General features: G+C 34.1%; 4 protein-coding genes and 1 long non-coding RNA gene across 6 annotated transcripts; 1 reads left to right on the forward strand and 4 right to left on the reverse strand.

Annotated features, from left to right (window-relative positions):
- Positions 1 to 15,251: 15,251 nt before the first annotated feature.
- Positions 15,252 to 16,073, reverse strand: LOC110224431. Its single transcript, XM_021010491.1, has 4 exons — positions 15,943 to 16,073; positions 15,653 to 15,859; positions 15,493 to 15,582; positions 15,252 to 15,407 (listed from the first exon to the last, which is right to left on the reverse strand). The coding sequence occupies exons 2-4, from the start codon at positions 15,845 to 15,847 to the stop codon at positions 15,252 to 15,254; spliced, it is 441 nt and encodes a 146-aa protein (XP_020866150.1). The 5' UTR covers positions 15,848 to 15,859; positions 15,943 to 16,073.
- Positions 16,074 to 26,502: 10,429 nt separating this feature from the next.
- LOC110224710 lies at positions 26,503 to 27,911 on the reverse strand. Of its 2 annotated transcripts, XR_002329202.1 has the most exons (4): positions 27,468 to 27,908; positions 27,249 to 27,332; positions 26,997 to 27,081; positions 26,503 to 26,736 (listed from the first exon to the last, which is right to left on the reverse strand). It is a non-coding gene; the product is annotated as an uncharacterized LOC110224710 (long non-coding RNA). The 2 variants fall into 2 exon arrangements; XR_002329201.1 differs by having other exon boundaries at positions 26,997 to 27,332; positions 27,468 to 27,911.
- A 953-nt stretch (positions 27,912 to 28,864) lies between these two features.
- Positions 28,865 to 32,328, reverse strand: LOC9327327 (WAT1-related protein At1g43650). The gene is made up of 7 exons (XM_002893913.2): positions 32,069 to 32,328; positions 31,841 to 31,903; positions 31,622 to 31,738; positions 30,751 to 30,982; positions 29,550 to 29,708; positions 29,301 to 29,452; positions 28,865 to 29,195 (listed from the first exon to the last, which is right to left on the reverse strand). Exons 1-7 carry the CDS (start codon positions 32,242 to 32,244, stop codon positions 29,063 to 29,065), a joined length of 1,032 nt encoding a protein of 343 aa, XP_002893959.1. The 5' UTR covers positions 32,245 to 32,328; the 3' UTR covers positions 28,865 to 29,062.
- A 4,066-nt stretch (positions 32,329 to 36,394) lies between these two features.
- Positions 36,395 to 38,073, reverse strand: LOC9330021 (exosome complex component RRP4 homolog; the record flags this gene model as incomplete). The annotated part of the gene is made up of 7 exons (XM_021010492.1): positions 36,395 to 36,987; positions 37,068 to 37,139; positions 37,248 to 37,313; positions 37,399 to 37,488; positions 37,570 to 37,615; positions 37,689 to 37,790; positions 37,895 to 38,073. Coding segments are annotated over 7 exons (936 nt in total), but the record flags the coding sequence as incomplete, so codon positions are not given.
- A 17,277-nt stretch (positions 38,074 to 55,350) lies between these two features.
- Positions 55,351 to 58,005, forward strand: LOC9330022 (fructose-1,6-bisphosphatase, cytosolic). The gene is made up of 12 exons (XM_002891219.2): positions 55,351 to 55,800; positions 56,015 to 56,062; positions 56,155 to 56,229; positions 56,314 to 56,375; positions 56,466 to 56,532; positions 56,643 to 56,756; positions 56,851 to 56,937; positions 57,017 to 57,087; positions 57,166 to 57,231; positions 57,325 to 57,411; positions 57,547 to 57,622; positions 57,741 to 58,005. Exons 1-12 carry the CDS (start codon positions 55,642 to 55,644, stop codon positions 57,852 to 57,854), a joined length of 1,026 nt encoding a protein of 341 aa, XP_002891265.1. The 5' UTR covers positions 55,351 to 55,641; the 3' UTR covers positions 57,855 to 58,005.
- The last annotated feature ends 14,084 nt before the right edge of the window (positions 58,006 to 72,089 follow it).

Genomic DNA, 72,089 nt, shown 5'->3' on the forward strand with positions numbered 1-72,089 from the left:
AGATATTTGTTTTGTAAGCAATATTTTTTTTAATTAAAATTTAAAACAAGTACTAAACCCAAACTTTATTTGTTAGGATTTTCCGGTTTAATTGAGAGTCATGTTTCTGATATGATTTTTGCTCTGTCTTTGTGTTATCATCAACCGGAATCAGCCATGGTGAATTATATAGTGAAGCAATACGTTGTTGCAATAGAAGGAGATACGACATTGGTCGCAGTGGAGAGCATGTATGTTATAGGAAAGGTCAAAATGGCATCGAAAACCCTAATCGGAAGAGAAAGAAGAAGATGGTGATGATATGAAATGTTAACAACGTTACTTGAGCACGTAGCTGGAGATGAGGATGAAAAGAACATGTTCCACATCCTTTAGTATCTTGAAATCTTTCTTTTGCAGGTGATAGAGAACACAAAAGTTATGATTGTATCTATAGAGGAATGAGAAGGAACAGATGGAAGACTCTTACATACCGGTAAAAGAAAGAGAGGAGATAGCATTAAGGGAACTCGAATGTTTGAATCTGATACAGGCACTCAGTTATTGTTGTTGTTACCCTGAGGTCGCTTCACCAATGCTACGGTGATCATGCATTGGTTTTATCTAAATTTTGTTCGTTTAGTTTGTAGTCATGCATGCCTTTGTTTATATGTTAACCTCAATTTCTTAGTCCGTTAGTGGTTTTACTTGTACAAACAAGGGAAATACCGCTGATGTTGAATACTTACTTCATATTTGAACGTGGAGGACGATCTTGAGACCAATGAAGATGAAGAAGAAGAATTAAGAATATTATTGGTATACAGAATAGAAAATGAGTGAATATTATTGGTATACGGAATAGAAAATGAGTCAAGATCATTAGTGATTCAAAACTGATCAATTAAATTCTGATATATAATAGTTATTTATAATGGTTGGTCCATAATGTATATTTTATTTTAAAATTAATAGTAAAATTATTTGATAACTACAGTATAGTTTAGTTACTTTATAAAAAAAACCTTCACCCTACAGAAGTTACATAATTTTATTATTAATTTCTCACTGAATGACAAAATAATTTTATAAAACCTGATCAACATGATAACAAAACAAGAGAAGCAAAGTTGATGGTTTTCGGGAGTCTGATGAAAGAGTTCTTGATAAGCGTATAAATTATTTGTTGAACATAAGTTTGGCTGTAACAATGATAACACAAAACATGAGAAAATAGCGATTTTCTGCAGCCTAATGAAAGAGCTTTTGATAAATGTAGAAATAGTTTGCTGATTGATGAGTTTGGCTATAACCATGATAACAACAAAAGGAGCAAAATTGACCTTTTTTTGCAAGGTGATGAAAGAGTTCATTGATAAACGTAAAAATTATTTGTTCATTGATAAGTTTGCCTATAACCATGATAACAAAACAAGAGAGCCAAAATTGACGGCTTTCTACTGTCTGATGAAAGAGATCTTGATAAACGTATAAATCATTTGCTGATTGATGAGTTTGGCTATAACAATGATAACGAAAAAAAGAAGCAAAATTGACGGTTTTCTGCAGGCTCATGAAAAAGTTCTTGATAAACATAGAAATCATTTGCTAATGATGAGTTTGGTTATAACCACGATGGAAAAAAGAGAGCCAAATTGATGATTTTCTACAGTCTGATGAAAGAGCTCTTGATAAACGTAGAAATTGTTTGCCGATTACAGAGTTTTGCTATAACCATTATAACAAAAAAAAGGGGCAAAATTGACGCTTTTCTGCAGTTCGATGAAAGAGAAATTGATAAACGTAGAAATCATTTGATGATTGATGAGTTTGGCTATAACCATGATAACAAAGAAAAATGAGCAAAAGTAACGGTTTTCTACAGTGTAATGAAAGAGCTCTTGATAAACGTAAAAATTATTTGCTCATGATGAGTTTGGCTATAACCATGATTACAAACAAGAGAGATAAAATTGACGGCAATCTGCAGTCAGATTAATGATATCTTGATTAACGTAGAAATCATATGTTGATTGTTGAGTTTGGCTATAACAATGATAACGGAAAAATGAGCAAAAGTGACAGTTTTCTGAAGGCTCATGAAAAATCCCTTGATAAATGTAGAAATCATTTGTTGATGATTAGTTTGGGTATATCCAAGATAACAAAAAAAAAAAAAAAAAAGCAAAATTACGTCTTTTCGCAGTCTGATGAAAGAGGTCTTTGATTAACGTAGAAATCATTTGCCGATTGAAGAGTTTAACTATACCCATTCTAACAAAAAAGAGAAAAGTTGACGATTTTTGGTAGTCTGATGAAAGAGCTCTCGATAATCGTAAAAATCATTGGCTGATTGAAGAGTTTTGCAATAACCATTATAATGGTAAATGAGCAAATTGAAGGTTTTCTGCAGCCTAACGAAAGAGCTCTTGATTAACTTAGAAATTTGTTGATTGATGAGTTTGGCTATAGCCATAAAAAAAAATAGGAGCAAAATTGACGGTTTTCTTCTGTCTAATGTAAGAGGTTTTAGTAAACGTATATATCATTTGCTGATTGATGAGTTTGGTTATAACAATGATAACAATAAAATAGAGCAAAATAGACAGTTTTCTCCAGGATGAAGAAAGAGCTATTGATAAATGTAGAAATTATTTGCCAATATTGATGAGTTTGACTATAACAATGATAACAAAATAAAAGAACAAAATTAACGGATTCTTTCAGCCTCATGAAGAAATGTTGATAAATGTAGAAATTATTTTCTGATATATGTGTTTGGCTATAATCATTGATTAAAAAGAACATGATGAGCAAAGTTGATGGTTTTCTTCAACTTCATGAAAAAGCTCTTGATAAACGTAGAAATCGTTTGTTGATTGATGAGTTTAGCTATAACAATGATAACCAACAAACAGGAGCAAAATAACGATTTTCTGCATCCTCATGCAGAAATAATTTGCTGATTGATGAGTTTGCCTATAACCATGATAACAAAAAAAAGGAGCGAAATGTACGTTTTTGCTACGTAATGAAAGAGCTCTTGGTAAACGTAAAAATGATTTGTTCATTGATGAGTTTTGCTATAACCATAATAAAAAAAACAAGAGAGACAAAATTGGCGACTTTCTGTAGTCCGATGAAAGAGTTCTTGATAAACGTAGATATCATTTGTTGATTGATGAGTTTGGCTACAAAAATGATAAAGAAAAAATGAGCTAAAGTGACAGTTTATTACAGGTTCATGAAAAAGCTTTTGATAAACGTATAAATCTTTTGTAGATGATGAGTTTAGCTATTACCATGATAACAAAAAAAAAAAATTGACGGTTTTCTGCAGTCTAATGAAAGAGCGCTTGATAAACGTAAAAATAATTTGCTGATTGAAAAGTTTTAGCATGATCATTATAACGAAAAATGAGCAAAAGTGAAGATTTTTTGCAGCCTGATGAAAGGGCTCTTGATTCGTAGAGAAATTATTTGCTAATTGATGAGTTTGGCAATAGCCATGATAACAAAAAAAAAAGAAATTTGACGGTTTTCTGCTGTCTAATGAAAGAGCTCTTGATAAAAGTAGAAAACCTTTGCTGATTGATGAGTTTGGTTATAACAATGATACCCATAAAAGAGAGCAAAATTGACAGTTTTCTATAGCCTAATGAAAGAGCTCTTGGTAAACGTAGAAATCATTTGCTGATTTATGAGTTTGGCTATAACCTTGATAACAAAAAAATGAGCAAAATTGACGGTTTTTTGCAGCCTCATGAAAAAAATTGTTAATAAACATAATAATCACTTTGTGATTTATGATTTTGGCTATAACCATAATTAGAAAAAAAACAAGAGGAGCAAAGTTGACTGTTTTCTGAAGTCTGATGAAAGAGCTCTTGATAAGCGTATAAATCATTTACTGAAGATGAGTTTGGCTATAACAAAGATAACAAAAAATGAGTAAAATAGCGATTTTCTGCAGCCTGATGAAAGAGTTTTTGATAAATGTATAAATAATTTGATGATTGATGAGTTTTTGATAATTATGTTGAATATGGATCTCAGTATTACCGACGAGATGCTTTGTTGGTAGTTACTTTTTTTTTTGTCGTCCATAATCGAAACTCTAAAATTTTTGACGGAACGTTAACTGATTCTGATGTTATAAACCGGGTGTCACGAATCCTGAAAACGACGAAGTACCTATCGTCACACGCAAAGAGAATGCCATGGAGGAATGATGACGTTCGTTGTTTTCTTATTGTCTTGGAATTTTTTTTTTGTTTTTTTTTTAATGATTATCATCTTATTTTTACCATTTATAACATTCTCTTATTTCTGCAAATTGAAGATTTTCTGCAGCCTAATGAAAGAACTCTTGATTAACAAAGAAATCATTTGATGATTGATGAGTTTGGCAATAGCCATGATAACAAAAAAAGAAGAGTAAAATTGACAGTTTTCTGCTGTCTAATGAAATAGCTCTTGATAAACGTATAAATCATTTGCTGATTGATGAGTTTGGCTATAACATTGATAAAAAAAGAGAGCAAAATAGACAGTTTTCTGCTGCCTAAAGAAAGAGGTTTTGAGAAACGTAGAAATCATTTGTTGATTGATGAGTTTGGTTATAACAATGATAACAATAAAAGAGAGCAAAATTGACAGTTTTCTGCAGTCTGATGAAAGAGCCATTGATAAATGCAGAAAGTATTTGCTGATTGATGAGTTTTTCTATAATAATAATAACAAAATAAAATAAACAAAATTGACGGTTTCTTTCAGTCTCATGAAGAAATATTGATAAACGTAGAAATTATTTTCTGATATATGTGTTTGGCTATAATCATGATTATAAAGAATAAGATGAGCAAAGTTGACGGTTTTCTTCAACTTCATGAAAAAGCTCTTGATAAACGTAGAAATCGTTTGTTGATTGATGAGTTTGACTATAACAATGTTAACGAAAAAACAGGAGAAAAATAACGAATTTCTGCGTCATGATGAAAGAGCTTTCGATAAGTGTAGAAATATTTTGCTGATTGATGAGTTTGGTTATAACCATGGTAACAAAAAAAAGAGAGCGAAATTGACATTTTTTCAACGTAATGAAAAAGCTCTTGGTAAACGTAAAAATTATCTGTTTATTGATGAGTTTGGCTGTAACCGTTAACAATAAAACAAGAGAGACAACATTGACGATTTTCTTTAGTCGATGAAAGAGATCTTGATAAACGTAGATATCATTTGTTGATTGCTGAATTTGGCTACAACAATGATAAAGAAAAAAATGAGCAAAAGTGACAATTTTCTGCAGGTTCATGAAAAAGTTTATGATAAATGTATAAATCTTTTGCAGATGATGAGTTTGGCTATTAATATGATAACAAAAAAAAAATTGACGGTTTTCTGCAGTCTAATGAAAGAGCTCTTGATAAACGTAGAAATCGTTTGCAGATTAAAGAGTTTTGCTATAACCATTATAACGGAAAAAGGGGCATAATTGATGGTTTCTGCAATCCGGTGAAAAAGATCTTAATACACGTAGAAATAATTTGTTGAATGATGAGTTTGGCTATAACCATGATAACGGAAAAAGGGGCATAATTGATGGTTTCTGCAATCCGGTGAAAAAGATCTTAATACACGTAGAAATAATTTGTTGAATGATGAGTTTGGCTATAACCATGATAATAAAAAAGGAGCAAAAGTGACTGTTTTTTGCAACGTAATGAAAGAAGTCTTGATAAACGTAAAAATTATTTGCTCATTAATGAATTTGGCTATAACAATGATTACAAACAAGAGAGATAAAATTTACGTCTTTATGCAGTCCGATTAAAGATATCTTGATCAACGTAGCGTAGAAATCATATGCTGATTGATGAGTTTGGATAACAATGATAACAGTTTGACAAAAAAAAAAAAAAAAAGGATAACAATAAAAAAAAAAAAAGCAAAACTGACAGCTTTCCGTAGTTTGATGAAAGAGATCTTTGATAAACATAAAAATCATTTACCGATAGAAGAGTTTAGCTATAACCATTCTAACAGAAAAAGAGCAAAGTTGACGATTTTTAGCAGTCTGATGAAAGAGATCTCGATAAATGTAAAAATCATTGACTGATTGAAGAGTTTTGCAATAACCATTATAACGGTAAATGAACAAAATTGAAGGTTTTCTACAGCCTAACGAAAGAGCTCTTGATTAACTTAGAAATTTGCTGATTGATGAGTTTGGCTGTAGCCATACAAAAAAAAAAATAGGAGCAAAGTTGACGATTTTCTACTGTCTAATATAAGAGGTTTTGGTAAACGTATAAATCATTTGCTGATTGATGAGTTTGGTTACAATGATAACAATAAAAGAGAGCAAAATAGACAGTTTTCTGCAGCCTGATGAAATAGATATTGATAAATGTAGAAATCATTTGTCGATTGATGAGTTTGACTATAACAATGTTAACAAAATAAAAGAATATAATTGACGGTTTATTTCAGCCTCATGAAGAAATGTTGATAAAAGTAGAAATTATTTTATGATTTATGTGTTTGGCTATAATCATGATTAAAAAGAACAAGATGAGCAAAGTTGACTGTTTTTTTCAACTTCATGAAAAAGCTCTTGATAAACGTAGAAATCGTGTGTTGATTGATGAGTTTGGCTATAACAATGATAAGCAATTAAACAGGAGAAAAATAACGAATTTCTACGTCCTGATGAAAGAGCTTTCGATAAATGTAAAAATAATTTGCTAATTGATGAGTTTGACTATAACTATGATAACAAAAAAAATAGCGAAATTGACGTTTTTTGCAACGTAATGAAAGAGCTCTTGGTAAACGTAATAATTATTTGTTCATTGATGAGTTTGGCTATAACCATAATAAAAAAAGCAAGAGAGACAAAATTGACGACTTTCTATAGTCGATGAAAGAGATCTTGATAAACGTAGATATCATTTGTTGATAGATGAATTTGGTTACAACAATAATAATGAAAAAAATGAGCAAAAGTGACAGTTTTCTCGAGGTTCATGAAAAAGCTTTTGATAAATGTATAAATCTTTTACAGATGATGAGTTTGGCTATTACCATGATAACAAAAAAAAAATAGACAGTTTTCTGTAGTCTAATGAAAGAGCTCTTGATAAACGTAGAAATCGTTTGCAGATTAAAGAGCATTGTTATAACCATTATAACGGAAAAATGGGCATAATTGATGGTTTCTGCAATCCGATCAAAGAGATCTTAATAAATGTAGAAATTTTTTGCTGATTGATGAGTTTGGCTAACCATGATAATAACAAAAAAGAAACAAAGTGACGGTTTTTTGTAACGTAATGAAAGAGGTCTTCATAAATGTAAAAATTATTTGCTCATTAATGAGTTTAGCTATAACCATGATTACAAACAAGAGAGATAAAATTAACCGGCCTTCTGAAGTCCGATTAATGATATCTTGATTAACGTACAAATCATATGTTGATTGATGAGTTTGGCTATAAAAATGATAACAAAAAAAAATGAGCAAAATTGACAGTTTTATGCAAGCTCATGAAAAAACTCTTGATAAACGTAGAAATCATTTATTGATGATGATTTTGGCTATATCCATGATTAAAAAAAAAAAAGCAAAATTAACGGCTTTTCGTAGTCTGATGAAAGAGATCTTTGATAATCGTAAAAATCATTTGATGATTGAAGAGTTTAGCTCTAACCATTTTAACAAAAAAAGAGCAAGGTTGACGATATTTGACAGTCTGATGAAAGAGCTCTCGATAAACGTAAAAATTATTGGCTGATTGAAGAGTTTTACAATAACCATTATAACGGTAAATTAGCAAACTCAAAAGTTTTCTACAGCCTAACAAAAGAGCTATTGATTAACTTAGAAGTTTTCTGGTTGATGGTTTGGCTATAGCCATAAAAAAAAATTGGAGCAAAATTGACGGTTTTCTACTGTCTAATGTAAGAGGTTTGGGTAAACGTATAAATTATTTGCTGATTGATGAGTTTGGTTATAACAATGATAACAATAAAAGAGAACAAAAAAAACAGTTTTCTACAGCCTTATGAAAGAGTTATTGATAAATTTAGAAATCATTTGCCGATTGATGAGTCTGACTATAACAATGATAACTAAATAAGAGAACAAAATTGACGGTTTCTTTCAGCCTCATGAAGAAATGTTGATAAGCATAAAAATTATTTTCCGATATATGTGTTTGGCTATAATCATGATTAAAAATAACAAGATGAGCAAAATTGACGGTTTTCTTCAGCTTCATGAAAAAGCACTTGATAAACGTAGAAATTGTTTGTTGATTGATGAGTTTAGCTATAACATTGATAACCAAAAAAACAGGAGAAAAATAACGATTTTTTATGTCCTGATGAAAGAGCTTTCAATAAATGTAGAAATAATTTGCTGATTGATGACTTTTGCTATAACCATGATAACAAAAAAAAGTTAGCAAAATAGACGTTTTTTCAACGTAATGAAAGAGCTCTTGGTAAACGTAATAATTATTTGTTCATTGATGAGTTTGGCTATAACCATAATAAAAAAAACAAGAGAGACAAAATTGACGACTTTCTGTAGTCGATGAAAGAGATCTTGATAAACGTAGATATCATTTGTTGATTGATGAGTTTGGTTAAAACAATGATAAAGAAAAAAATGAGCAAAAGTGACAGTTTTCTCCAGGTTCATGAAAAAGCTTTGATAAATATATAAATCTTTTGCAGATGATGAGTTTGGCTATTACCATGATAACAAAAAAAAAATAGACAGTTTTCTGTAGTCTAATGAAAGAGCTTTTGATAAACGTAGAAATCGTTTGCAGATTAAAGAGCTTTGTTATAACCATTATAACGGAAAAATGGGCATAATTGATGGTTTCTGCAATCCGATCAAAGAGATCTTAATAAATATAGAAATTTTTTGCTGATTGATGAGTTTGGCTAACCATGACAATAAAAAAAAAAGGAACAAAGTGACGGTTTTTTGTAACGTAATGAAAGAGGTCTTGATAAACGTAAAAATTATTTGCTCATTAATGAGTTTAGCTATAACCATGATTACAAACAAGAGAGATAAAATTAACCGGCCTTCTGAAGTCCGATTAATGATATCTTGATTAACGTACAAATCATATGTTGATTGATGAGTTTGGCTATAAAAATGATAACAAAAAAATGAGCAAAATTGACAGTTTTATGCAAGCTCATGAAAAAACTCCTGATAAACGTAGAAATCATTTATTGATGATGATTTTCGCTATATCCATGATTAAAAAAAAAAAAAGCAAAATTAACGGCTTTTCGCAGTCTGATGAAAGAGATCTTTGATAATCGTAAAAATCATTTGATGATTGAAGAGTTTAGCTATAACCATTTTAACAAAAAAGAGCAAGGTTGACGATATATGACAGTCTGATGAAAGGGCTCTCGATAAACGTAAAAATTATTGGCTGATTGAAGAGTTTTACAATAACCATTATAACGGAAAATTAGCAAACTCAAAAGTTTTCTGCAGCCTAACAAAAGTGCTATTGATTAACTTAGAAGTTTGCTGGTTGATGGTTTGGCTATAGCCATAAAAAAAAAATTGGAGCAAAATTGACGGTTTTCTACTGTCTAATATAAGAGGTTTTGGTAAACGTATAAATTATTTGCTGATTGATGAGTTTGGTTATAACAATGATTACAATAAAAGAGAGCAAAATAGACAGTTTTCTACAGCCTTATGAAAGAGTTATTGATAAATTTAGAAATCATTTGCCGATTGATGAGTCTGACTATAACAATGATAACTAAATAAGAGAACAAAATTGACGGTTTCTTTCAGCCTCATGAAGAAATGTTGATAAGCATAAAAATTATTTTCCGATATATGTGTTTGGGTATAATCATGATTAAAAATAACAAGATGAGCAAAATTGACGGTTTTCTTCAGCTTCATGAAAAAGCTCTTGATAAACGTAGAAATTGTTTGTTGATTGATGAGTTTGGCTATCACAATGATAAGCAATTAAACAGGAGAAAATAACGAATTTCTGCGTCCTGATGAAAGAGCTTTCGATAAATGTAGAAATAATTTGCTAATTGATGAGTTTGACTATAACTATGATAACAAAAAAAATAGCGAAATTGACGTTTTTGCAACGTAATGAAAGAGCTCTTGGTAAACGTAATAATTATTTGTTCATTGATGAGTTTCGCTATAACCATAATAAAAAAAACAAGAGAGACAAAATTGACGACTTTCTGTAGTCGATGAAAGAGATCTTGATAAACGTAGATATCATTTGTTGATTGATGAGATTGGTTACAACAATGATAAAGAAAAAAATGAGCAAAAGTGACAGTTTTCTCCAGGTTCATGAAAAAGCTTTGATAAATATATAAATCTTTTGCAGATGATGAGTTTGGCTATTACCATGTTAACAAAAAAAAAAATAGACAGTTTTCTGTAGTCTAATGAAAGAGCTCTTGATAAACGTAGAAATCGTTTGCAAATTAAAGAGCTTTGTTATAACCATTATAACGGAAAAATGGGCATAATTGATGGTTTCTGCAATCCGATCAAAGAGATCTTAATAAATATAGAAATCACTACAGGAAATGTGGGTATTAATAGCGGCCGAAAAACGCAATTATTCATCTACCATAGCGTTTCCTTAAGCGCTCTGACATCGCCCGTTATAGAAAGTCGGACACTTTTGATAGCGGTTTTTAGTTGTGCAATAGTTAAGTATACAATGATAGCGTTGTCTTTTGTGCAATTGTTAATGTTTATAATAGCGTGATAAAGATGTTATTAAAACTCGTTAATTAGATTTTACCTATAGCAAAGATAGCATCTGTTTTGTGTTATTAGTTTGTTTTAAAATTATTCAAAATAATAAATAATTACGAATTATATTTTAATTTAAATATAATATTTGTAAAAAAAATTAATTTCGAATATTTGTAAAAACAAAAATACCATTAAAATGTTTAATAACCCATTTCAATTTTCATTGTTTACAAAAACCACAAACATACCTATCAATCTACCACTAACAAGCTTTCACAATCATCCCTAACATAAACACTATCATCATCAAAAGCTTCATCATCCAAATCATCGACTTCTTGTACAGGCAAAGGTGCACCACCTAAATCCTTTTCTGTTTCCAATTCATGATAGCCTCTAGGTGGTGCTCTCATAACAACATACCAATTTGAATTATCATCTTCCCTAGAATAGAAAACCTGTTTTGCTTGAGAAGGTAGAATGAATGGATTTTTCAAATAGGCTGTTTGGTTCATATGAAGGTTAACAAGAGTGAAACCATCTTCCTCCTTCACACCATTCCCTGTGTTGGCCCAATTGCATCTAAACAGCGGCACTTTGAACATGTCATAGTCCATAAGTAAAATCTCCTTTATCACTCCATAATATGTAAGCACATTAGCGACTTGTCTCATATCTCGAGCACTTGATCTACACATGATAAATGCTTCATAAGTTATGCCACTGTTTTGTGTCTTTCGCTTAACCGCATCTGTATGAAACCATTGCCCATTAACGATAAATCCTTTATGTGCTAAAGCAATAGTTCCTGGTCCAAATGCCAACCACCTTATCTCCTTAGAATGACTATTTCTTGAGTCTGAATAATCTGGCAACAGCAAAACATGATCAGGAAGCTAACAAGTGATCTGTGCCAAGAAAACCAGACATCAAGCTACAAGCTAAGCTAACCAGTCATTAAGCAAAACGTGATCATGAAGCTAACAATTCTGTGCCAAGAAAACCAGACATCAAGCTACAAGCTAAGCTAACCAGTCATTAAGCAAAACATGATCATGAAGCTAACAATTCTGTGCCAAGAAAACCAGACATCAAGCTACAAGCTAAGCTAACCAGTCATTAAGCAAAACATGATCATGAAGCTAACAATTCTGTGCCAAGAAAACCAGACATCAAGCTAACCAGTCAATTTAACAAGCTGTATAACAAATAATCAAGAAGACAAGTTGCAGCTGTAAACCTTTTTTTTAAGCCATTGTGCAAACTGCTCAGTATGGTTTTTCCATAACAAAGTTTCACTTTTAGCACATCGAGCATCATTAGCTTGTAATTCTTCCAAATGCATCCTGATTTTACATTAAACAACAGTCTTGAGAATGAAATTATAATCATAATTAGTAGATGAGACATAAAGGGTAACCTCTTACTCTACATAAGGATCCAAAGATGCCATGTTCATTAGCACATAGCGATGTGCATTGTCTCTATCTTTATCTGATAGGGTAACTTCTATACCCTTCTGCAGAGGTCGACCTTCAACCACGCTTCTATCAGCCTCAATATCTTCATTGCGATTAACTGTTTCTTGAACTGGTACTGAATCTTTAAGGAACTCTAAACAAAATGCAACGCATTCTCCAGCTAAATACCCCTCAGCCATACATGCTTCTGGCCTTGCATGATTCTTAACAAAAGCCTTAAGTGTTTTCATGTACCTATAACTCAGTCATGAAATGAATATTAGTCCAATATCATTGCAGTAAATACATATATTGAATCAAATGAGTACATATATCAAACCTTTCAAATGGATACATCCAGCGAAAGTGTACTGGTCCTCCCAAACGTGCTTCTTTTGATAGATGTATTGGAAGGTGGAACATGATATCAAAAAGGGATGGAGGGAAGAAGCGCTCCAGTTGACACATTGTTTCCACAAACTCTGTCTCCATTGTCATAAGTTTCTCCGGGTCGATGATGCGCTGACACAACCTGTTGAAGTAACTGCATAATCTATTTATGGCAATCCTAGGACCCTTATGTAACAACCCTCTTAATGCAGCTGGTAACAAGTTCTGTACTAGGACATGATGATCATGCGACTTTAAACTACCTATATTTGGAGGGGTAACTGAAACACTATTTGCAATATTACCACAATAACCATCAGGACCTCTAAACTTAGATAATCTTTGGCAGAAAATTGTCTTCTCTTTCTTGGATAACCAATAGGCTGCTGGAGGTAAGTATGTTTTCTTTCCCCGGACCTCTGTGTGCAAGTGATTTCTGATTCCAATATCTTCTAAGTCTTTTCTTGCTTTCAAACCATCTTTTGACTTAGCACTTTGCATCAAGATAGACAATATAGCATCTGAGACGTTCTTTTCTACGTGCATAACATCAATATTGTGACGAACAAGCAAATCCTAACACATTAAATAAGAAACTGTTAGGCTTATTCAGATCCAATAATAAGAGAATATAGTTCAAATAGTTTACATTACCTTCCAGTAAGATAGTTCAAAGAATATTGATCTCTTCTTCCACCGCCATATATCATTTGATTCTTCACACTCTTCTTCTTCAACCACCTCATCTTGATCCAACTCAGTTCTTTTTCTTTTAGTTTCCTTATCTAGAGGTTTTCCAAAATCATTCCTAAAAGCTTGTAGTGTCTCATATATTTCAGAGCCAGTTTGTATCCTATTGGCAGTCCCTTCCTCAACAGTGTTGTCAAACCAAGCTTTTTTATATCTGTAACGATGGCCAGGCGGTAGTCTCTTTCTATTCCCCATATAGACAAACTTACGGCTAAACTTAAGCCATCTGGAAGGTGTATGCTTTCCACATACATTGCAAGCTTGTTTCCCTTTCACTTTACATCCAGACAATGTTCCTAAGGCTGGATAGTCACTGATACTCCAAAGCAGCATGGCTCTAAGTGTGAAATTCTCCTTTGCAAATGAGGCATACACTTCAATACCCTCAGCCCACAAATCTTTTAAATCGTCTATCAGTGGTGCCAAGTAAACATCTATGTTATTACCAGGAGCTGTTGGACCAGGGATCAACAAAGTCAACATTATATTCTCAGCCTTCATACACATAGTTGGAGGCGTGTTATAGTTCACCAACATCACTGGCCATGTGCTGTGATTGGTGTTTTGCATGGAGAAAGGGTTCATCCCATCTGAAGAAATTCCAAGTCGAAGATTCCTTGGTTCAGCAGCAAAGTCTGGCCATTTATCATTCACTTGTGCCCACTGGATAGAATCAACGGGGTGTCGCATTGTACCATCTTCAGTGCCATTCGTATAGTGCCACCTCAAATCTTCAGCCATCTTTTTTGATCTAAACATCCTCTTAAATCTGTCCTTGATTGGAAAATATCTAAGGACCTTTGCTGGAATCCCAACCTTTATCTCATTACTATGCTTATCCTTTTCCCATCTTGAAACTTTGCATCTTGGACAGCTATCTAACTTCTCAAACTCCTTCCTATATAGTATGCAATCGTTCTTGCAAGCATGAATATTTTCATATCCGAAACCAAATATCTTCAGGAATTTCTTGATTGCAGCTAAACTCTTCGGAAGTATATTGTCTTCAGGTAGCATGTCCTGAATTAAACCCAACAGCTGATCAAAGTAGTTCTCCGACACACCACTCTTAACCTTGAATCTGTAAAGTCCCATAATTGCTGAAACCTTTGTGTATTTGATACAATCAGAGTACAATGGAGTTTCAGCTTCTCTTAACTTTTTCCTAAACTCAGTTTCCTCTACTGCTTCATCGTCGTTTGCCTCTAATGCTTCATCATCATCATCATCACCCATAGAAAATGCTGTCTTAAACAAGTCAAATGCCTCTGTTTCATGTTGAGGAGCATTGTCTTCTGTATCTGCTCTTTTTTCACCATGAAAATTCCAACAAGAAGTCTTATACTTCTTATCCATACCCCTAAGCACTAGATGCTCAACAATTTCCTCTATAGACTGATGGCATAAATTGCGGCAATCTCTACATGGGCATAGCATTTCAGATAGATTTCCCAATCTTCTTGTAGATGAATTGGCGAAATTCGTTGCTCCTTCTGAGTACTCGATAGTATTCCTACATTGTCAATTGGAAAAGAATTCAGATTTCTTTCAATCAGATAATATAAGTAAGCTCGATAGAATTAAGTGTATACCTTGGCAGCGAGATCCACGTCTTATCCATTTGGTCACGATGGAGATGAATCCGTTCTGAAATGATGAACTTTTGGTAAAATCGAGTTGGGGAAATCGAGTTCTCTGAAAATTTGTGTTCTGAAATAATAAACCCTAAATCGAGTTCTGTTGGAATTGTCTGAAAGTATAAAAAATGAACGGCTGGGATCAAAATTAGTGAAACGAATCAACGGTCTAGGTTCAATAAGCTTGCAATCTCGGTAGTTACTGCTTATTGGCTAAGAACATGAACGGCTCAGATCAAATCAGCGATACAGATCAAGGGTGAATATAACAAGTTCCAGAATTCTTACAATAGTCTCAGCAAATTGAGGCTTCACAGGTCTACCATCAGCATGAGTGTGTCCCGCTAACCATACCTTAGTCCTAGTCACCTTACTTGGGTTTGAACTCTTTTTTTTCTATATAAAGTACATATACATATCTCAGTACCATTTTATGCTAACAAGATATACAATATATATAGATATTGACAACTATTATTACCATATCATCAGCTAAACGAACCAATCCTTTGCGGCTGGAGGTTTGAGGAATCTGATCATGTCTCAACTTCCTCATCTTGTTACTTACTTCCTACATTATAAATATGAGTGTGATTAAATCTATAAGACATGACATATAAACATATAAACTTCATACTAACCGTAAAAGCTTTGCTAGTCTTGCTCTTAACCCAAGAGTTCCACACTTGAATGGATGGGATGTTGCTGGGTTTTAAAGCTAGTATATCAGCAGCTGTCTCAGCAGCACGTACTTTTGTCACTAGCCTTGACTTCATACCCCTAAAGATATTACACATTTGCTTCATAATAACAGCTTTTTTCCATTCTTCTTCCATGTCAAACCTCCCCTGCATCAAGTACAACAAGCAAAGGTCAAACATGTTTCATATCTGTTAAACAAAAAATTAGTTGCATATATATAAATATATACCTGAATTTGTTCCCACAATGTTTCTTTAGTCGCTGCATCAACTTCTCTCCAATCAGAAATTGTAACCGGAATGAATTGACTCACGAGGACACCAAGAAAAGATGATAATCTTACTGAACCAGTTCCAACATGATCACTAAAGTCAGTGAAAGAAATTGAAACCCTTTCATTAGGATTTTCAGCCACTTTACGCATCTTTGTTGGTCCTCTTTTTCTTCTTACTTTCACTCTTTCTTCTGGTACCTGACTTCCTTCATCAGTGTTGGTAGGAATCGCTTTATCTTGACCATTGCCAACACCATCTTCTTCCATATTGGCAACTTCTTCATTATTCGCAGCTACTTCCATAGTGGCAGATTCTTCTTGATGATACTCCTGCTGGTCCTGTCCAGTCAAACAAGCTTCTTCTTCTATATTGGCAACTTCTTCTTCATCCTCCTCCTGGCCCTGTCCAGTCAAACATCCTTCTCCTTCATTCTCATCTTCACACATTGCTTTCTCAGTCTGATCAGCCTCCGGTGTTATATCTTTGTCATTACCCTTTTCTTCTTCCACAGCTTCTGGTGTTACATCTTCTACCTCATCATCTACAGCAGCCACTTTCGGTGTAACATCTTCTACCTCATCATCTACAGCAGCCACTTTCTTGGCTCTAGTACTACTTCTTCTCCGAGCCACTTTATTTGTTGTTTTCTTCTTATTCACCTTCTTATTAACCTTTAGTGTTGTTGCAGGAGCAACATCTTCTACCTCCAAGCCTTGATTACGCCTACTACGACGAGCACAAACTTGACCTCCTCCTCTTGTCTTTGCCATTTTCTGAAACTGGTGAAGAACAGTTTCAATCAACATAAAATCGAAACCAAAAATCATAATCAAAACCCAAACTTCGAATTAAAACCCAAAATCAAAATCGATTTCACAATTGAAACAATATATGTGCCAGACTTCGACATGCATGTTAACTAAGTGTAAGAATGAAAACCCAAAATCAAAATCGATTTTGAATTTGGAATTCAAAATCGATTTCACACAACCCCAAATCAAATTGGTTTTCCAGAGAACAAAGAAATTAAACGGCTCAGATCGAATGAGAACATACCTGTTCGAGATCGATAGAAACCGACTTAGATCGAGAGGGAGATGAGTTGAAGATTTTTTTTGTTCTCTGTTAGAGAAGTCGAGTGAAGTCGAGAGAAGAAGTTAGATTTTTTTTTTGCTTTAGGGAAAAAATGAAAAAGTTTTCTTTTATTTTGCCTTAGACAAAATTTCACAATTTTCCCTCTTAACATTTTCAATAGCGGGAAAGAGACTTTAGTAACCCGAAAATTGGCCGCGTGAATTGCATATATCCCGCTTCAATCATTTATAGCGTTTACAATTCAGAAAACGCTATCTATTAAGTAAAACATAGCAGAGACATAAAAAACGCTATCTTTTAGTGCTATCAATACCCACATTTCCTGTAGTGAATTTTTGCTGATTGATGAGTTTGGCTAACCATGATAATAAAAAAAAAAGGAACAAAGTGACGGTTTTTTGTAACGTAATGAAAGAGGTCTTGATAAACGTAAAAATTATTTGCTCATTAATGAGTTTAGCTATAACCATGATTACAAACAAGAGAGATAAAATTAACCGGCCTTCTGAAGTCCGATTAATGATATCTTGATTAACGTACAAATCATATGTTGATTTATGAGTTTGGCTATAAAATGATAACAAAAAAAATGAGCAAAATTGACAGTTTTATGCGAGCTCATGAAAAAACTCTTGATAAACGTAGAAATCATTTATTGATGATGATTTTGGCTATATCCATGATTAAAAAAAAAACAAAATTAACGGCTTTTCGCAGTCTGATGAAAGAGATCTTTGATAATCGTAAAAATCATTTGATGATTGAAGAGTTTAGCTATAACCATTTTAACAAAAAAAGAGCAAAGTTGAAGCTATTTGACAGTCTGATGAAAGAGCTCTCGATAAACGTAAAAATTATTGGCTGATTGAAGAGTTTTACAATAACCATTATAACGGTAAATTAGCAAACTCAAAATTTTTCTGCAGCCTAACAAAAGAGCTATTGATTAACTTAGAAGTTTTCTGGTTGATGGTTTGACTATAGCCATAAAAAAAAATGGAGCAAAATTGACGGTTTTCTACTGTCTAATGTAAGAGGTTTGGGTAAACGTATAAATTATTTGCTGATTGATGAGTTTGGTTATAACAATGATAACAATAAAAGAGAGCAAAATAGACAGTTTTCTACAGCCTTATGAAAGAGTTATTGATAAATTTAGAAATCATTTGCCGATTGATGAGTTTGACTATAACAATGATAACAAAATAAGAGAACAAAATTGACGGTTTCTTTCAGCCTCATGAAGAAATGTTGATAAGCATAAAAATTATTTTCCGATATATGTGTTTGGCTATAATCATGATTAAAAAGAACAAGATGAGCAAAATTGACGGTTTTCTTCAGCTTCATGAAAAAGCTCTTGATAAACGTAGAAATTGTTTGTTGATTGATGAGTTTAGCTATAACATTGATAACCAAAAAAAGAGGAGAAAAATAACGATTTTTTATGTCCTGATGAAAGAGCTTTCAATAAATGTAGAAATAATTTGCTGATTGATGACTTTTGCTATAACCATGATAACAAAAAAAAAAAGATAGCAAAATAGACGTATTTTTCAACGTAATGAAAGAGCTCTTGGTAAACGTAATAATTATTTGTTCATTGATGAGTTTGGCTATAACCATAATAAAAAAAACAAGAGAGACAAAATTGACGACTTTCTGTAGTCGATGAAAGAGATCTCGATAAACTTAGATATCATTTGTTGATTGATGAGTTTGGTTACAACAATGAAAAAGAAAAAAATGAGCAAAAGTGACAGTTTTCTCCAGGTTCATGAAAAAGCTTTGATAAATATATAAATCTTTTGCAGATGATGAGTTTGGCTATTACCATGATAACAAAAAAAAAAATAGACAGTTTTCTGTGGTCTAATGAAAGAGCTCTTGATAAACGTAGAAATCGTTTGCAGATTAAAGAGCTTTGTTATAACCATTATAACGGAAAAATGGGCATAATTGATGGTTTCTGCAATCCGATCAAAGAGATCTTAATAAATGTAGAAATTTTTTGCTGATTGATGAGTTTGGCTAACCATGATAATAAAAAAAAAGGAACAAAGTGACGGTTTTTTGTAACGTAATGAAAGAGGTCTTCATAAACGTAAAAATTATTTGCTCATTAATGAGTTTAGCTATAACCATGATTACAAACAATAGAGATAAAGTTAACCGGCCTTCTGAAGTCCGATTAATGATATCTTGATTAACGTACAAATCATATGTTGATTGATGAGTTTGGCTATAAAAATGATAACAAAAAAAATGAGCAAAATTGACAGTTTTATGCGAGCTCATGAAAAAACTCTTGATAAACGTAGAAATCATTTATTGATGATGATTTTGGCTATATCCATGATTAAAAAAAAAAGCAAAATTAACGGCTTTTCGCAGTCTGATGAAAGAGATCTTTGATAATCGTAAAAATTATTTGATGATTGAAGAGTTTAGCTATAACCATTTTAACAAAAAAAGAGCAAAGTTGACGATATTTGACAGTCTGATGAAAGAGCTTTCGATAAACGTAAAAATTATTGGCTGATTGAAGAGTTTTACAGTAACCATTATAACGGTAAATTAGCAAACTCAAAAGTTTTCTGCAGCCTAACAAAAGAGCTATTGATTAACTTAGAAGTTTGCTGGTTGATGGTTTGGCTATAGCCATAAAAAAAAAATTGGAGCAAAATTGACGGTTTTCTACTGTCTAATGTAAGAGGTTTTGGTAAACGTATAAATTATTTCTTGATTGATGAGTTTGGTTATAACAATGATTACAATAAAAGAGAGCAAAATAGACAGTTTTCTACAGCCTTATGAAAGAGTTATTGATAAATTTAGAAATCATTTGCCGATTGATGAGTCTGACTATAATAATGATAACTAAATAAGAGAATAAAATTGACGGTTTCTTTCAGCCTCATGAAGAAATGTTGATAAGCATAAAAATTATTTTCCGATATATGTGTTTGACTATAATCATGATTAAAAATAACAAGATGAGCAAAATTGACGGTTTTCTTCAGCTTCATGAAAAAGCTCTTGATAAACGTAGAAATTGTTTGTTGATTGATGAGTTTAGCTATAACATTGATAACCAAAAAAACAGGAGAAAAATAACGATTTTTTATGTCCTGATGAAAGAGCTTTCAATAAATGTAGAAATAATTTGCTGATTGATGACTTTTGCTATAACCATGATAACAAAAAAAAGATAGCAATATAGACGTTTTTTCAACGTAATGAAAGAGCTCTTGGTAAACGTAATAATTATTTGTTCATTGATGAGTTTGGCTATAACCATAATTAAAAAAAAAAACAAGAGAGACAAAATTGACGACTTTCTATAGTCGATGGAAGAGATCTTGATAAACGTAGATATCATTTGTTGATTGATGAGTTTGGTTAGAACAATGATAAAGAAAAAAATGAGCAAAAGTGACAGTTTTCTCCAGGTTCATGAAAAAGCTTTTGATAAATGTATAAATCTTTTGCAGATGATGAGTTTGGCAATTACCATGATAACAAAAAAAAAATAGACAGTTTTCTGTAGTCTAATGAAATAGCTCTTGGTAAACGTAGAAATCGTTTGCAGATTAAAGAGCTTTGTTATAACCATTATAACAGAAAAATGGGCATAATTGATGGTTTCTGCAATCCGATCAAAGAGATCTTAATAAATGTAGAAATTTTTTGCTGATTGATGAGTTTGGCTAACCATGATAATAAAAAAAAAGGAACAAAGTGACGGTTTTTGTAACGTAATGAAAGAGGTCTTGATAAACGTAAAAATTATTTGCTCATTAATGAGTTTAGCTATAACCATGATTACAAACAAGAGAGATAAAATTAACCGGCCTTTTGAAGTCCGATTAATGATATCTTGATTAACGTACAAATCATATGTTGATTGATGAGTTTGGCTATAAAAATGATAACAAAAAAATGAGCAAATTTGACAGTTTTATGCGAGCTCATGAAAAAACTCTTGATAAACGTAGAAATCATTTATTGATGATGATTTTGGCTATATCCATGATTAAAAAAAAAAGCATGAAAGTTTTATGCAGCCTAACGAAAGAGCTATTGATTAACTTAGAAATTTGCTGGTTGATGGTTTTGCTATAGCCATAAAAAAAATATAAGCAAAACTGACGGTTTTCTACTGTCTAATGTAAGAGGTTTTGGTAAACGTATAAATTATTTGCTGATTGATGAGTTTGGTTATAACAATGATAACAATAAAAGAGAGCAAAATAGACAGTTTTCTACGGCCAGATGAAAGAGCTATTGATAAATGTAGAAATTATTTGCCGATTGATGAGTTTGGATATAACAATGATAACCAAAAATCAGGAGAAAAATAACGATTTTTTACGTCCTGATGAAAGAGCTTTCAATAAATGTAAAATTAATTTGCTGATTGATGACTTTGGCTATAACCATGATAACAAAAAAAAAAAGGAGCGAAATTGACGTTTTTTGTAACGTAATGAAAGAGCTCTTGGTAAATAGAAAAATGATTTGTTCATTGATGATTTTGGCTATAACCATAATAAAAAAACAAGAGAGACAAATCGACAACTTTCTGTAGTCCGATGAATGACATCTTGATAAACCTAGATATCATTTGTTGATTGATGGGTTTGGTTGCAACAATGATAAATAAAAAATGAGCAAAAGTGATAGTTTTCTGCAGGTTCATGAAAAAGCTTTTGATAAACGTATAAATCTTTTGCAGATGATGAGTTTGGCTATTACCATGATAACAAAAAAAAAGAAAAAATTGACGGGTTTCTGCAGTCTAATGAAAGAGCTTTTGGTAAACGTAAAAATAATTTGCTGATTAAAAAGTTTTAGTATGACTTTTATAACGAAAAATGATCAAAATTGAAGATTTTTTGTAGCCTGATGTTAAAGTTATTGATTCGCAGAGAAATCATTTGCTAATTGATGAGTTTGTGGCAATAGCCATGATAACAAAAAAAAAAATTGACGGTTTTCTTCTGGCTATAACAATTGTAACAATAAAAAAGAACAAAATAGATACTTTTCTATAACCTAATGAAAGAGTTCTTGATAAATGTAGAAATTATTTGTTGATTTATGTGTTTGGCTATAACCATGATAACAAAAAAATGAGCAAAATTGACGGTTTTTTGGAGCCATATGAAAGAATTGTTATTAAACGTAATAATCACTTTCTGATTTATGATTTTGGCTATAACTATAATTAGAAAAAAATTGATGGTTTTCTGAAGTCTGATGAAAGAGTTCTTGATAAGCGTATAAATCATTTACTGAAGATGAGTTTGGCTATAACAAAGATAACAAAAAAACATGAGTAAAATAACGATTTTCTGGAGTCTAATGAAAGAGATTTTGATAAATGTAGAAATCATTTGTTGATTGATGAGTTTTTGATAATTATGTTGAATCCGGATCTCAGTATTACCAATGAGATGCTTTGTTGGTAATTACTTTTTTATTTTTTTTGTCGTCCACAATCAAAACTCTAAAATTTTCGACGGAACGTTAACTGATTCTGATATTATAAACCGGGTGTCAGGAATCCTGAAAACGACAAAGTACCTATCGTCACATGCAAAGAGAATGCTATAAAATGATGACGTTCGTTGTTTTTTTATTGTCTTGAAATTTTTGTTTTTTTTTTTTTTATGATTGGCATCTTATTTTCTTACCATTTATAATATTCTTTTATCTCTCATGATTTTACCGTTTATGCACGATAACTTACACCATTTGTATATATTATTACTATGGTGTTGATAATAGAGTGATATATTTTTATCCTTAAATTTCGTTAGTATATATTTCAGTTTAACTGTTGAGATTTAGTTTTTTTTTTCTAAACTTAATTTATTAATCTTATGGATAAATTCTATATCGTTTAATCAATATTCGTTTTTGTTAATCTTCTGATTTAGTTTTTAATATATATTTTCCATTGTTATGTTCTTTCCAAATAATCGTTAGGTCTACATATACGTATCGCGCGTTTATACCTCATTGGATTGTTTAGCCGAGTAATATTTTGATATGGGTTCTACAATGATACCTTTTACCTCTGATTCATGTGATGGTGGTTATTTTCATATTGCGTCTCTTAACCCTAACATGGGTGAGTGGTCTGTTTCGGTGAAGATTTGAATTGTTGGTCTGTTTCGCGTGGCTCGGGTAGAGAGCTCAATATGATTTTGGGTGACGAGCATGTTAGTATTTTAATAACTTACCTTCTATACATGTTTTCGATATTAAATTGAATTGTTTTTTTCTTTAACATTTCATTTGCAGTTCACCCAAATTTAAGCCATTGTTCGTGATGAATTAATTGATAATTATTTTTCAAGATTGATAATCGACGAGTGGGTGAGCATTAAAATTTTTGATGTATCCCGGGTTAACAGCATCTTGAGACCAGTACCGAATAGATTCAAGATTGTGTTTCGTTCGGACACTTTAGTGCAAAGTATTAATATGTGCTCCAGTAGAACCTATTTCAATCTAACTGAGTTTGTGAGTATATTTAGTGGTATTGTTAACCCGAATATTTGCGTTGGTAAGCCTAATTTATGAATTTATTTGTGCTTTTGGAGTTTATTTGCGATTCATGTTCTGACTGTATTATTCATGTGTGTGTTTCATAGATGTTATTGGCAAAATTCTCAACGTGAGAGAGTTGGTTTTTGTTCCTTCCGTGGAACATTCTCAAGGAGGATATTTTGAGCTGTGCTTTGGTTTACGTGATACTGAGTAAGTCACTATTTTTTTTAAGATTTAAACCAGAATATAAAGTCTTATGACTTCTTCAAATCTTAAAATTAGGTGTATCCATCTAGAGTGTCGTTTGACGGGTGACCTTGCAGTCGAGTTCTATGTCTTATGGAAGCGTCGTTCACGTAACACAGTGATATGTATTATCAAGTTTGTGAAATTAGAGCTATCACAGGAACATAGGTGGAGATGTACCAACGTTACCGGATGTACGAGGATTATGTTGAATCCGGATCTCAGTATTACCGACTAGATGCTTTGTTGGTAAGTATTTTTTTTTTTTTTCCCATTTACAATCAAAACTCTAGAGTTGGCGACTGAACATTCACTGTTTATGGTGTTCTAAATCGGATGTCAGGAATCCTGAAAACGACCAAGTACCTATCATCACACGCAAGGAGAATGCCATGGAGTGATGAACTTTTCCATAAGTCATCTTGGTGAATAGGTTTAAAAGATGATTTATTATTATTTTCTTAGCATTTATAATATTATTGAATTTTTTAAATTTCATCATTTACCATATTTTATTAAATTAAACCCTAAACATTTTACCATTTTTTTTTTACACTAACAAATACTACCTAAACAATCCCTCATCTCACATGATTTTACCATTCATACATCATTATTCCCTCATCTCACATGATTTTACCATTCATACATCATTATTCCCTCATCTCACATGATTATGCGCGGGCAGTCACCTAGTTATGTAAAATGCTATTACATAATATTATTTTTTTGGTTTTTCTAAAACGTTTAAATTTAGTTATTTAAATAAACAGTTTCCTACTTGTTTATTTGTAAACATTTCTCTCTTTTTTTTTTGTCAACTTTGCAAGCAATCTCCTTTTTTTTTTTTCAATGGAATTAATATTGATATTCAAAGTTTCGGAAAGGTTACAAAACACCAGAAAAAGACGAGAGTGAAATTACAGAGAAACACAATGATCTTCCATAACCTACAACTAGAAGAGGAAAGGAATTTCCGATTACATTGCATAAACCAAACACATCTTGTCTCGAGACTATCGAAGCTCTCGAAGCTCACCATAAGGACTTTCCGCATTTCAATTATGAAAACGGGCTTCAACACAAATGGCAAAAACAAGTGTGTGGATCTTGGTCTTCTCCGCATAAGATGCATCTTCTCTATGAGTGCTTATGTCAAGGTTTTCTCGGATGAACCGTAAGATAATCGAGAACCACTTAGACCTTTCACCACCACAACGATTAAGAAATTAAGCAAGACATTGCTTAATACTAAACGAGATAAATCCCAGAAATAACCAAAGCTCAACCCCAAACTAACAGACTAAATAAGCCGAGGAAGAGAAACTTAGCCCAAAAGAGGGAGACGTCAGCCCAAACGAGGGAAACAACTAAACCTAAGCAACTGATGTTACCAGATCTCACACGGATACAATCTGATCAGAGCAAATAGGCAAAACAAGGAGGAAGACAGTAAAGACGACGGAGATACCGAGAAATCGAAAAATCGATCTAATGTTGCACAGAATCGGCAAGGAGAGAAGAGAACGAGCCGTCGCAAGAAGAAACAAAGAGCCCCCCATGTCACATAGACTCAGCGAAGCCAACCACCGGAAAGAACAGAGCATTACCGTGGCACCACTCCATGACCTGCGAACAAAGATGGCGACCCGAGCACACTAGCAACCAACAGATCCGACAAATCTGTAAACCATGGCCAAATCTCACTAGATCAGATTCACGAACCCACCACTCACCATCGCAAAAACCTTCACGCTTCCTCACCGAAGGAGCCAGAGACAGGAAATGAAAAACTAAGCAGAAATATAAAGGAGATGACCGACGCCGGCCCTATATGAGCCGCCACGCGCCGGTCATAAACTCAACGGCAGCTTTGTGTTAAGACAGGAGGCGAGAGAGAATAATATTAGGGCGAACCGTAGTCGAACAAGTGGCGCTTTCCATGTGTTTTTTTAATGTGTTGCAAGCAATCTCCTAGAGAACAAGTTTTATTTTAAAAGATATAATATCACCTTCTCTAGTGGAAATTGCATCTAGGTTTTCAACTTTAAAATATAATCTTGAAATTGGTCAGATAATTTAAATTGTTTTTTTTCCCCTATGATTCGGTGACCAAGTGACACGAGTACTCATGGACAGTGGCACTACAAGAAAACTGGGTTTTAGCAACTACACTAAAAGTCGCTAAATAGTCGCTAAATGATGGGTTACGACTAAATAGCGACTAAAACGTGTAGTCGTAAATCGAGAGTCGCTAAATTAATAGTCGTAAAATTAGTCGCCATTTAGCGACTATTTTACTACTAATATTCGTAGTCGTATATGTAGTCGTAGATTAGTCGCCAAATTTAGTGACTAATTGACGACTATATTGCGACTTTGGTCTTAATTATTTATTTATATATTTATACAGTATTTTAATTATTTATACAGTATTTATGTATTTATACAATATTTATGTATTTATACAGTATTTGGGTATTTATACAGTATTTAGGTATTTATTTCAGTAATAATATTTATATTTTTACTAATTATTTTATAATATGTTTTTGGAAGGTACTGATATTAGTAATAAAAATTATACATTTAAAAAAAAACCATATTACAAATAAATCTAAAAACATTATTAAAAATAAAATTACATCATCCTCCTAAAAACATAATTAACACAAAGCAGATAACAATCTTTAAGAAAGAACTTGGCTTAATTAACTCTTTTGATTTCAATTCTTCTTCATTGTCTTACTCTTTCATACTTTTTCTGCTCCAAAAACTGCCTCATGGTTATTTCTACCGGAAGAAAATGATGATATGGTATCATAGGTCTGGTCAAGATCTTGTCCCTGAAAAAAGAAACGCACCATGACAAGGCAAGGACATAACATCTTAAGAGAGCACGCCAACTAGGTCTAACTATCCAACTCTAGAATACAAACACACATAAGACGAAAGCATCAAAGTCTATATCAATACGAGCTGAAATTTAAAATGCAAAGAACTTGGCAATAGTAGTATAGCAATAACAAGAAGCAAAGACAATAAACAAATTTACTTTGTCCAAAGTCTATGTACGTTCAAAATATGAGAGCAAGTGAACTTGTACCTTAAACTCAAAGTGTTGGGACTTTTTTAAAACATCTCTTAGGCTGCCCTGGACAGTGGCAACAATTGGTATACATTCACTTCATCTGTGAACACGAAAGAAAACCCATACACATAGAGAAATATGAATCGAAGTTAGCCCCTAAAACTGAGATGCTAGGATATTCACAAACAAGTAATTATGTTTTATCTAGTTCAATTAGCTTAGATATTCACTAAGCGAAAAAAACACAAGGAGTTCAAAAGGACAAACATTTGCTTTGATAGAAACTCCAACGTACGTAGAACCAAATTATACAAGTACTCAACTTTCTTGGGAGTAAACTTGAACCGAGCCCTGAAGCAGTAAAACAGCTACAGATTTAGAGCAACACAAAATTTGAAACCCAATTCTCAATTACCCTAAAAAATTGAATAAGTTGAAATCAAACGAGAAACAAATTTCTGAAAATCGAAGCAAAATACCACAAACCTTCAGCGAATTCACAGGAATCTGCCCATCTTCTTCATTTCCATTGAGTTCTCCAGTAATAATTTTGAAGGTATTCTTCTAGATTCTCCGACAAATCAACTTCCCAATTAGTCATTGAATCCCTCTCCAGCTGTACCGTGTGGATCCTCTCGCCGCGAACTCCACAAATTGGAGGCCATCAACACGAGCCACGGAGTTGTCTCGAGGCACCGCAAATTGAGATCTCAAATCACGAACTCTATATCTCCGACGACCACCACTTAGATAACACCAGTGACACAAATGATCCCTCTCACGTCACCGGCGAAGGCACCGGACGCCGGAGAGGCAAAACGGCGTTCATTTGTGGTGGAGGCGAGCTGACGAGCTGTGGATGCGAGGGTATTAGGTTAGAGGAGATAAGTGGAAAACCGAGAAAGACTTCGTCACAAAAATAAAAGAGTAAAGGCTTTGAAGAATTTTAGGCCCAAATTTCATTTCTCCCCGACTCAAATTTTATTTGCCCCCAATAAGCCTCAAATTTCAATTTCCCCTAATTTTAAATCCAGATTTTAAGTCTTCCAAAATTAATTTAATAAACTATGGGTTGAATTGCAACCGATTTGGAATTTAATTTTAATACAACAGTTCATAAATTTAATTTTAATACTAAATTATTAGATTTGATATAGATTTCAAAGAATTTAGATTTATAAATCTGAAATTTTATATTTTTTTTAAGTGTATGATTCCAGTTTTGAAAATAAAATAATATATATATATATATAATATATAATTAAAAGAATCAAATCAAACACTTTGGTTGAATGGTTTGTGATATAATTTATATATATGCATAATGCATTAGAAGAGTTTAAAATTTAAACTTTAGGGTTTGGAGGTTAAGTTTAGGGTTTGAAGTATAGGGTTTGGGGTTTAAGTTTAAGATTTGGGGTTAAGTTTTGATTAAAAATAAGATTTGGAAAACTATAATTTTTTATAAGTGTTAGTTTTCAGTTTATGGATATATTATTGTAACTAGATAATTTTTTTTGAATTTTGAGATTTAAAGTTTTGTATTTAGGTTTTAGAAAAAAATGGTGAAGTTTGATTATATAAACAGTTATGGAGACTAAATAGTGACTACAAAACCACCAGAAGGTGACTATGTTTTGTAGTCACATATTAGTCACCAAATTAGCGACTTTTTTTGTGACTACTTTTTTCTGTATGCAATGTAGTCATAAAGTAGTCGCCTATTTGGCGACTACATTCAATAGTCATTCAAAATAGTCGCCTATTTAGCGACTACAATACGACTATAGTCGGGGTCTTATATGATAGTCGTATAATAGTCGCTATATTACGACTATTTGTAGCCATATGGCTACAAATCTACTGCCCCTAGTCGGCTCTAATATACCCAATAGGTTACCTCATTATTAATCAATAAAACATTACGTTGAGTAATAGAAAACTCCACATTTATATCTACATTACATGAATCTAGACATTATTCATATTATAGCAGCGACAATAAAGGGAAAAACGACGTGGAATATGGGTGTAGCCAAGATAAAAGTTTTGTGACTAGTGATGCCTTTTGAGATGCAATCCTAGACGATGATAACTTCTTCTATAATCTCTTTTTGGCTTTTCTTTTCACCATATCTTTGCACTTCCTCTTCTTTAGTTTTACCCCATAGACCAAGGTATAGTCCACACACCAACAACACTGCCCCACCCACACTGCACCAGTTTATATCCCCAAGTCCAAACACAAACATTCTCAATATCAGGTTCTAACGACATGTAGATAGGAAATTATGTTTACATATAAAAAAAAAGACAAACCTTCCAAGGTAAAGTGTTTCCTTGAAAAGGAAAGATGAGACAATGCAAGTAAGGATGAGAGCTAAAGGAGTGTAGAGTGCAGTGAATACTGGCCCTTTCTTCTCTATTGCCCATACTTGTAACCAATATGTGAGGCCAGTCACCATAATTCCCTAATAAATTTTGTTTGGCCATTCTTTTAATAAACAAGAAGATGAACTTTATATCTAAAATTATTTAAAGATTTGAGATGGGATTAGGTTAACGTACACAATAAGCCATTGAGAGAAGAGGTAAGCCGAATTCGATCTTCCAAACTGATGGACTTCTGTTCACCGCGACTGCCCAAACTGCGGTTTGTATGCAACTAAAGAAGCATTGTACTGTTACCAATCGCAACTTCGCTGGGTATTCCTTCATCACCTTGCTCTAACAACACCAATAATTAAAGTTGTTAAAGAATGTTTTTTATTTTCTTAAAAAATATTCAGTGATGATCAAACATAGAAGAGTTTCGTTTGAGTAGTAGTCTCTATGGACAAATATTTGATGTCATACCTATGTCACATCTGTATATACTAAATAATGGTGCACTTCTTTTTAGTGCATCGGTACAAGATTGATATGATAAATAATTTGTGCTTTCATTTTACTCAAAAAATTTGTTTTTTAAGAACCTCAAAATTTTTGTTTATCTATAATATATAGACGTAAACCGGTTCCAAATAATCTCTAAATCGAACCAGAAAATACCACTACTCCACTACCAACCATTATGAAAGTGTATAACCGACTAGTCGTTTTTCATACCATGGTGGAAGTCTAATTACGTAACATCGGAGACTTGCTTTCTACATATAGATTAAGTGAACTTTCCAAAAATGTAATATTTCATGAATACTTTTTTTTTAAAACGTAAATAAAATCGAAATGTATATGGGTCGTTGAAAATCATCTTAATTAAGAATTTGATATTCTATACTTTGTTTAACTAACTAAAAGTATCTCATATATATAACAAAAGTATGTATTTTTTAATTTCATATTACCTACAAAACTATGCAGTTACATTAATAATAAAATTTTCTTGTTGTGATATGTATAGAAATGTTTTCTTATATTTTTAAAGCCAAAATGTAAATCATGCGCTTTTATATTTTATTAAACATTATACAACTTTTTATTGATAACATGCACATTTGCATTAAAAAAACGTTATTCCGCTATTATATGAGTTATCAATCGAATCCGATGTATAATCAATATCATAATAGTGTTTTCTACACTAAACTGCAGTAATGAAATAAACAAATTATAAATTGAGGAAACAAAGGAGCAATGATTAAGAAATTAGGAGGCAACTAGTGAAGTGAGTGAGTGAGTGGCATACAAAGGAGTAACGATTAAAAAATTAGGAGGCACCTAGCTAGTGAAGTGATGAAAGTGAGTAAGTGATCAGTGAGTGGCATACCTGCATGATAATCCACAAACACCAGCAAGTATTGGCAGCGAGCATTGTGATTGAACCTTTTACAGAATTTTTGGTTGATGGAACGGTGCCGTTTGGGATGGTGCTGCTGTTATTGTGGTTTATCAAACTTGGCCCTTTTACAAAAGCAAACACTAATGCGCCCAACATTCCAACCATTGAACCAATGACTTTGGCCACTCCGTGTGACTTCTTCAAGGTCACCGTCTCTAATCTTTTTATTATATATAAATTCAGTTTAGATTTCGAAATATTTGAGCAAAATATACTGAATTTTTAGATGTATTGGTTCTAGCTAAATTTTAGATAATTTGATTCCATATTTTATTTTTGACCTACATGGTTTGTTAAAATATACCATATTGAAAGCGTAGGTGATTCCTTCAAACATATTTTCTTTATCCTCGTTCTTTCTCTAGACAAATCTTTTGAGTCAAAACTCAACTCATAATAGTCAATTTGTTGTTTCTCCTGCTTACTTTTTCTTATCTTCATAACTAATTTACTTTTACACAAAGCAAAATCACAACTTGATATATTTTATGCATAAAATAAACTATATTTTAAAAGTAACCAATTCTCATCCACACTTATAATTGACATATGATATGAAAATAATAATATGGCTATCATTTATGCTTTAAGAATATAAAAATAAATAATAAAATAGATTAAAGTGATTTTCTTTGATTTGATTTATTATTTTTTACGATTCTTTAGCTTTTTATCACAAATTATTTAAAATTAAAATAAAGTATTATGCCCAACTTCCGATTTGTTTTTATAAAATAAACACAACCTTTGGATCAACTCAGGGCTTATATGAAAGAGTGAGACACTTTTGTATATATACCTGAATAGGAGAGCCAAGACGAAGGTGATAGAGGGGATGGCGTTGGTGGTGGCTGCCGCGAAAGTGGCGGTGGTGTTCTCGATGGCCACGTAGTAGAGGTTAAGACTCAACGTGAGTCTAAATTTTTATAACAATATTGTTAGACAGTTAGTTAAAAATTAAACTTAACTCCAAGAATCAGAATTTCCAATATATAGCAACATTATTAGTCATATATACCCGCATAAGGAGATAAAGAATATTTTGAGCAACAAGACAAACGATAGAGGAGAGGACTTGGAGCTGCAAAACAACGTTAAGAATATGAGAGTTTATCGCTGTTTTCTTTGGTCCAAAAAGATTATGGACGCCGAAGATCCAAAACTTCTTGGTTACCAACAGAAAAATATATATGAGAGTTTTTGGTTAGCTAAAAGCGAAGAATTCAGAGTTATAGAAGAGAAGAACCTTTCAAGGAAGAATGCGAAAGGCGATAAGGCAAGAGCCGCGAAGGCTTGTCTATAGAAAACAAAGACAAAAGGGTTGGTTCCTTGAGAGATAGCCACTTTAGAGAGCAATGGCATTCCTGCATATACAATCTGTACAAACACCATTGCCATGTTGGCTTTGTGCTCTATCATCATCGTGTAATATGATGTATGTTTTGTCTTTTTTTTTTTTTTTTTTTTCTTGATGTGATGAAGCTCACTTTGCTTCTCTCCCGCTATTTATGCATTTGTGTTGGTGGCAACTTTAAAGATTTTCTCTTCTTTTTTTTAGGTCACTACAAGAGTACAGCTAATATAGACACGTGTACTTCCATAAACGTTTCAATCAAAACAGCTCCCACACATCCATTCTTGTTTTCTCTCAAGATTTAGTGATTTTATCTCCTCATAAAACTGCATAAATTACTCCTTGTAGCGGTGCATAAATATCACAATATGTGCTTTATCTATATCTAGCGAAACATAAGCACGTTGCAACTTGCAAGTGGTTTTCACTTAATTCAACTTTGATATGATTGAGTTTTAATCCAAGTACTTTGATATGATTGAGTTTTCACTTAAGTATGCATGTGTCGTCTCTCATTCCGCACCCGCCAATTATTTGGACTCTAATTATTTTGTGACACTAGGGTAAGAAATATTAGAACCATAATTTTTTTTGCTGAAACTATAAACCTTGCCATGAAGGGATGCAATTATGCAAATATGCAATCGTTAGTTTATTAATACTTTAAGAGAAAATAAAGCCGAAGATTCGAAGTAGCGAGACAAATAATGTCGCCACAAAAGAGAAAGCAAGAGCACACAACTTCGCGTTGATAATTTACAATATGCATATCTGCTGTTCGACTCTTTTTTGTTTTTGTTTCTGCTTTTTTTAAAAGTAATTGTCGAAAGAATAATAAAGAATAATTTTATTTATTTTATACACTATACAATTGGTCCACATTTGCGTGAAAAGAGTGTAATCTTAATATTACATTAGTCCAACTTAGGAACAAAAATAATTATTTATGATTATTAATTTAACGAATATTAATTTATAGAGGTTTTACTGTAATAGTGATCGAGATAGTTAAGAATTTGAGAATTGAGATTTAACCGTGAAACCAAAAATGTCTTATAAAAGTTTGAAAAAAATGTTAACCCATTATTCTAAATACCAGACACAATCATGGCAGTTGAACAATTTTCATTGTATTTTTCTTATTTTGCAATGAGAATACCAATCTCGATACCTAGAGGTGTAGTGAATACCAATCTCGATACTTATTTCAATTTAAAAACTTTGCCTACAACAAAAAAAAGGGTATAGGCCTTGTTCTTTTCCTGAACGCAACGACACCAACAGAGAGGAAGAAAAACATTCGGCGGAAAAAAAGAAAATATCGCCGAAGATGAACGTCTATGAAGATTGAGGTGTCGCTGTTAATTTCAGCGACTCATCGGCTGTCATCCGCGACTCATCTTAAGTTGTTATTTTCAAGCCTTGGTGTCGTTTTACTTAGCTGCTACATCTCATGACACGTCGTTTTATTCCGTTGCTGCCGCGGTCGCATCATTTAGTAAAAGAACATGGCCATATATATATTCATTATCAAATTGAAAAGAAAAAAATATCAAATTAAAAAGAAAAAGATAGCCCAAAAAAATCAAGATATTAGCTAAGAGATGCAACGAACGAGTCCTAATTGCGCATACACTTGGAGATGCTCCTAAAGATAGTCCAATAATGACCAAATGAACTACTATTCTTGATTCCAATACCTAAATTCACAAGAAGAAACAAAACAGAACATTAATATGCAATTAAAGTGAGATCTTGAGGCATGACTAGATCAAATTATTTATGATGATAATGTAGCTTACGACAAAAACAAAGAAGGCTACATGTAAATGTGTGAAATTTCTATTATTTATCAGATAGTTTAGATATTAGCTCTTGTTCTTAAGATATATAATTCGATCAACCATCTAAAATGATCAATTCTACCAAAATTTAATAATGATGCACTCATGACGCATTATGATATTCCTCCATCAATATCTTTCGACACATGTTATACTATTTACATTTTTCAACTTTTAAAAGACACATGTGACAAAAAGAATGTAATGGTTCTAATGCAACGGTCGTTTTATCTTCAAGTAGGGGCCTAATCAAAGGGAGACAAAACAATATATCAAGTACTGTTTTATGAAACAGTTAAATGTGTTGATATGTAATGAAACAACGACAGTAGGAACTATTCAACTATTATTAACGCATGATGTCGTAGTACTAAGTATGTTGACCCTTCATCTTTTATATATTAATAAAAAACCACTCTAAAAAATAAACCTTACTTTGACGTGTTATTAACAGTGCCGGCTCACCCATGTGCGGAGGGTGCTCATGCAAAAGGTCCATCTAATTTTATCTTTTTTTTTTAATAACTAAATTTACTAAAATTAGGGTCCTAAATTGTTTTTTATAAAAATACATAAGAAATTAGGTCCAATTATTTTTTCCAGCTTAGGGTCCTTAATTTTTTTAAGCCGGCCCTGGTTAGTAACTAAACTGCCATGCTAACGTGTCGCTTTCAGAGTGATTTTCCACCCATTTAAATTTTTATCCAAATTTTACTAAATTATTTACAGATTTTGCCATTATTCTTAATATATAAATATATCACACAAATAAAAAAACCAAAATTCTAACTAAAAAGCAAATAATTAGGCAATTGATGTATTAAAAAAAAAAAAAGCTAATAATTAGGCAACTGATCTTCATATTTATATTTAACAACAATTCACGAGAGCTTTGTTTATTTATATTAATGATCTATTTTTTAATAATTAAAAACATACACTTTTTGTTTATTTTATATTAATAAATCTTTATATTTTTCTTTAGATACATTTATATAAATCTTCTCTAGCCGATGGATAAACAATCTTTGTATTTAATTTATATTTATATTTAAATAATAAAATATATATATTTGGTTCAACAATATCGAATTCAAAACTACAAAATCTCTACATCTTTTATAAATTTATATATCTATTATACTTAAATAAATAGGATAATCTATTTTCTATATATGTTACGAATACTTAAATTCCAATTTTTTTAGAGGGATTCTAATTTTTCGAAGAAAAACTAACCATATTTATATATAAACCAAAATATGGCCACATTATAACTATTTCGTAGTAAAATAAAACCTTTTTGAATTCCGAAGTAAATCAATGGAAAAACTGGTTAAGAAGTCAGTATCAATACAATTTACCCCAGATTGCATGGGCTAGATTAGTACCCCAAAATCTATTCATAATCTAAGAATCTAAATTTGGAACACTACAAAATCTTAACTTAGAAACTATCAAATCTCATCTTTGATAAATTTTTGGATTTCTTATACTTAAATCTCGACATCTTTTTTTCTTTAATCATTCTCGACATCTTTAAAACATACAGAAAGGCATATTGGCATAAGTGGTAACATTTCGTCAATACTTTCTTTATCACGTTGAAGCTTTATTCCAAGTTCAAATATTTCACGGGTAAAACGTATTCTTATACGAAATAATCTCAAATTTGAATAATAAAAAATAAAAAAAATTATTACATGTTTCGTTTTATAGAAACGGATCTTTGATCCCGAATAAAAATTTTAATCATAATAATTTTACTTGAATCATTTTATCCCGCACATAGTACGGGTTGTTATCTATTTCTACTTATTTCAACACGTGTTTTTTATAGCTTTTTCAAAAACTTAATCATTGTTTACATATTTGGCCGTTCCTATCGGACTTGCAAAAAAACAAAACAAAAATGCAGAAGAGATATTTTGTGATATTATGTAAATGAATAAGCATGAAGTGTAAATAAACTCTAAACGATTTATGTCAGTGGGAATTTACTACAAGAAGACATCCCAAATTCCTAATATTATTTCCGTTGAAAGTAATTGTCGGAAAAATTTGACAAATTGCCGACTAATTTTCGATAGAAGGAATATTAGTTGCGAATTGGTCATAATATTTTGAAACATTAGTCAGACTTTTTAAAAAATTGGAAGATTTTTTTGACGAAAAATTGGCATTGGAAATATGTTAGAACATCGTCGAAAAGTGTCGACTAATGGTAATTTCAGACGATTTTCCGACATTTTAGAGTAATCAAAAATTCGTCGAAAATATGATTATCAGCTTGAAAAGGTTAAGTCAATCACATTAAATTATAATCATTACAAGTCTATGTATTTTTTTTTTTGGTAGCTTAGGTAATCCTAAAAACTTTCTAGGCCCAAAGACTAATCCTGGGATCCGGAAAACCATGTTAAATTATTCGAATTCTGGTGGCCAATGCTACTCGAACCAGGTGGCGGGAATTACCTTCCTTTATTACTGGACCAAGGCGACTTGGTTTACAAGTCTATGTAAAATCAGCAAGCAAGAGAAAAACACATCACAAAAGTTATAGATGGGGGTTTTCACAAATTTCCTCTATACACATCTTCTTCTTCTTTCAGCTTGGTTCTCTGTGACAAGAACGTGGAACTCTGATCCAAGCATGTCATGTATGTCGATATTCTCCATGTTGCTTAAGTTAAAAGTTTCCATGATCACTTCTAGAGTCACGGTGAAGCCAAGGTTAGACAAGACTCGTATTGCATTCCCAATTCTAAGAATGCTTTGCCGAGTCTTTAATGAGATGATCTCATCATCCAAAACCATAGGATATTGGACTTGGGCGTGTTCCCCTACCCAAATGAAGCCATTACGGCCGAGAATCAAATCGATCCCAAGAGTTTCTATGAAATGAAAGTGAAGGTTGCTTCTCTTAACCAAGTAAGGATCAACCTTCAGAAGCTGTCCCTTGTCCAGCTATCGAAGAAATTCATCAATTAATCATAATGTTTAAAGAGGAAGAGACTAGCAAAATTTATAACTTTGACTATACCAACCTTTCCATACTTGTGACTTCCAGCTAGTAGTAGCTGCAGGCTGCCATCGCGCTGAGTTTCGCCTACTTCGGCCTAGAGAATTTGTACAAAACAAAAAATAAAAGGGAACCTTTCTTGTCAGGTATGTTCAAAAATGAACATATTTAAAGATGGAAGATAAATGAAAACAGTAGAACTAACACAAAGGACATCATCTTCTACCAAAATATTCCGCATATTGAGTTCATCCACAGACGTCATTCTCTTCTGCCAGAAACTTAAATCGTTGAACCCAAAAGACAATGTGGCAAATATTGAAAATACCAAAACAATTGGGGAATCAAATAGTAACCTGAACAGAATCATGCATATTGATGGAAGAAAGCTTCAGTACTCCATCTTGACTAGAGTTGAGCTCCACTTTCCAATGGCTTTGAGCAACCTAAAATAATAACAAGGATTTTAAGATTCATTACAATGTGACCAGATGTCAAAACCCAAAATCCTTATAACAAAACTATACCTTAATGACACGGCCTACCACAATATCCCCAACCTCAGGTTTGTACCTAAACGCAACAATCATCAGTTAAAGTTAATGTTCATTAACAATTCCGTGTGTCGCAAGGAAATCAAACAAACCTAGCTCGCAAGGTGCGTACATAGACAAGCTTGTCCACGTTAATCACAACTCCACAGACCGTCGTCAGCAACTCACCGTTGATCAAGGAAGTTCCGTGTCCCCTTCATTCAAAAAACCAATCATCAGAACAAAACAGAGAAGCTGGGAGAACCAGAGAGAGAGAGAGAGAGAGAGAGAGAGAGAGAGAGAGGGAGAAGGAGATTACTTAAAGAAGGCTTCTTTGTGGTTCAAGGGGATGGAGTCGGCAACGATGACAGAGTTGTTTGTCGTCGACGAAAGAGATTTTAGTCGGTCCGTAGCTCCTCTGCCTTTAGTTTTCTCATCACAGAACAATGGTGATTGAGGAATATCGACAGGAGGCAAAAAGAAAAACCAACGACTGTTTACGAATTTTTAGGTTTTCCGAATAATTCATTCATTCATTTATATAAATGAATCTGGGCCTTTGTTTTTCAATATGGGCCAAATGAATTAAATAATTAGTCCTAACTTACCACCTAAGGCCTCGAAAATTTACGGAACCAAATGTACCGAATCAAAATCGAAATAAAAAAAAACCAAACTAAACTGAAACAAAAACTTAAAGATAATCGAATAGATACAAAATTTTAGAACCGAAAGAACCAGAACCGAATCGGTATCGAACCAAAATATTTCGGGTAACCAAAAATACCAGAAATACAATTATATATCCAAAAATATTAATTATTTATAGACCAAATAATTAAATAAATAAATATAGTAAAAAATACTCGAAAATAACCAAAAATATCTGAAAATACCCAAAAATAACCAAAATATCCAAAAATATTCAAAGCAAAATACCCGAATGGATACTAAGTTTTAAAACTGAAAGAACCGGAACCGAACAAAAATTTCAAAATATCTGAATGAATACTAAACTCTAGAATCGAAAGAACCAAAACCGAATGGAACCGAATCGATAACCGATTGGATAACCGAACGCCCATGACTAGTACCAGCGATCATCTAATAAATACTAAAAATAAAATAATAAGTTATATATTGGTTTGTTCATAAGGAAGGGTTAGAGTTTAGATTTTATAATTAAACGAAGCTAATTGTCAATTAGGGTTTATAAAAAAAGTCTGGGTTTACAATTAAACGAGGTTATATGTCGGTTTGAGTTTATAAAGTATGATTAGAGTTTATATTTTACAACTAAACAAAGTAGTATATCGGTTTGGGTTTATAAATAAGTATTTTGGATTTAGATTTATAATTAAATGTGGTCAAATGATTTTTCGGTTTTATATAAGAGTTATTAGATTTGATTTTATAATAAATGTTTTGAATTTTATTTTTTAATTACCTGACATATTCTAATTGGTTCAGAAAGAGGGGGTGAATAAAAGAGTTCACCCCTAGGAGTGAACCCAAAAATTATTCTTTATTTTATCTCTTATGTATTTGTAGCAAGGGATGATATATTTTTGAAGTAATATCAATTAATTAATAAAATAGTTATGATTATAGTATTTTAAGAGATAATATATTATGTATTTATTTTTATCTTCAAATATGAAATTTGGTAGGATATTTGAAATATATAGTATATTGATAGAATAGCAACCCCACTAAAGACATTTTTGATGTTAATCTAAAGAGATAATATTTCTTCATATTGTTAAATTGTGCTTGATGAATTTTCTCATTTGTATTTAGTAGTATTTTTTTTTTCCCTAAGTGTTACCATATTATATTAAGTGAAGTTACAAAAGGTTCATTGTTACAAAAGTGGAAGCTTCCACAAGCACACATTAAAAAAACTTGCTTAAACACTTAACATCAGATTATCTAATAGATACGATAATCGTACTAAATCTCCATATACATTTTTACAGTACTTTTTTGCTTTAATTCTTTTGGATCCGGGTTTGACCCGATTTTAGTCTGTTCGGATCTTGGATAAGCAATTTTAGAGATGTTGTCTTAATTTCAAACTGATAAATGAAGTCATATTGTCTTTAATTCATCTACTTATTCTTATACTATTTCCATATTAATCAAAATCTCCGGATACTTAGCATTTACCATACCTAATTGATTAACTCCATTTTTACCAAAATCAATACAAATAACATCTCACATACCTTAAGTATATATTGTTCCTTTATTTTCAAACGACATTAATTTTTAATTAACACCTAAATCTAATTATATATGATATCTACAAACTAACCATATTTGTTATTTACCTTAACTACTTCTAACAATAAATATTTTGATTACAATAAATATTTTGTAAAAAATTGATTTGGGGAAAATTGTTCTTACGAAAAATAATTTGATTTGTTATGAAAATTAATATTTGTTATTTTTCTAAATTATTTTTGTCATTAAAATACATAAATAGTAATAATAATTTGGCTAGACCATCAAATGAAAATAGTTAGTTATTTAATTTTTTATTTAATATTACGTAATTTTTTTTGGGTAATATTTTCTGATGTGGGTGAACAAATAATTTTCTTATTTATGAAAACAAAACTATAAAATCTAAATTAGTTTAAAATTTGGGATAACTATAATCCCAAAAATAAAACTAATTGGAAACTAATCCCAACAATCAATCTACATAAATGGCATATTCTTTACAACCTTACTAAATCGCATTTAAGTCATTATTTGTTTCCAATTATGATTACAAACCTTTGATTTAATGGTATTAATATACCTATTTATTATTAAATAAAAATATTATTAAAAAAAAACAAAATGATGTTGAATTTCCAAATTAACAATCAAAATATTTTTCTACAATATTAAATACTAAACAAAACAAATACAACTTAAAATTTAATATTTTTTCAAAAACGCATCTCGATTCTTTAATAAGAAGTTTAAACATTATAAATATTTAAACTTTATACGACGGGTGAAATCCTAAAATTGACGGTTTTGGATTGATATTAATACGAGATAATATAGTACGGGTGAAATCCAAAAATTTACAATCAAATAAAATTAACAAAACAAATATAACTTAAAATTTTTAGTTATAAAATATCATTTCGCGATGTACTATACATTTAAATCAAACAAAACAACAGCATATATCTATAGATCATCTTAAAAAAATATTGAATATTTATTTAATAAAAATATAGACCCGCGGTGTACCGCGGGTTAACATCTAGTAAGTCTACAAGAACATTAACTAAAGATTTCACCTCTCCGTGAAATTCTGGAAATGATCAACCAAAAATATTTCCAAAGATCACTCCCCATTATTCACCTTTTTTGCTGTTTGCATCGAAATAGAGTACCTAAACATCATCTTCAAAAAACCAACTGACAAAATTAATAGAGTGTTAAGACTTATCGTTTCTTTGGAGGTTTCAGAATCCCTCCAATATTAGGCTCGTGATACTTCTTGTGATTACTGCTAACATTCTCCTTTTTACTATCTCCATAGTATTTACGCTTGGGAGATTCATACATTTCTATCCTCTTAGAAGATTCTCTTACTTCATATTTCGTGGAAGATTCACCAACTTCAAAGTTTCTTGAGGCTCTTGAAAGAAATCCGTGATTTGATAGAGGACTGTTTGAACCTGTTGAACCTTGTTGAACTCTTGAAGCATGTTGAGGAATCGGTACTGCAATTGAAGGATGAAAATAAGGAATAACAGCCGCAAGCTCATCAGCGTTCAGAGGAGGCTCATCAACTTTTGGAGGAGGAGATAATGGAGGTGGAAAAGACAATTCAGAAATTTGCGATTGAGAATTCGTATCTAGCCTATGAAGATCATCTCTCCAACCAACTCTCTCACGTCCCGAACCTGAATCCTCACCACCATCATCCCTTACACCTTGTAAAGGTTGAAGATAAGGACAGTAAAACCTATGGTGAGTGATCTTTAAGCAGTTACTGCATATTGTTCTCAAGCGCTCATACTGAAAACGGATTAAAGCAGTCAGCTATATGTGAAGTAGTAGCTTCTTGAAAATCAACCGGGATAATTTTCCCACTTTTTGGCTATCATAGTGATAGTTCCAGTACAAACATAAGGAAGGAGAATATCTCTGATTTGAACCCATAAGTATTGTCAAAAAGTCAGCAGCAGGTCTATCCTCCCATCTCTGCGAAGCCATTAACCAATTATTAAAAACCAGCCGTTCTCTTCTTTACACCGAGTTAAGGTTAGCCTCAGATTGGAAAAGGAATTGCACAAAAGTACCATCTACCCTTCCATGCATCTTAGAGGCAATTCCTCAAGTTCTTGGTAAAGAAGCAACAACAGTAAAAAGGTTTTGAGCTCTTGGATTCAGGGGCATAGCAATCAAACTAAGACAATTCTGAACAGTAGCAACTTCATAGACCCCACGAGAAATAAATAGTTCTGGATTGCTTCTACCCAAATCTAAATAATGAAGTTCATCCCACAGCTCATCCGCCATATTTGGAAAAGGTTTTAAGAGCCAAAGGAGAGAGTTGAGTTTCAACTAACACCAAATGAATTCTATATATATAGAGAGAAGATAGAATAAAAAACATAAATTCAAACCCTAGTAAAAAGAAGTCGGTAAAGGAAAATAAGTCAAGAAAAGTTAAAAAAAAAAGAGTGAAAATCGTAAATTAAGACGATTAAGTAAAGAAATTAATAAAAGCTGAAGAAAACAAAATATATAGCAAACCAAGAGTAATTATATTAAAAGATAAGATTTATAAAAAATGGACTTTGACTAAAAGTCTATAAAAACCTAAAATTTGGACTCTCTCCTACTTAACCCTTTCTTCATCAAAAAGATTCCTTAACCATTGCGGATAACTCTTGGAAACATATGATTGCAATCTCCTTCCACTAATCACACTCTTAGCAATCTCAAAAGCACCTATATTCCCCTATTTAGATTCCATCATCATAAACTAGTTTTTTTTTGTCTTAGTAAAACTTACAAGTTATGGTATATGATTATGACCAACCATTATTGGCCAATCTCTTGGTTTATTCAGGGCTTGAATAATGTCATGAGAGGAAGCGCCAAATGTAACTCTATCAAAATGATGATGCTTCATACTATCTAAAGCCCATTCCCAGCTCTTAATTTTGGCATCAAAAAGAGAATGTACCTGAGAGTATGATCTTCGACTATGAAGTAAAAATTCTTCCTTTGCATTACGAACCACCCATGATGCACCAACCAACTGAAAAGGTCTTGACCATGCAAAACCAATGTTGCATTTTAGCTCATCAGATTTTGGAGGAGTCCATTTTTTAGAATTTGTAGAATCAGAAGAGAGTCCATTTCTCTGCGCCAAACTCCATTAATTGATTACAATCCTCATATGCTTTGGCAACAATGTTTTGAGTCATCCTAACCTTCACCTTAAGCCAAATGAGTTCATTGATGGTGCATTGCTTGATTCACGTTCTGAAACTAACGAATGTTAAAGGGATTGGTCGATTTGAAAGCATGTGTAGGTCGAGTATAAGAGTCAGATTGAACTATAACCAGGCATGGCTAACGTTTTTGAGTAGAGATCGATCATATCGCATCCTAGAACTACCAACTTGGACCTTGATTTTATCTATTTTACCAGATGCTTTGGTTCTGAATCCCCACCTTCAAACCTCTCTTCCATCTTATGTTTACTTGTTTGCTTGAGGGCAAGCAAAGACTAAGTTTGGGGGAGTTGATATGTCTATAATTTGCATGATTTAAGCATTCATTCTTCATCACTTTGTCATTATTTCAGTCACATTTCATCTCATTAGTGGTCGTTTTAGTGTGTTTTGCATACTTAGGACGTTTTTGCATTAGGATTGCATGTGCATCGCATATTTGGTTGTTTTCAGGTACTTTGGATGCTTTTGGAGTTCAAACAGAGGAGAAACAGAACAGAAATTCAGAACGCTCAATCACTCCCTCAGCCAAAGCACTCGATCGCAACCTCGGAGCCCTGACAGAGCAAAGCACTCGATCGCAACCCCAGAAACTGTCATGAAGGGCAAAACCACTCGATCACAACCCCGGAGCAATTTCAGAAGAAACCACTCGATCGCAAGATCGAGCAGAAGCTGTCATGAAGGACATATCACTCGATCACAACCCCGGAGAAGCCAGCAGCTTAGTTTCACTCGATCGCAAGCCCGGAGGGATCACCCACTCTACACCACTCGATCACCACCTCACGTCATCTACTCGATCGCACCACTCGATCGCAAGGTCGCTGGACCATTCCATCTCGTCTTCACTACAGACCACTCGATCGCAAGACGGAGTTCCCGAAGCCCAGTTTGATCAGTTTCACTCGATCACAGGGAAGCCCATTTCAGCCCATCAGATGCTTGATCGTAAAGTCTCGTTGTGAAGACCACTATCCCGAACTTTCCTTATTTAACTTTTTTTCGCTTATATAAGCAGCCTCTAAGGGTTTTCCCTAGGGCATCCAGTCTTTATTTTCAGTTTTTACCTAGACTCGTTTTGGTAGCCGCAGTGTGTTCTTCCTGCGACTTTGTATTTGCTTTCAAGTATTTTATAATTCAGTTTTTGTTTCACTCTTTATCATTTCTTGTTATCATGTTTTCTATCGTTTCATTGCTATTGTTTTTTATTATGTTTGAGTAGTGAATTGTATTTCTGAGGATGGGATAGAGTAGTCGTGGTTGTCTTAGTCGATTTAGATGGTTGAGTTTAGATTGTTTGAATCCCTTCTGGATTTGTTGCGCTTATTGCTTGTTCCTTTCTGATCAACTGGAAAATGAATCCAGACATTCCCGCACCCAAAAGGTGTTTGATGGAATGTCTGATCCACTAATTCCAGAGATACTCGTCTCTATCCCAAGGTATTGGCCGTTTAGAGCGGGTATTGGCTTTAACAAGTTGATTCGATATTGCCTGCTTAGTTAGAGATCGCTAATGGTGATTAGGTCTGTGTCTAGCTCTGCTTGAGAATTTCTATCACGGTGGTGAATTGATTTGCTTTTGAACTTGTTGTCAAGGGATAGCTTCTGTGAAGTTTTGTCAACCGTCTAAATAGATTAAGGAGACCACGCTATTCGATTACCCTGTCCTTAGGAATCTCTCATCCATTTGATTGCCTGCTATCTTACCTGCTTTATTATTCAACTGCCTGCTATTGCTAGTTTGCATTTCGGTTTCATTTCATTTCTGTTATTTCGCATTAGGATTGTTAGAAAACAACAACTCTCTGCTTGGCTTGACTTAGCAAATTCTGATCATATCTCATCTGTTTGCATCACAATAGATTGGATTGACACCCTAAAATACTACAACGACACGATAGTATTTTAGGTTTAATTGGTTAAAAACCTATTACCAATTGCACCTTTTAAAACTTTCCAAAAGAACACTTAAATCTTTGGAGATGTCAGAATACTCCAAATACTTTGAAAAAGAGGATTCAGCAATGGCTTTTCATTAGCTTCTCTAAAGAGCTGAGGATAAGCTTGTCTGCGGATGGCCGCATAACCAGATTTCACTGTATACGTTCCATGACTTGTACCAGACCAACAGTAAGAGTCAGCTATACTCAGCAAAGGTCTTTGTTGTAAGATTAACTGAATATCTTTCCAAAGAAATAAATCTCTAAGCATACTCAAATTCCAATTCCTAGAAAGGCAATCAATAATCTAACTCACTTTCAATGTAATATCAACCTGTTTCTAGAGATTCATAGGCCTTCTATTTTGCCCATCAAACAACCATTTATCTATACACACACTTGTATGCTCACCATTTCCTATCACTCTTCTCAGTTCTCCATTTAACAATTCCTGACCAAATAAAATACTCTTCCAAGCATAAGAAGGTCAAGTTTCAGTGGTTGCGTTGAAGAAATCTGTATTCAAGAAAAACCTGTTTTTAAAGATCTTATAGAAAAGGCTCCCCGTATCATTAAGCAATCTTTAAGCTTGTTTGGCGAAAAGAGCTTGACTAAAACATTGAAGATCTTTGAAACCAAATCCTCTTAATGACTTAGGCAAAGTTAATCGCTCAGCTCCAATCCAATGAATTTTCCTAATCCATCATCACACTAGTCAGATTTGTCCTTAACTTTTTAGGCAATTTAAAGCAGGTCATACTATAAACAGGAAAAGCCATAGAAATTGACTTTTAAATACCTCTTTGCCACCTTGAAACAAAGTCTTGGCAGACCAACCTGTTAGTCTTGATTGCAACTTCTATTTAATGAACCCAAATAAGGCTTTTTTAGAACCACTCAAGCATTCAGGTAGACCCAAATATTTTCCAGATCCTCCTTCTAACGGAATTCCTGATCTATTCTTGACCTACTCTGTTTAGTTTCCTATATCAGTTTTGAAAGCTATAAATTCTTTGAAGATCCTATCATTTGTTCTCAAATTATGCACAATTTCATGGGCAATGAGAATATTGTCAGATACTAACCTTGCAGCCACAAAAGCAGATTGAGTTGGAGAAACTATAGCAGGCAAATGCTTTTTCAATCTTGATGATAAGATTTTTGAAAAAATCTTATACAATACCAAACATAAGTTGATGGGTCTAAGATCTAACATTCGTTGAGGAGTTGAAATCTTAGGGATTAAACATAAATGAGTATGGTTCCATTCTTCCGGAAGAACTCCTGTTTGAAAGAACCCCAATATATCTGTAGTAATTTGATGCTTGACTAAAGACCAATGTTTTTGAAAACATAAGGCAATGAATCTGTCAGGATCCGGAGCATTCTCAGCATCAATCGAAAAGACTGCATTGTAAATCTCCTTCTCTGAGACATCTTTAGTTAGCTCTTGATTCATGACTGGTGAAAGTCTTTTTTAAAAGTCATCCAGGACCGCAGTCAAACCATCCGGATAAGAGGAAGTAAACAGATCTTGAAAAAACCCAAAAACAATTTTTCCTCTCTCTCTATTCAATGTATGTTTATTTCCATTCTCATCCGATAAAAAACTCAAGGAATTCCTCACTCTAGTAGATTTCACAGCAGCTTGAAAAAACTTAGGATTCCTATCACCTTCCAACATCCATTTTTCTATACTCTTCTGCCTCCAAAAAGATTCCTCTTCCCTAAAAGCAATTCCCAAAAGATCTTGAATGCTTGCAATTATAGACTAGCAAGGAACTTGAGCACTATTCTCTTCATCTAACTCTTGCCTTAGTCTCTTAATTCTTCTTTGAACATTAAAATCAGTAGATTTTTTCCACATACTTATGGTTCTCCTGCATTCAACCATACAAAACATAGAAGAACTAGATTTAGTAGTCTCCTGCATTCAATATCCAAATGTTGCTTCCAAAAAATTGCCAACCCTCCACTCTTTCCATCTGGTTCTATAGTATGAAAATAATCATAACCAAGCCAAGAAAACATCTTCGTAATAAACACATCATAATTCATGGTCTCTATGAGGAATAAAATATCCGGGAAATGTTCTTTCTTCATTTCTTTCAGATTCCGAATTGTCCAAGGGTTCCTCAGACCTTGATAATTCCAACTTAAGATGCCTTACGGATACTGCGGCGGTTCACTAGGAACCACTGTATTGTCATCCCTCTTAAGGCACTTTGAAGATTCAATCTCTGATACTTGATTTTTCTTTTTGAAGACATTATCAAACTTAATGATGAAACTATCCTCTTCACCTTTTCCCACCATAGGAGTACCTGGATTCTTTTTCAACAAACAAGGTTTTATTTTTCTAGGATTTTTCTGCTTAATACTCAAACCCGAAGACCCAGCAGCAGACAAGGAAGGATGACGGCTCTCTGAAAGATCCAACTCCAGAGAATCTAAAGGAAAGGAACCAGACTCCAAACACATCGATTGCTGAGTGAGATCCTTGGAATAACTTTTCAAAGCATCAGATAATAACTTGGGTGTATATAAAAGTAAACCAGAGAAACTATCATCTTGTCTCAACAATCCTTTCTGTTTGTCCGAAGAACTTGGGAAAACTGTCCTCGCAGTAGTTAATAGGGGAGAAGGGGCTGAAAGTGAAACAATAGGATGATCATTTTGTAAAGACAAACCTTCTCCTTATCAGAAGATAATGGAATCACTATAGGAGTTTGTCTCTTTCCTTGTTGATTGAAGGGACAATCAACAAGGAAAGATAATGGAATCACTATAGGAGTTTGTCTCTTTCTCATGGGTAAGCCTTTGGCAAAAGAAAGATCTTTTCCGAATTCTCTCATAATCAAAGGTAATTGAAACCAAATCACCCGTAGGAAGCTGAACTTCTTTTGAATTTCTTAGAGGATTCCTAACATCAAAGAGAATCTGAACCCTCACATAATCTTGAGCTTGAGACTTTTCCAAACCAAATTCAACTTTCAAAACTTTCCCAACGCATTCTACTATCTCCTGAATTATATCCTTTGTATAATAATTCACTGGAATATGACGAAGACGAATCCAAACTGGAATGAACATCAAATAATCCCGCGGCGGCTTCTCAACCCATCGTTCCATCACAACACACCATTCATCTTGCGTCCAAACCCCTGTCTTTAAGATTTCATTTAAATCATTCTCTGATTTAAAAATAAATTGAAATCTCTCTTGCGATAACGCCACACCACGAACCCTAGAGTAGAAACGCCAAATTCGAGGCGTATCTAAGATCTAATTAGACATCTTTTGATTCGGAGGATTCATAAACCTCCCCATAATACTGCAACTATTCCTCTCAATAGAACAGAACTTTGCTTGATTAGAGAGAATAAGGGGCCGATCTTCTATAATTGATATCTCTTGGATATCTTTATCAAGATCCATCACCAGGAGCAGATGTCGATCTGAAGCAAACTTTCTGATAGAACAGCTTCGAAACAACCTAAACAACAACAGACTAGAAACCTAAAACAAGATCCCAAAACAAACTGCAATTGAAAGACACTCTGAAGAAACACCACACAATTGACAGAAAATGGAGAAATCTTCGATTAGAAGCTCTTCTTAAGTAGAGCGGAACTCTTATTAAGGGAAAAGTTCTTAAGACCAAGAAAATTGGTACGGCGAGAAAACTTATCGATTCAGCTGCTATGAAAGAGAACAAAGCGAAATTTAATAGTATTGTTAGTTAGTTGATGGAAAATAAGTTTTTTTTATATCTCCACAAATGAATTATGTTAACTTTATACTTACATATATTGAAGTGATAGAACATACTTTAAGTAATATAATATTTTAATTTTATACATATATTTTATATTTTGTATAAAATTATGTATACGTCATAAATTTTGATTATGTAGAATTTACGTGTGCACCCACGTAAACTTGTTTTATGCGAATTTGTGGAGAAATGATGATTAATTTTATTCAATTATTTTTAGCAAAAAAAAAAAAAAAAATTTTGATATTGTGTGCCATGTGAAACAGATTGGATAACTTGGATGGTTTGTGTTGCTCAAAATTGAATAATTTGAAGAAAAAATGACAAATTGTTGTGAACTGTGTCTTTCATTAATAGAATAATGGATATATATACAAGGATAATAGCAGGATACAGAGAATAAGGTAAAACCCTAATGGGCCATGGGCCGGTTATGGAGTCCATCCATATGGTTTATAACACTCCCCCTTGGAAGACATAACCGTGCCCGATACTAAACCGGGATCTCTATAATGCGATGGGGAATGTTGCCTCATTAAAACCTTACCAGGAAAACCCAGTGGGACAAAACCATGGTGAAGGAAAAAGAGTACAACACGCATTACTCCCCCTGATTTGAGCATCACTGTCGATCCTTAAGTCCGCGCATCCCGATCTGATGAATGAGCTTCCGGAACGTTGAAGTCGGCAATGATTTGGTGAATAGGTCGGCTGAATTCTCACTTGACCGGATCTGTTGAACTTTGACCTGACCGTCCTTCTGTAATTCATGAGTGAAGAAGAACTTGGGCAGAATATGTTTCGTTCGATCCCTCTTAGTGTAGCCATCCTTGAGTTGAGCAATACAGGATGCGTTGTCTTCAAATATAATGGTCTTTGATGTAGTAGTAGATGCGCCTTAAGGAAGGCTGCCTACGTACCCGTGGAAGGGATCAAGCCACACGTAGTTCCTATTCATTGACCATGCCATAATCTGATCTTATGAATAACATGCATCAGCAAATCAAACTAAACCAAAGCAAACTGGCCCTTCTTTGGTTAGATCAGTATAGAACAAAACCCAAGTAAACAACGCAGGAAGAATAGACTTTAAAACTTAGCCAAACCTTCCTTTAACCCTTTCTAGTGCCTTTGGGTTGATCATGAACTAAATTTAGACAGGAGACTCACGGCAAAACAAATCTTTGGTCTAGTGTGTCTAGCCAAATTCATTAGAACTCCTATGGCACTGAGGTATGGCATTTCCGGACTGAATGGATCACTATCCAATCTGAGGCTTCTCACCACCATTGGGCCTGGTCAATGGGCGGGCCTGGTCCTTATTAAATCTCCTTGAGTACTCTTTCAGTGTATGCCATTTGATGCACAAGGATTCCATTATTCACGTACTCAGGTTGTAACCCCAAACAGAACTTAATTATTGCCTAGGTCTTTCATTTCAGATTCTTTCTTTAGATATACTCAACTGTTTGGTCGATTACCCAGAGGTTTAAATCATTCATATACACTTCTATGATTACAAATCCTTTGTTTGCAAACTTCTTGATAAAAATACATGGACTGATCGGATCGTTTTTATAGCCTTCTCTGATGAGATATTCACTTAACCGGTTATACCACATATGTCCGCTTTGTTTCAGTCCATATAAGGATTTGTCCAGCCTTATGCAGTGCTGTTCCCGAGAATCTTTCTTATCTTTGAGCTCAATACCCTCTGGTAATCTCATATATTATCCAGTGGACTTATATAAATATGCAGGCATTACATCCATTAGCCGCAAATCTTTCTCTTTTATATAGCCAGACTTAGCAAAGATTTAAATGTCTTAGCATCCACCACAGGGGAGTATATCTCCTCTATTTCTGGTCTTTGTGTGAATCCTTGTGCGACAAGCCGTGTCTGATATATCACGCTTTCACTATGTTTATTTCACATAATCACAAAGACTCATTTGTCCCACTGGCTTTACATTGAATGGTGTCCTTCGTATTGGACCAAACACATTCTTCTTCTTGATAATTATTAGCTCCACGTTTTATGGTCTTGTACCATTTTAATCAATCAGGTCTTTGAGTGCACTCTAGTATAGACGTGGGCTCCTGATCCTCATTCATTTCAGTTGCTACCTTGTGCGCAAATATTTTATCATTGATGTCGACATATTTTCTGTTCCATTGTATTCTAGACATGATATAGTTTATAGAGATCTCTTTACACCTTCAGGACCTTGAGGTTTGGCGTCCCAAACCTCATTGATTGGTACCTTAGGGTTATGTCTATTAGCTGGCCATGTTTATGGTTTCTTGAACCTTCTCGGTTTCCCTTGCACCTTTCTTTGATTTCCGAGGGTTCTTGTCTTTGGAACCTTTTGGGTCTACCACATTTCTTACGTGTTGTAGCCTCTGTAGCAACTTGATTGTGTTCCTTGTGAACATCAATACGTACTGGTGCATTACAAGCTGGTATGTACGATTTTGTTACTCTCTTTGGGTCATTATAGGAATCTTGGCAACTGTTTTAGCTAGCTTTTGCAGATATATAGTCTTTTGGATCTCTGATGGAGTCCGAGGATCTTGCCATGTGAAGGATGTTTGATTCCATGTAAGTTCTTTGACCAGCTTGTTAGTCTCTCCACTTAGTATTGGGAAAACGGATTCATTGAGATGACAATCCTTGAATCTGGCCTTTGGCTCGAGATACTTAATGATGGTGGGAGAATCATTGTTAACGTATATTCCCATCCCCTTTTGAGGTCCCATCATTTGCTCTCTGTGGTGGTGCAATGGGTACATAGACTAAACACCCAAATGTCTTAAGATGGGAAACGTCTGGCTCATGACCCGTTAGCAATTGGGATGGGGAATATCTATGCTCACTAGAATGGCCTGATGCGTATAAGCTCTTGTTGCATGTAATATTGTGTGTCCCCAAGCAGCTACTGTCAGTTCAAGTATGGACATGTGCCACGGGGTATACTACTCTCCCCCTCATGGACATACTGTAGCCATAAAACGCTTGAGACATAATTTACCAGCATTATCTAGACATATAGTCTTAAGTATGTGGGCTCACAGACTTATGGTCTGGGCCAGCAATCTAGCAAACACCAAGTTTCTAGTTGCTTTGACTGGTGATGACCTTAGTATGGGTTTCCCTTGTGTACATGCTGCACACGTGAGGTCCTTAAGGAGTGTGCCCTTTTGATTTTAATATCAGCTTTACGCATCATGTTAGAACCAGGCTGGCCAAGCCGGTCATGCCATTAGTGAATTTCTCAGTAAACCCTTTTGTTTACTTTATTAGCCTTTATCATATTGACCTTGGCATAGTAAAGATCTATGATGCGGGTATAGTCTCTAAGACCTTCTCATGGTCTTGGGTGCTCTTAGTAATATATGGGAATCCTTTGTTCCCTTCACCCTTAGTTTCAATGTGAAAACCATTCAAACACATTTCTTTGAAACTCAACAAGCCCCCTTGAGCTAGGTGAATATGAAGCATCTGAGGATGCGTGCCCTTGGGAATATGGGCCTGCCATGGGCCTGCCCTTAGCCTTCACTAAATTTAGCTATACCCGCAATTTGGCTAATGAACCATGTCTTTAGATATTTCGTTTATTAAATTCTCATAGTCATCTATCTCATGGTCGAAATCTTCTTCACCATCGTGATGAACTAAATGAGCTTCTAGATTCTTTTCAAACTCTCTTGATAGAGATCAACGAGATGCTTAGGTGTCCTGCACGTCTTAGTCCAATGGTTTCCCCATTCCTTATTAGTGGTAAACAAGTTTATTTGAGTGTTGTGGTTTGGGTATACCGCGGCCTCTACCTCGATTACGACCAAAGTCGGGTCGGCGGCCTTAACCATATGAATGGTTTCCTTGATCATAATATAAATTATAATTGCCACTTCTACCACGTTCATTCCATTTACCATGACTGTGGCCATGATACTTATCTCTTTGGACGTGGTTAGACTTTTTAGGCTCTTTAGGCTCTTCAGCCCAACGGGCTTCTGATAATGGGGTAGGACCAGGAGGTCTCATTTCACTATTTATAACTCATTGTTTTGCTCAGCAAGTAGCATATCAGAATCAATGTTCTCATCACGGTTTCTCCAAAGCCTCACTCCTTAGCACTCTCTACAGAGGAGTCCTCCCCAAAAACAAGAGTTTAGACTTGCATATGTGGTAAAAACCTTTTTCACGATATTGTTGCTGAGGCAATATATTGTTTGTGTGAAAGGTCGAGAATGCTTTCTCTAGCAAGTCATTCTCAGTAACTTCCTCATCACGGAATCTCAGTATTGACACTATTTTAAATAGTGCTGAGTTATACTCATTCATGGATTTGAATTCCTGGAATCTGAGATTCTTTCGATCGAATCGGGCTTTTGGGTAATAGCACCGTCCTGAGGTCCAGAGGATTCTTAATAGTGAGGTACTGATTTTGAGACTCTCATTGAGGTGATGGCGTATGTTAGTAATCGCCTTATATCTTTCTCTTCTGGTGACATTGTTTTCTTCCACAATAGATTCACCAAGCCCCTTTTTCCTTTAGGATAATCTCAGTGTCCAAAGCCCATTGTAAATAATTGTTACGAGAGGCATTGAGTGCCGTGTATTCATAATAGTTGATTTCTGACATCTATAATATATAGAGTTAAATGAGAACTCATGTAATCGGTTAGACCAAGTCATGCGGTATTTAAGACCGAGCCATGCTTGTCTTCAGCAAGTGTTTTCTAAACAATCATATTATATATATATATATATATATGGATGAAATCAACCCTAGAAGATTGATCTAGTATGCAACAACCAAACAATCGGATCATACTAGATTAGGATATTAGGATTTCTCGGTTAAGTTTTAGGGTTTTAGCATCCGCGATTTATAGTACTAGGGTTTTTGCTAGGATTTCGGTTTTATGTATGGAACTTTCTATTTATGGAAACTTTCCTTATATGGAACTTTCCATTTATGGAAACTTTCTATTTCTCATCTAGAAAGAAATCCTAAACAAACGTGTACTTTAGGGTTTTTGGAATATTTCCTTATGAAGGGGTTTCCTATTTTGGTAACTTTCCATTTTGGGAAACTTGCTATTTTACGAAACTTTCTATTTCTGTAAACTTTCCTTATATGGAACTTTCTATTTCTGGAAACTTTCTATTTCTGGAAACTTTCCATTTATGAGAAGCTTGATCTTAAATCGTGACTTAGGGTTTATTAAACCGGTTTAACCTAGTATTTAGGGTTTCGGTTTACTTTCGGTTTAACCTAGGGTTTATATTAAAACATTCAATCTATCATGCCATTAAACATCTTTCCATTCACTAACTTCTCAATTAATTCTTCAAATACATATGTCTTTGTATACATGTATTTTACACTAGAGAGATTCTCAAGCTAACCACGTTATACCAAATTAACGATAGATTTACATAAAATAATATAAAGCACTAAGCATCATAATTCAAAATTATCGATTTACTAAACCTGAGTCAATCGTTCATAAATTATACGTATATCAAATACTAGATCAACTCAGTTGGAGCAAAGTTATGTGATTATTTTATGTCATCTTAAGATTAAAGCATGATGTGATAATGGTGTAAAACATAAATACTTATCTCGATTGAAAGCTTTTCCTTAGTAATCTCGACGATCGTTTGCGGAGATGGAGAACAAAACATCGCTACGGTTTTGCGAGATTTTGTTTTTACTTCACCACGAGATATTAATCATCCCTTCAAACAAAAGACCCACTTTATCAAACCAACTATAGACCAAACCAAAGTCAATGATGAATGAATACCAAATAACTAAAAGCATGTTCAAGGTAAATCAGTGATAAAACATGTGTCGATCAATAATAAAATATAGTTTGGTAACAACTCACGTTTTAAACAAAGCAATTAATAATAAACATATGTCGATCAATGGTGAAGTATGATGAAATCTAGCTTTTAAAATATCATGATGGAGTAGATATCACGGTTATGTACTTGAGAAAAATTAAAGTATTATAATGAGATCTGAGCATAACATGATAAAGCATTCTTAACCAAACAAATAGAATCAAACAAAAAAAAAACATGATGGCGATGAGATCGTGAAGCCATATAAATAGGCTGGACAATAAATTTTGATTTAAGTAAATGAGACCAAAGCGATATAAATCATGAGCAGAACCATAATTAAATACGAGGCCACTTATCTTTTAGAATAAAACTTAGGCTCGTAGGGATCGGAGATCAAAAGCGGAGATGGAGACAAGATGATGAAAAACTGAGACATCATCGATTAGGGTTTCGATAGAATTTTTTTTTTTTTTCTTAATTCAGACGGCCAGGGTTTTTGGTTTTTGTGAGAGATTTAGGGTTTTGAGATTTTTAGCTTTTAGGGTGAGAGGCTATCGTGCTGATAACGTGTTGTGAACTGTGTCTTTCATTAATAGAATAATGGATATATATACAAGGATAATAGCAGGATACAGAGAATAAGGTAAAACCCTAATGGGCCATGGGCCGGTTATGGAGTCCATCCATATGGTTTATAACACAAATCTTTTTCTTATCCATGGTGAATAAACGAGGCGATTGCATCACGAGGACGAGGTTTGCTAGCATTATCCCAAATTAAAAATGACGGCCAAACCTGTCACTGCCACGTGTCACCCTGATCTCCTTTTGGCTTCGTTTGGAGCTCACCGGTCGCGTCTTTATCCTCTCATCATCTTCCTCGAAACGTACAACACACAAAAATTGTCTATAAAGATTGCAAATTTCAATCATTAAATATCTGATTCAAAACGCATTTGGTAGGCTGAGAAAGAATTAGGATCACAAAGGATGGATCACGCCGCAGATGCTCACCGTACGGATTTGATGACCATTACAAGATTCGTGTTGAATGAACAATCAAAGTATCCAGAATCTCGTGGTGATTTCACCATTTTGCTTAGTCACATCGTTTTGGGTTGCAAATTCGTTTGCAGTGCTGTTAATAAGGTACTAAAGTTTCGATTTTTATACAATTTTTTTGTGTGTGTCAGGGCTTAAAACATATGATGTCGCTTTCAATTTTGTTGTGTAAAGTTTCGATTTTTATGGGTTGTTGATGATGATCTGGAATTCTCTTTTAAAATTTGTGGAGTTGTCTCAATCGTCTTTAGTGTTTTATGATGGCCCATTGAGAAAGTTTTGATTTTTATGTTTGTTGCAGGCTGGTTTGGCTAAGTTAATTGGTCTTGCAGGAGAAACAAACATTCAGGTATGTTTATGGTTTTTGGTTCTAATGATAAGATTATTGGATTTGGTTCTTTTTTCGTGGCTTGAGATTTCATTTTTTTTTGTGTTAATAAGGGTGAAGAGCAGAAGAAACTTGATGTGCTCTCTAATGATGTTTTTGTCAAAGCTCTGGTTAGCAGTGGAAGAACTGTAAGTGTTTATTGACTTGCTATGAAGTTGAAAAGAGTCAGGCATGTCTTCTCACTGTTTTTGGCAATTGAAACTTTGTGGTAGTCTGTTCTTGTCTCGGAGGAAGATGAGGAAGCTACGTTTGTTGAGCCATCCAAGCGTGGAAAGTAAGTTAAAAATTGATCTCTTGTTGGTTTAGGCGCGTATGAAATGGTTATTGTCATCCGCTTATTCGAGTCTTTTTCTGTTATTAATAGGTACTGTGTTGTTTTCGATCCACTTGATGGATCTTCAAACATTGACTGTGGTGTTTCCATTGGAACAGTATGTTTCTTTATCTAACCCAAGTTTTCTGTTTTACATTGAAAGAGGGCTTGGATAATGAATCATGTGAAAAAAAGTTTGTCTTTTGTGTTTGTTTTCATCGTGTGTAGATTTTTGGGATTTACACGTTGGACCACACTGATGAGCCAACCACTGAAGATGTTCTGAAACCTGGGAATGAAATGGTGGCGGCGGGTTATTGTATGTATGGAAGCTCCTGCATGGTACTGAAAATGAAATTCCCAAAGGCAATATTAGTATCAATTAGTCTGATTAGTTATTTCTAGATTTTTAATTTTATGTGATTGGATTGCTCAGCTTGTGTTGAGCACTGGAACGGGTGTCCACGGGTTTACTCTCGACCCATCTCTAGGAGAGTTCATTCTAACTCACCCGGACATTAAGGTAATATGAACTTATAAAACAATGATCGTTCTCTCTTTTTATAAATTTTTTAAGACTCATTAGTGTTTCTTGTGCACAGATTCCAAATAAGGGAAACATTTATTCAGTGAATGAAGGCAATGCGCAGAACTGGGATGGTCCAACTACAAAGTATGTAGAGAAATTGATTAAATCTGATCCAAGTCATCAGCTGACTTGATATATTCATGGTTTTCGCTGTTGGTGTAGGTATGTAGAGAAATGCAAGTTTCCTAAAGATGGTTCTCCTGCAAAGTCTCTGAGATACGTTGGAAGGTATTATATGGGACCCTTTTCTATGTTAAAGCTCCGTCATAGAAAATAGCCTATGGTTTGGTCCCCTTTTGGTTAATTTCATTTTGTTAACAGTATGGTAGCCGATGTTCATCGCACACTACTTTATGGAGGAATCTTCTTGTACCCAGCTGACAAGAAAAGCCCCAATGGGAAACTGCGGTAAGTTTAGGATTTGGCTGTTCAAATATATAACAATTGAAAGGTCGTTCTGGTTTTGAGTTTTATTGCATCTCCATAAACTGTTAAAAACCAGCAGAAAACTAAGCTATTGTTTTGGCTTACATATGTGAATAGTGTGTTGTATGAAGTTTTCCCGATGTCGTTCTTGATGGAACAAGCCGGAGGTCAGGCCTTTACGGGAAAGAAAAGGGTATAAATTCTCCTCTTTACCCTGATTTTCTTATTTGACACTTGACAGAAATATGAAGGTTTTGTTGGTTATTCGGTTTACTGGTAAAGTATTTTTACATTTCAATGTCCTGATGCAGGCACTAGACCTTGTCCCGGAGAAGATCCATGAGCGTTCTCCGATATTTCTTGGTAGCTACGACGATGTAGAGGAGATTAAGGCTCTGTATGCTGAGGAGGAAAAGAAGAACTAAGCTTCTCATTCTTCTTTTTTTCTCTTACTGTCTCTGTCTCTCTTATTCCTATATACAGTATCTTCTTCTGATGAGACGAACATAACTCATTTACAAAAGGAAGACCTTTCTTTACCTTAAATGCACATAAAAATCTTCCTTCTTTCATATCCTTAATTTTTCTTCAGCTTCGAACATCCAATTTTAGATCATTCCAAGCTTGTCTTTTGATTGATCCCACCTTACGCCACAAAGAAAAAAAAAGAACTTTATTTCAAGTTTGGGAAAACAGCTTCCAATTATCTTAACCTTTTAAATTGGAGATCATACAGCGAAAACATTTGAGCTTTCAATTTATGGATTGGATTTTGCTAGATGTTGTTTGTCTCTAAAATTAGTTATATAAAATGTGTACTTGGATACAATTTTGTAGGGGTGGGCGTATGGTTTTTCGGTTTTACAAAAACTGAAACCATATAGAAACCGAATGTAATTCGGTTTGGTTACGGTTGAATTTTTTGGTTTTACGGATTTCCAGTTTTATAAATCATATGTATTTCGGTTCGGTTCCGGTTTTTTAAGGTTATTCCATGTTTTAACAAAAAAAATGCAATGCATAAATAAAACTAAAAGTCGAATAAAAATAATATATTAATAACTATAAATTACTAGGAAATCAATAATTATAAGCCCAATAAGGAAAAAATAATGATACACCGTTTTGTCTTATATATCATAATATCCTTTCGATGCTTCGACAATGTCCATAAATTACTCGTTTTTTATATGAGATTAATATAGACTTGGCTCTCTCTTTACATATTTATTGGCCAATATATCTCTTTACGTTCACAGAGCGGAGATTATGATCCTCATTGATCACATTTTGCGCGCTATATCATTTTTAGTGTCGTCATTATATTTTCTTTGATTTCATATTTTTTCGTAGTGACATGGTTAATCGAGATATCTTAATGATTAAAAAGAATTATATTCAGGTACCAGATTTCGTTATTAAACATGTCAATCGGTCTCTTCATTCCTCTTGAGGAGTCACTTTGCTCCGTTTTAGGAGTCTATATGCTCCTCTTTTACGAGTTTAATCATTTTTTTAATAATTACTAGGTGAATATCCACGCTACACGTGGACTGTTGTTTTGAAAATTGATAAAAATAAATTATACAGACTGTTCTTTGCTGCTATTATATGTAGTTACGATTTTGATGGTTGGATTCATTTTTAACTCGAAATATACCTTTTCATATATAAATCTAATTATCCATATACCTAAGATTTTAATTTTTTTTACTATCATAAATACAGACAACAATATTTGATATATTGATACAACGGTATGTACAGTAAAACCTCTATAAATTAATAATGTTGGGACCATGATATTTTATTAATTTATAGTGATATTAATTTATCTATAAATTAATAATTATTAATTTATAGTGTAAATTAATATTTATTAATTTATAGAAAGTTTTGTTTCAATTGTAAAAACTTTTTTAAAAAAATACGAGTTAAAGCAATGTGATCTAACTAAGATTAATGTTTTGGATGTTATAAATTTTTTAGTTTTAGCCTTAAACACTTAATATTTCGAAAAAAATAATTTATTTTGACAATGAATAACAACGATTATAGAATTCACATATACAAACGATATACATAAATTAAAATTCACAAAGACATCCATTGTTGTATTTTAAAAACATATACAACTATTAAAAAAAAAATTATGCATATTCAAAATTTGAAAACTTACAAAACTTTTTGGCTATTTTTATGAAAAACACTAAAACTATTATATATATATATATATATATGTGAAAATTACATGATTATTAATTTATGATATTATTGGGACTATATTTTTACATAGGGATTTCAAAAAAATTATTATCTTATTATCTTATCGAATTTGGTTAATTTTTACATTGGCCCGACTCGGGACCGGCCAAATTTATTAATTTATCGTGTTTATTAAATTATCGAGTATTAATTTATAGAGGTTCTACTGTAATTCTCTTCTATATATTAAAAGAGGGTTTTTTTAGTGCATATGTGTCAAACCTATAATTAATTTCATCTTTTTATGTTTTCATTTGTTTAATTCTACTATCCATCTTGCCAAACAATTTTAATTCCATATATTACTTACTCTTATTAACTAAACTTAGCAAAATTAAATATCTCGAACTTTCAAATAAGAAAACTACTATATAAAGATTATTTATATTAAATGCATTGTGTTTTTGATTGAAAACATAAATAATGTAAGCATATAGTATATGCATTTTGTCACCAACAAATTCTTTCATATATTATTAAAAAAAATGAAACTACGAATCTATAAGTCTAAATTTATGAATGACGTAAATTCAACTTTATTTGTATAATATAAACCATGAAAATATTTAAAATCTAATTTGTAGTTTTATTTATCGACTAAAAAATTGTGTTATTACATGGTATTTATATAGCCTTATTTTCGTTTAAAACCTTTAACGCATTTACAAATATTATATCTGACATCTCAGGATTCAATATTAAACTTTGATTTTTTTTAAATCGCCCTATTATAAAATTAAATAACATAAGATTTATATGTGCATAACACGGCTTGTTACCTAGTGTTACTTATATAGTTTGAAACTTGCCGAACTTTTTTTTGGTAAGAGAGGGGAGACTACTCTCCCATATTATTAAGAAAAATTAAAAATTAAAAACGAATTTGTCTTGGGCGCGCAGACCCAATCGCGTCATCGCTTAGAAGTAAATCATGAACAACAAGCAGAAAAACATCAAAAGCATGAAAGCCAATCAGCAAAAAAAAACGCATAGTTCGCTAACCCATCCGCTACACGTTTAGCTTCCCTATACACATGCGCCAAACGGACTATCCAGTCCTTCGACACAAAGCCATGACACAAACGTACCAGGAATGACAGTGGATGCCTCTCGCTCACCCCCGTCTTTAAAAGATCAACAACCAACTCCAAATCTACCTCCACTTCCAATCGTCTTATTCCTCGCTCCCAGGCAATATAAAGACCGTAGTACACACCCCATAGTTCCACCAAAGGTGCCGTACATCGACCAATATTCAGAGCAAACCATCCACGCCAAACTCCATCCCCATCCCGTAAAACCCCTCCTGCCGTCGCCAGTCCCAGATTACCCCGGGAATCACCATTCATATTGAGTTTAATCCAACCTTCCGATGGGGCCACCCAGCCTACCATGGTTTCAATCCTGTTCACGTGCGAGTTAGCCAATTTTTTCTTCAAACTAGCCAAGGTTACCTCTTGTGCTTTGTCCTTGATAAACTTTGTTCTATCTCGATATTTTCCATTATTCCCAAATACATTATCACACCACCATAGCAATAGTCGCAGACCATATGCTCTCAAAGGCCTTACCATCATCACCAAGGTTATCAAACACCCATTCAAGTACCGATTGCTCAAAAAGGTGCTACTCCTCTGCATGGGCACTATCTGCTCCCAACCCCCCGCATTGCTTGGCAATCTCTGAGAATGTGTATGGTTGATTCACTCCCTGCCTTGCAAACTTGGCATACATCTGAAGGACACATGTGTCGTCAGAACCTTTCCGTGTTCATCATCAAGGCTTGGTTACCAAAAAGCCAGAGAAAAATCCTCACTATCTCAGACGCAACCAATTTCCAAATCTGACTATAAAACGCAGTCAGGTTAGTCCTCGGTTCATCATTCCTCACCAACGCTGCATAAGCGGATTCTACCGAAAACTCCCCATCCTCAACTTCCCAGCTATTCATCCTTCCAAAATCGAACCTGGCCACCATCTCCGATTACCCACTTGGTATCCGGTATCACCACTTTCCTTAAACCTGTCATTCTGCTCAGGTAGGTCGATGACCAAGAGCTCTTCACCACAAGCCAAGAATTATCTCTAACATCACCCACTATGTATTTTTTCCTTAAAACTCGTGCCCACAGACTGCTATCATCATGGATTAGTTGCCACCCAAGCTTTTCTATAAGGGCCATGTTCGTATCCTTCGCCGCTCTTCTCCCAGCCCGCCATCTGATTTTGCTACCGTAACTCTGTTCCACGATACCAGATGCTGCTTCTTGTGTTCTAATGAATTTTCCCAAACAAAAGAGCGAGACAATTGTTCTAACTTATCCAGAATCGATTTTGGTAAGCAGATTGTACTCATAGCGTGAATAGGAATCAAAGTCAAGACTGCTCTTGGCAACGTAACACGTCTTGCCAGACTCAAAAACTGGCCCTTCCAACCAAATAACCGTGAAGTCATCTTCTCTAAAACCTCCCCAAAAGTATCCTTGTTAATTCACTTCTGTAAAATTGGCATTCCTAGATACTTACCTAGATCCTTTGCGACTTTGATCCCGCTTTCATCGCTAATGAGCTTCTCCAAATCTCTCGACACATTTTGCGAGAAGTAAATCTTTGATTTTTCAAGGCTGATTTTCTGTCCAGAAGCATTGCAAAACGTCTCAAGAACCCTCCGTATGATTTGTATTTGCGAGACTGACGCTTCCGCAAAGAGTATGAGATCATCGACTGAGAGAGTTTTGGACCTCCTTGAGAGATACTAATTGGCTTGCTTCTCCATTATTGACCTGTCAATCATATGACAACATCTCCATTCACGACACAAAAAGATAAGGAGATAATGGATCTCCCTATCTAAGTCCTCTCAAAGGCTGAAAAGATCCCGTTCTCTCCCCATTCCAGAGTAGATTCATGTCCAGACCCAACACGCATTGCATAACCCGACTAGTCCACGCCTCCGAAAACCCGACGGCAAGTAAGGTATCTACCAAAAAGTCCCATCGAATCCGATCATAGGCTTTCTCTAGGTCCGGTTTCAAGAGCATCCACCCGCATCTTCCTTTCTTCCGTCTCATAGAGTGAACTGCTTCTTGGATCACCACAATATTATCCATGCTCAATCTTCCTGGAATAAAGCTTGCCTTGGCAAGCCATAGCAACTTATCCATCACACTCTTCAACCTTCCCACCATAGTCTTAATAATTATTTTGAACAACACATTTCAAAGACTAATAGGTCGAAACTGTGTAATTTTTTCCGGTTTCGGCACCTTTGGTATCAACACAATCAGGGCATTGTTGGTGTCCCGTGGGGATCTTAAAAAATTCCAGAACAAAATTTAACTCTGAATCTCCCACAATCCCCCAACACTCTTGATAAAACACGGCCTGAAAATCATCTGGGCCCGGAGCTTTAAACTTTCCCATAGATTCCACTGCCTTTATTACTTCCGCAGCAATAAACGGTTTGTTTAACTCCCTTAAAACTTCACCCTCAAGTAGCGAGATACCTGACGACGGTAGTTTATCAACCACTTGATGCACATCCTCCAAAGAATAAAGTCGCCTATAGTAATTCATGGCTAGCTGCTCTAATTTCGTAGCATCCAAAACCCACAGCTCTTCGACATTCTTCAGCATTGCTATTCGGTTCCTGCTCCTCCAAATCACCATAGAAGTATTGAAAATTTTTGTGTTTCTATCCCCTAACTCTATCCATTTTTCCATTGACTTTTGGAACCATACCATTTCCTCTTGTTCCAAAACCACTTCAAACTCTTTAAGTAGATCCTCCTCATTCTTCAACAAGGCATCCGTATGACTCTGCTCAAGAAGGTCTTGCACTGCTTTAATCTTATTCATAAGCTTTTCCTTCCGCATATGTATGTCTCTAAAAACTTCTTTATTCTATTTTCTCAACGTTTTCTCTAACTACTTCAAAGCTTCTGGTGTTGTGTCCCTTTGCCACAATGATAGCAAAAGCTCTTCTTTTCGAATTTCCTTTCACCTCCGGGGCCAGCTAGACATAAAGCGGGGCATGATCAGATGCCAACAAGGGAAGATGTGTCACCGAAGCGTCCTGCCATTTAAGCCTCGCATGTGGACAACACAACACTCTATCAAGCCTGTTGGCCACAAACAAGTTTTCCACTCGGCCTCTTCTCGAAGTATATGTGATTCCCCCGGAAACCCATATCCATGAGAGATTGTTCATTAATCCAGCTCACGAATGCCAACGAGTCCAAAGATAACTGTCCATTGCCACCGGTTTGTGAACCAGCTCAGTCGGCGCAACAATCTCCTTCTGATCCACATTGTTCCCAAGGCTCGATCCTTTGACGTTCACTTCGACCACCGGATCGTGTCCCAACATTGTGTTCATTGCTCGACTCGTCTCGTCTAGGCCTGGGCAAAAAACTCGGACCCGAAAACCCAAACCGAAACTGACCCGAAAAAACCGGTTCGGGGCGGGTACGGGTATTAGCTATTTACCCTATTGGGTCTTGTATTGTTGTACATGTGGGTATAGGGTAAAACCCGATCCAAACCCGATACCCGAACGGGTACCCGATTACCCGGAATTACATATAAAATTTTAAATATATCTAATATTTGAGTTAAATATATTTATATCCAAATATCCGAAAGTAATTACCAAAAAATAAATACATTTATATTTAAATACTTAAGACTAAATATAGTTATACACGAGATATTTGTAAGTTTTTCGGATGTTTGGATAAAATTTTGGTTATTCGAGTAAAATTTCGGGTAAATATTTGGATATTAGGATAAAATTTCAGATAAAAATCGGATTTTCGGGTAAAAATTTTGGGTATTTGGACCAATTTTTGGGTATTAGGGTAAAATTTTGGGTATTTGGGTATAATCGGGTATAATTTACCCAAACCCGACGGATACCCGATTTTTCCGGGTATTTAGCGGTTCTGAAATTCTAAACCCGAACCCGATTGGACCCGAACTAAAACCGAACCGATATTTTAGATTTACCCTATTGGGTCCTAAACTCCTCTACCCGGAGGACCCAAACCCGATCGGGTTTTACCCGAACCGACCCGCGCACCCGAATGCCCAGCCCTAGTCTCGTCATTGACGAAAGCTCCTCCTGGTCATCTGAGACTTTCTTTTTCAATCCGAAGACGCTTTCCAAACGTTAACATTTCTCCCTCTCCTCTAACAAGCTCAAAGATAAGGCTTCTGCATGATAAGATTGTTTTGTCGATTTGGGTATGGGCCCATTTTTATCCTGAGCCCTATTATTACTGGGTCTCCTCTCTTTTTGGCCTTCCTTATTCACTTCTTTCTCATTAACCAGGTGTGCATTAAAGATGAAACCATTTACTTGCGAGACACTCTTGTCCCCTTTACTTTAATTGTCAATGATTGCATTTTCTTTATTCGCTCTCGAGATAATTGCGTTTCTCGTAGATTCAACAACTTCTATACCCTGTCCCAAATTGCCAAATCTATTCGAGATCGCAATATTCCCGTGATCTTTTCCACACGTGATATCCCAAAGATTGCGCCCCACCACCGCGTTCACCCTCTTCGGCGTGGTAGCCGCTGCTTTCCCGGTCCCTTACCATTCCTCCTTACTAGTGTGAACCCCTCATCCACATCCATAACTCGACTTACGACTTGTTTCTCTGTCGCCGGTGCGGCTGGTGCAGCCATTAAACTCTCTTGACTCTGTTTAGGGCAGGCGTGGACCAAGTGTCCATACAAACCACAAGCTGAGCAAATATTTGGTAACCCTTCGTAAGACACAAAGTATCTCTCCCCATTCATCATCATCGTTCTTTTGAGAGGTTTATGCAAGTTCACTTCCACACAAACCCTTGCAAATCTAGCTCTCTCAAAATTTAAGGTGGTGAGATCAACTTTGATCGGCGTACCAAGCCCTTTGGCAATACCCATCAAGATTGTTCTATGGTAGAAATTTATTGGGATAATTGACAGCCGAACACAAACCGGAGTTGTAACGATCTCATCTCGCAATGGATCAAACTCCGGCAACCATGCTTTCACCAACAAGTAACTTCCAAACACTCTCCACGGCCCCCTTGTTCCGCCATGTACTCCTCTTCTTTCTTGATATGGAACAAATTGAATCCTATAGACTACTCTCTCAAATAAGAGATCAATTACAGCACTTAAGGGTCGAATTCGACAAAGTTCTCTTGTTCACACAATAAGCTAACGGTCTCGAAATTAGGCTAAATAAAATAATAAAAATTAAAATAAAACAAGCAGACAATTTTATCAGGTGGAAAGATCAATAGATTAAAGCGTCATGTTTAGGGAAATTCTCAGGAAATAAATTGAACTTGCCTCTCTTGCATGTCAGTCATACATTTGGTCTTTATTTGGAAACAAACTAATTTTGTCTTACTCATGCCTCTACCCATTGCCCTGGGCCGACTAGGATTGTCAGGTCCTAGAAGTTGAGAGAGGTGATCTTCTTTTGGATTTGTTGTCATTGTTGGAGCATCACTACCAACAAGCTCAGCTGCCTTTTTCTGCAAACAAAAAATACAGATTCTGAGTCTAACATGTAAGAGAAACCAAATTCAAATACACCTTCTGTGGCTAATTTGCAACTTACAATCTTCTCAGCTACATTCGTATTCACTGGCGTACCATCCTTTTTGGTACGCGACTTGACCCAGACCTTCAACCTAGTCAGTTCTGATGGATCTCCACTTTCAATTTTCTAGAAAAAAGTAAAATGTCTTTACCATATCTTCCGCTAGTCTGACCATTCTTTTACGGCTAGTAGTGTGATGAATCTGTTTCCTTCTCCTTTCTTTATATTTATCACTGACAACATGATAAATAAACATGTTAATCACCAACATACCAACAAATAAACATAACCAAGGAGCTGCTGGAAGGTAGGTTCCCTTTCCTTGTGTACTAGGATGTAAATCTTTTCTTATCCCAAGTTCTTGCAAATCTTTACGAGCATTAAGACCATCCTTTGATATATTTTCCACAATGCAACAATGTAAAGACAATGCTTGCAGCCACATTTTCCTCTACATGCATTACATCCAAATTATACCTAACTGGAAGATCCTAGCAAATACAACACAGTTAACAAAACCAAACTTAAACCCATAGTATAATTGATTAATTCTGAAAGTTAATCAACGAAACATATCTCCCAATACTCTAGCTTGAAAAAAATGGATCTTTTTCCATCTTGATAATTCTTCCTCGTCAACTTCTACTTCTTCCTCTTCTTCCGATTCACTGGATTCATCCTCTATATCAGATCCTAAGTCAAGATATTCAGTCCTTTTTCTCTTCCTTCCAGATTCTTTAACATTACCAAATCGTTTATGAAGTGTCTCAGATTTTGGGAAATTTCACGACCAGTTAATATTCTAGCCTCTCTCCCATGTTCAGATTTCCCATTAAACCATGACTTCTTATCCCGATAACTATGTATTGGTGCTAATCCCTTTCTATAGCACATAAAAACATGCTTTCAGCTAAATTTCAGCCACATGCTATCTGTGTGTTTCCCACATATAGGACATCCCATCCCTAATAGTCTAAAAAAGCATTGCTTTAAGAGTAAAATTATTTTTACTAAAGGCAACATAAGTCAACTCTCCCTTCCTCCACAGATGGTTTAAATCTTCTATTAGAGGTTCTAAGTACACATCAATACTATTACCATGATGTTGTGGACCAGGAATCCGCAAGGTAAGCATGATGTTCTCCTTCTTCATACATATGTGAGGAGGCAGATTATAATTAACTAACAGAACAGGCCAACAACTATACCTAATATTCTTCATGTTGAACGGATTAAATCTATCTGTGGAAAGTCCTAGTCGGATGTTCTTTCTTCAGCTGCAAAGGAAGGGTATTTGTCATCCATTTTTTTCTAAGTAACAGAATCTACAGGACGACGGAGTTTTCCATTGCTGCTCTTATTACTAAAAATGCCACCTTAAGTCCTTCGTCATTTCCACAGTCCTGAACATTCTCTAAAGCCGTGGGATTATCGGAAAGTACCTTAATACTTTCTGTGGGACACCTTTTTTTACTTCATCAGTGTGCATGTTAACCTTCCACCTTGAAGCATTGCATTTTGGACAATTATCAAGCTTCTTGTACTTCTTTCTGAATAGGCAGCAATCATTTACACACACATGGATCTTCTCATATCCCATATCAAAGCTCTTCAAAAACTTCTTCACATCATACAATGATGTGTGAAGCACATTCTCCTTGGGTAACTTGTTTGGCAATGTCTCAAGCAGTTCATTGAAGCTCTTGTCAGGCCAGTCGTTCTTTGTCTTAATTCTAAACAGCTCCACAATAGCCGATAGTTTGGTGTGGTTTGCACAACTTGGATACAATGGTGTCTCCGCATCTGCTAGCTTTAGAAGGAACAAATCTTCTCTTTTGTCTTCACCTTCTGCTATCTCAACTAAGTCACCCTCTACAATTTCACCTAAGTCACCTTTACTAGCTAACTCTTCATCTAAATATTCAGCAGCTTTATATAAGTCAAATATCTCCTCATTCCAGTGGTTTACTTTGCTTTCTACTTTAGCCTCAGAGTTCACTTCTCCATGATGATACCAATCACTTCGCTGCTTGTATGCCTCTTCCATTCCTCTTGTTACAAGATGATCAACCACATCACTGCCCGAGTGACGATCAACATTACGGCGGTCGATGTATGGACAAATTAGCATATCAATGTCTCCTAAAGCCTCAGTCACAGCTCGTACAAATTTCTGAGCAGCTCTCTCATAAGTAGGATCAACTCTTAAGAATAGAAGGGAGAAAAAAAAACTCTTAAAGTAATTTAAGAGTTATCCGACATTTAAACTCTTAAAGTATTTTAATTCCTTACCTACAGAGATGAATCCATGACTTGTCCAACATTATATGTTCTAAGCGTAATTAAGATCTTTAGAACAACAATTCAACCGTAAGATACCATCTCAAGTTCTAGATAAGACATTAACACAATCTGAAACTCAAACATCTAACTGTGGTCAAGATTATACATTAACACGCAGACAACAACACAAACTAACAACAACACAAACACATCATCTCTGACAATTATCATCTCAAGTTCAGACACTTAAAACAGTGCACTAAGTTTAACTCTTCACACACTTAAAACAGTACACTATGTTTAACTCAAACTCAAATATAACTCAAACACATAAGAAATTATAAATAACAATAACAAGAAAATTTGAAGAACAAAATAAAACAATCGTAAGAGAAAGAAAAACAACAAAATTAGTTTAGGACAAACCTGTGAGTGATTACAACAACAAGATAACAATATAATCAATTAAAACTATCAAAACCAAAACACCATTCTCGTTTCTTCATCAGGCAAAGCTCAAAACTAAAAAGCTAAAGCACTAGCACAGTTAACTAATTCTCAATCACAGACATGCAAAAGGATATCACTTATAAGAAAACAGATCGATTTATATAAACCCTAGATTTGAAACATGGCTTGGATTTGAGCTTAATCACGAATACTAGTACCCTAATTTCAGTTATATCCCAGTACATTAGGTTGAAAACAGATCAAAGCATATGAACCCTAGAATCGCAGAGAGCAATTAAAAAAAAACAGATCGATGCATATAATGAGAGAAATTGATAATTTCAAGTCGAAACAAGTTGAAATCACATTGAAATGAGAGTAAGAATGTAATTAGAGTAGGGAAGAAAGAGATGCCTTCGATTTGAGCTCACTGGCAGCGGCGCTGGAGAATGTGTCTGCGGAGGAACTTGGAATCGACTTTGGTTTATGGTCGGCGACAAGGTTAGGGGCTTGGAATCGACTTTGGTTTGCAATTTGGCTTGGAATCGACTTGGATTCGAGAGAACTTGTCACTACAAGAAAACCTGCAATTTGGGACTCTTTGTTGTGACTATTTTTATGGTCGCAAAAAATCGCGACTACTTTGTGTCTGTTTTGCGACTGTTAAACAACTACAAACAAAACAGATGGAAACTAGTCGCTTATTAGCGACGGAAATAAGTAGTCGGACAAATGTCTCAATTAAGCCACTACTATCCGACCGTTTACCAATTCAATATTTTAGGTCGCAAAACGGTCGCACTTTGAGACCACTTAGCGACTTGTTATCTATAGAACTCTTTTTTTTTACAATTTGACTAAAGGTCACAAAACGGTCGCAAAATTGCAACATATTTGCGACGAACAAAGATAATCGATCACATTTATCTGAGATTTAGCGACCACTTTGCTACATATTACCAACTCTCGATATTAAACATTCGAAATATCAGATTTGAGGTTTGTGACCATAATCCGACATATTGTGTGACCATTGTACGACTGATGTTGTGACCCTTTTGCGTCTAGCACCTGAGATTAGCGACTATTTTGCAACGTTTGCGATGTTTGTTATATTTTAAGAAATTTTGATAACTATTTTGTGACCCTTTTGCGTCTAGCACCTGAGATTAGCGACTATTTTGCTACAGATTACCAACGCTCAATATTTTCAATTCGAAATTTGTAAATTGAAGTTTGTTTACATGTTTTCTTATATGTTACTACTTTGATTTTATTGAAATTAGTAAAAAAAAACTCAACCAACCTCTTGAAATTCAATGTTTACAATCCAAACATTCAAAAGTTCTAAATCCATATGAACTCATCATGTTACTTTATGAACATGATATGGAATTTTGTAAAATTTATAAAATATGTTGAGAAAGCCAGGTTTGACCAACCTAACACTTGTACATGTATTCTATGCTACTAAAGTGAGTGTTTATGAGTGATTTCTATCAATAGAGTGAATCAAATTCATAGATTTTGAATTTTTTGTGTTGTGACTTTTATTGTCTGTCTCAACTTAGTCACAGTTTGCGACTAGTTTGTGACATTTTCGTGACTGTTCAAATATTGTGACTAAATTACGACATGTTTTGTGACTATTTGCCGACTAATATTGCTACGATTTTGCAACTTTTGCGATGTTTGTTATATTTTAAGAAATTTTGCTAACTATTTTGTGACCCTTTTGCGTCTAGCACCTGAGATTAGCGACTATTTTGCTACAGATTACCAACGCTCGATAATTTCAATTCGAAATTTGTAAATTGAAGTTTGTTTACATGTTTTCTTCTATGTTACTACTTTGATTTTATTGAACTTAGTAAAAAAAAACTCAACCAACCTCTTGAAATTCAATGTTTACAATCCAAACATTCAAAAGTTCTAAATCCATATGAACTCATCATGTTACTTTATGAACATGATATGGAATTTTGTAAAATTTATAAAATATGTTGAGAAAGCCAGGTTTGACCAACCTAACACTTGTACATGTATTCTATGCTACTAAAGTGAGTGTTTATGAGTGGTTTCTATCAATAGAGTGAATCAAATCTATAGATTTTGAATTTTTTGTGTTGTGACTTTTATTGTCTGTCTCAACTTAGTCACAGTTTGCGACTAGTTTGTGACATTTTCGTGACTGTTCAAATATTGTGACTAAATTACGACATGTTTTGTGACTATTTGCCGACTAATATTGCTACGATTTTGCAACTTTTGCGATGTTTGTTATATTTTAAGAAATTTTGCTAACTATTTTGTGACCCTTTTGCGTCTAGCACCTGAGATTAGCGACTATTTTGCTACAGATTACCAACGCTCGATAATTTCAATTCGAAATTTGTAAATTGAAGTTTGTTTACATGTTTTCTTCTATGTTACTACTTTGATTTTATTGAACTTAGTAAAAAAAAACTCAACCAACCTCTTGAAATTCAATGTTTACAATCCAAACATTCAAAAGTTCTAAATCCATATGAACTCATCATGTTACTTTATGAACATGATATGGAATTTTGTAAAATTTATAAAATATGTTGAGAAAGCCAGGTTTGACCAACCTAACACTTGTACATGTATTCTATGCTACTAAAGTGAGTGTTTATGAGTGATTTCTATCAATAGAGTGAATCAAATCCATAGATTTTGAATTTTTTGTGTTGTGACTTTTTATTGTCTGTCTCAACTTAGTCACAGTTTGCGACTAGTTTGTGACATTTTCGTGACTGTTCAAATATTGTGACTAAATTACGACATGTTTTGTGACTATTTGCCGACTAATATTGCAACTGTTTTGCAACTTTTGTTAAATCTTATGAAATTTTCCCTAAGTATTTGGGCGCTTAATTTTCCCCCCAAATAATTGATGTTGCGATTGTTTTGCGACTAAAGAGCGACTCCTTTTCGTTAATTACTAGGCAAAACACACTCGACTTTTCACTTTCTTCCTTCTCTCTCGATCTTCTTTCTCTCTCGATCTAGGGTTTCTTCACTCCAACTCTGCGAT

Source organism: Arabidopsis lyrata, assembly GCF_000004255.2.
Source record: "Arabidopsis lyrata subsp. lyrata unplaced genomic scaffold ARALYscaffold_1, whole genome shotgun sequence".
NCBI lineage: Eukaryota > Viridiplantae > Streptophyta > Magnoliopsida > Brassicales > Brassicaceae > Arabidopsis > Arabidopsis lyrata.

Bases quoted from the DNA above. Each gene is read 5' to 3' on its own strand.
- LOC110224431 (XM_021010491.1), bottom strand. From the start codon at position 15,847: ATGGAAGAAGAATGGAAAAAAGCTGTTATTATGAAGCAAATGTGTAAT. The intron at 15,583-15,652 runs GTTAGTATGAAG...TTTATAATGTAG, and splicing joins AGACTAGCAAAGCTTTTACG to GAAGTAAGTAACAAGATGAG. The intron at 15,408-15,492 runs GTAATAATAGTT...TACTTTATATAG, and splicing joins TTCGTTTAGCTGATGATATG to AAAAAAAAGAGTTCAAACCC.
- LOC9327327 (XM_002893913.2), bottom strand. From the start codon at position 32,244: ATGATGATAGAGCACAAAGCCAACATGGCAATGGTGTTTGTACAGATT. The intron at 30,983-31,621 runs GTATATATACAA...TATAATAAAAAG, and splicing joins GTCTTGGCTCTCCTATTCAG to ATTAGAGACGGTGACCTTGA. The intron at 29,453-29,549 runs GTACGTTAACCT...AAAATTTATTAG, and splicing joins TTCTCTCAATGGCTTATTGT to GGAATTATGGTGACTGGCCT.
- LOC9330022 (XM_002891219.2), top strand. From the start codon at position 55,642: ATGGATCACGCCGCAGATGCTCACCGTACGGATTTGATGACCATTACA. The intron at 56,063-56,154 runs GTATGTTTATGG...TGTGTTAATAAG, and splicing joins CAGGAGAAACAAACATTCAG to GGTGAAGAGCAGAAGAAACT. The intron at 56,376-56,465 runs GTAAGTTAAAAA...TGTTATTAATAG, and splicing joins GAGCCATCCAAGCGTGGAAA to GTACTGTGTTGTTTTCGATC.